Consider the following 72,089-nt stretch of genomic DNA (forward strand, 5'->3'; position numbering starts at 1 on the left):
GAGAGAGAGATTATTTGATGTGTGGCTTTGTAGGATATTGATTTACATAAATTAAAGTTTCAAACTATTAGGGGAGATTAATCTATAATTGATGATTTAACACATTTGTAGCATTTTTTTGAAACATTTTAGGGTTTTGATAGGGTTATGTTCTTATTAGTCTCTTATTTTAGAAGTCTTTATAGAAATGAAAAGGAAAAATGCACTAAAGATACTACAAAATGTTCATAATATGATGCGACAATTATTATAATTGATGAACTTCAACAACTCAATTAATGAATGTTTAAATTATTTTTTTGTGATCGATGATATGTCAAGTTGTAAGCTTATAGTAAAATTTGTTTAGCATTACTAATTTAAAAAAAAAAAAAAGCACAATCATTATATATAAATATATAAAATTTTATAAAATTTTGAGCCTTTTACAATGGGGACAAGGCCTTTTTTCCTAGGGGTAAAATCTTTTGTGGTGGAGGCCTAGACCTTGGGTCAGCCCTGATATTCATGAATGACTGTTGCACCCATGCACGATTGTTGCTTCGAGCGCGCCATTGTGTCCTTTAATTGGGTTGTCTTGTATTGACTTGACAATTCTACTCTCGAATCTTAAGATATTTACAATATTATACAGTACACGTGGATGAGTAAGATGGGTTTAATGTCTCTAAACTGAAAAGCCCATCATGCCCCAATGCACTAGTCTTGTGACCATTCAAGCATTTTAAGAATTGCACCGTTAGGTTATGTTTTCTTCTCTTATAAATCCTTTGTATATGTAAGATATCAAGAGAATGTGAGATTAATAACTATCTTATTTATGAAGTTTTTAAGATTTTAAATTTTATTTATATTTTAAATTTGTATAAAAATGCATACATATGAATTTATAAATTATTGAAAATGACATCTAATTAATATTAAATTTGACGTGCATATTAAATATAAAGAGAGCATGTAGTTCAGTAATACAGTAGTGAGATTATTAATATTGATATGCATATTAAATATAAAGAGAGCATGTAGTTCAGTAATACAGTAGTGAGGTTATTAAAATATTAATCTAATGTATTATTATTAAATGATGGAACTTTTTGCTAATGCAACATTAAGTATAATTTAAACTTAACACATTAATTAAAAAAAGGAAAAAAAAAGTTTGAATTGAATCGCTGTAGATCCGAATATTTGACCAGCACATAAATTTGATGAACTTACATTTTTTTCCATTAAAGAAATCAAAATATCAGCTAATTCTGACAAAATAAGGTTTTATAACTCTTTTTCAAATCAAGCCAAGGTTCTTGGGGGGAACAGTAGAAATGAGATGGGCAGTCAAATAATACTCAAAAGGGTTCACAAATGCGTTAAACCATGGTTGGGTGTCATTTTCAAACTTCCAAGCCCATTTATTTTCCACAAAAACACGGTTTTGGGCATCATTGTACGAAAAAACAATTGAGCTTTTTTGTCACATGCTATGATGTTGATTGAAATTTGAACTTACACATCTCCTCGATCCTTCCACTACAAATCTACAACAACCCTTTTAATAGGTTCTAGTCCAAATTTTTGTCCCCTTCTTCTTCGTCATTGCTGGCTATTAGTATTTGTTATCTTTCACTATTACTAGCTAAATAAATACTCGAACTAGTCTAGGCTGGGTCATCAATTCACCAGTTTGGTCGATCAATCCATGTTTAAGAACTATGCTTATTTGTCACTTCAACATTAGTTTGAAAGTATATCATATTATATATATTTTTAAGATTATATAAAATTAGAACTTATGAAGTTCATTTTATAATAATTGGTTTTTTCAACCACCAAGTCAAGATATAAATGATTTTTTATTTTTTTTGGTAACAAGATTTGATTACAAATTTTTTATTTGACGACAAATAATTTAACAAAGTGAGTTAACTAAAATTCACATATTTCACTTGATATTAAAATAGCTAAAACATTCATCTAAAACTTATTTAATTGGCATTAACCTCCCCTACCTACAACCCAAAAAATAAATGATAAAAAGAAAAAGAAGAAGAAAGAGGACAAGAGAGGGATAGACTTTAAAACCAATCGGAAACAATCCACATTTAATGATCTAATTAATTTGGAAAAGTTCCTCTAAGACCCGGTCCACGCTGTCATCTAAACAGTTAAAAAGGCAAGATAATTAGATCATTAAATGTGGACCGGGTCTTGGAGAATGTCTTCCAATTCCGATTAATTGTTGCTTGAACCTTTAATTAAAAAGTGAAAGTGGAAATCTAGTGATCATTTGAGGATCACAGTTGAAGTAAAACATGCTAATTGACGACAAGGAGGAAAATAAGTATACCAACAAAAAATCAACTCAATTAGAAATTATTTTCCCCTTTTAAATGACGTCTGAGCTAACTTTTTGGTAAAAAATCAGGGGAAAGAGATATAATGAAAGAATCGTTTTCCTTCCAAATGTTTTAGCAAATGTTGCAGAAGTTTTTTTTTTTTTTTTTTTTGACCGAAAAAAAGGTAGTTGCAGAAGTTAACAAGTAAAGACTAAAGAAAGAGAAAGAGAAATAATCTATTTATACGTACAATTTTGAAACTCTTTTTAAAAAAAAAAAAAAATTTCTTCAAAATTGGACGGTTCAATGTATTTGGGAGTCTAAGACGACAACTTTAATAGAGTTTTTTTTTTTAATTAATTTAAATATTAATTTAATCATATTATTTAACTTTTGGTATCAATTTTTTCTTCACTTAAAATTTATTTTTCTTAACTTTTGAGATGTAAAATAATTAATTAAGTTTTTGCATTCAAGTTTTGCTAATATTTTATTTTTTATTTATAACACAACTAATTCACTCATTTTTTCTTACTTTTTTTAAGTACAAGTATATTTTAGCATTATTTCAGCAAAAAAATTAAATAAGTTAATGTCAAATGCATATTATTATATTAAGCGTATTAAGTTAAATTACAAAAAATAAAAGTAAAAAACTAAATGTCAGGTAGGGGACTATGCTAATATGATGTGAATAGTTAATGTGGTAACTGATAACTCATACTAACAATAAAAGAGGGAAGAGCACTCAAGAAAAAAAAAAAAAAAAAAAAAAGATAAAGTAGAAAATGTTTATTCACTTTATTTATTTTGAGAGACAGGGCCTTAATTTTATCTTTTTCATACGATAATAATTCCTTTGTAAGTTTTATTAGTTTAAGGGATATTGTTGATTGTGATTTTCTCTCTCTCTCTCTCATATCTTCATGAATATGATTCTCTTTCTATTTATTTTTTCCCTTTTAACTTTTGACATTTATCTTGATTGGTGATGAATACAAGGCATAAAGTGACTTGCATTCTACTTATTTTAGAATCAGTTTGTATAGAACTTATCTACTAATCCTATTAAGTTTTGGAAGGGAGTCAAACTAAACCATTTTATTCTCACTTGAAAATTGTTTGATTTCTATATATTTTTTTGTAAATATTATGAATTATTACATACTTTTTTTTTTTTGGTAAAATACAAAAATTATTCTTGAGATTTGGGCTTATATCATAAACTGCCCCAAATTTTCAAAAATATCAAATTTTCCCACTAAGTACAAAAAGCACTTAACATTGTTTGTGCTCTTCTTTCAAAAACTAATTTATTTTCAAGTTAATTGCCACGATGTAACCCCACAACAACTATATATGACAATTATATGCATGAGAGAGCGTACGTATAATAAAAGATTGATAATATTATAACAACCAAAGATGAAGAAGGAAGTAAAAGAAGACTTGGAGTAGTATGGTAACTTTCAAATAGTGTTAAGCACAGCTTGTTTTTAGGGACAATTTGAATATTTTTGAAAAGTTTGTGGGGTGCCTAGTATTAACCCAAATCTTAGTAATTATTTTTGTTTTTTTTTTTCTTATTTTATTTATTTTAAAATTTATTATTAATTAAAATTTTATGACATCATTTGTTTAACCACCTATATGATCCGAATTGAAATAAAATCCCAAAATTCGATCTCCTTTTTTGGTTATATCAAAAAACCTTGGTGTTTACAAGACATCCAAGGTTTAAATCTTTCCTATCCGTTGTAATTATGTAATTATTAAAAATAAATCAAATCTATTTGATCCCCATTCTCTAATCTTCTTTCTCTTCCCTTCCTCTTCCCCACTACCACTACCAAATATCGTGGATGGTGTACAATTATTTCCTAGCGGAGAGAAGTATCAATAGAGAGAACTATTTTGGCTAGTACAAGAATCTAAAAGATCATTCGACGTAAGCGTGGGGTTGAAGACATAACTATTACACGTCAGAAATTCCACTCAACTTCCTACAAGGAATAGCTAAAATATCAAGCAAAAACACGGTATTAGTTTTGAAAATTCTTTGGTCCACTCTCTCAAATCCAACTCTTGACTTCTTACTTTTCTTAATCTTAATCATGTAATAATGCCAACATGGACAAATGAGAGAAAGAGAGAGAAAATTTGAGAGAGACACTTTTTGAAGTTATTGAAGTTGAATTGGTCAGCATTTGGACCTCTTCACTTCCTCACCTTCTATCGCTTGATGACCAAAGACTGGTCTTTGTAGAAATTTTTGCCATTTCAGTCAAACTTCAACTTTTTGACCTTCAATAACACACTAAAATATTTTTTCTCAACCCAAAAAGGCTTCCTATAAATGCAAGCCCTTCACTGAATCCTTCAAATGCAAAAACTTAGAGCTTCCCTCTCTCTGCTTTCTCAGCATCCAGCATCAAGCAAAGCTACTCTTTCTGCCACTCAGCTACTCATCTATTTTCACCACCAAGTCCTCAAAAAAGACAATTCCCATTCTTACTACTTCCATTTTTGCATCTTCTTATCTTTCACCATTTGGGTCTTCCATATTCCTCTGGCTTCTACTTCTAGTGGAAAGCTTTTGCTTATTGACAACACATATCCAGTCTAGAAGCATGCTAGTCATTGTTTCTGGTATCAACTAGCAAAAAACTTACCAATAAGCTTACTCAGAAATCAAATGTGCTAGCAGATCACTTCCACACTGTATAAGACTATTGCTTGTCCTTGTAGTCCCTATTGACAGCATTGTAAAAGATGGAGAATGGTTGGAGCTGGGAGCAGAAGACACTGATTAGTGAACTAATTCAAGGAATGGAACTAGCAAAACAGTTAAGGGTACAATTTAGTGGTACATCTTCATCACCTGAGACCACGGATACGTTGTTACAGAGGATACTAAATTCATACGAGAAGGCTCTTTTGATTCTGAGATGGAGTGGGCCAGTGGGACAGTCCCATACTATGGGAGTAACAGCTGGTGTGCCAGGGTCTCCAATTTCTGTCAATGGAAGTCCTGGGAGCGATGAATTTGAGAAGGGTCTTAAGGATCAACAGGAACTTAATGATGTCTCAAAGAAAAGGTGAATTTTAGAGCCTCATGATATAATTCTTGATTACTGCCAAGAAATTGTACTTATTGATATGATAACTAATGCTGATTGTAACATGTTTTTGAAATTGGGTTGCAGAAAGATATTGCCTAGATGGACAGACCAAGTGAGGGTGAACTCTGAGACAGGGTTGGAAGGACCTCATGATGATGGCTATAGTTGGAGAAAATATGGTCAGAAGGACATCCTAGGAGCCAAATATCCTAGGTGATGACTCTTTTCCTTATCTTCTTGAAAATCAGTGGGACATCCTTGCTTTTCACGTTTTTTTGTTAGCTGGACAAGCACATGTACACACACACACAAACACAAAAACAAACTAATCATATGCTAAGTAGACACCCATTACACGTGTGTGCTTGCACAAACTAATCATTTGCTAAGTATGACATGCAGTTTTACATAAAGTTTTTCATTTCTTTTCTCTTCTTTTGGTGGAAAATGTACCTGGATTTGAGTCTATTTGTTTGTCATTTTCACTCCCTTATAAAATCACTTTCCATGCTTTAGTATCTCATAAGGTGAATGCAATAGTTTGATCAGAAGCACATTTGACATCCGTCTTTTGCCAGGGAGAAACCTAATTATTATTATTATTATTATTATTGCAGAAGCTATTACAGATGCACCTTTCGTATCACTCAAAACTGCTGGGCAACAAAACAAGTTCAAAGATCAGATGAAGACCCCAACTTATTCGAAATCACATACCGAGGAACACACACCTGTTCCCACGCTACCAATTTGATTCCAGCACCATCATCACCAGAAAAACAAGAACAGAAACACAACAACAACAGCAACTACAACAACAATGATAATCAACAAAAGCAATCACTAGAAATACTCTCAACAATTCGAAACAATTTGAGGGTTGCTACCGAGAACTTGGACAATAGAGAGATGGCACATCCATTCTCTTTTCCTTCAACTTCATTTGGATGCATGAAGAGTGAAAACAGTCACTTTTCACTTTCAGAACTTGACAATAGCGCTCTCTTGGGTGGTTTTCCTCAGCCATTTTTGTCTCAGACTAGCCCTGAATCAAACTACTTCATGGCTTCCCCATTTCAAGTGAGCAACTTTGGAGGGGTTCACATGCAACATTCAGAATCTGAGATAATCTCAGCACACACTTCAGCCACCAATTCTCCAATTCTAGACATAGACTTCTCACTTGATCCAGTGGAAATTGATCCTAATTTCCCATTTGACACCCCAGGGTTTTTCTCTTAATTCCACATTGGGTCTAAAATAAGAATAAGAACGGCATTTGGGATGCAATTTACAGATTAGCTGGTTAAACCTGTTGAATGTAGCTTGTATTATAAAGAGGAAGAGAGTGTTGTAGAATATATAAGATCCTCTCATTTTTGCCATGACATGTACGATAGCATTAGAGTTTTAGATTTCTTTCATACCATGCTTCTAATCGATTTGATATACCAATGAATTTTATCCAAAGTCATCAAAGCATAGATAAGCAATCACCAAGGGGGTTCAGGTATTACATAGAAGACAACGGTTATCCTAGAAGCCAAAGAAGAAAATCACATATATACAAAATGTTCTCTAGTTTTATTTTCCAAAGCGATGGTTAGACAAAAGTAACTTGCATAAAAGAAGAATGGCCTCTGATACCATAAATATCAATCCAAATAGCATGAGCACTTTTTAAGTAACCTGTTAAAAAAAAAAAAAACAAAAAACAAAAAACAATGAAATATTACAAGGATTGCCTTAAGGAATAGAAACTATTTGGAATCCTAAAGGAATTAAAAAGAAAGAAAACCACAAAATGTGAATACACCAACAAGAAAGATGGACAGTAGACATAATTTTATGTTGCAACATCATGTTTACTCTAGAGAGATTCTGAAAGTGAAAAATACATGATGTGCTTAACAGCAAAAAGGAACACATTCTTTCACTGTACATCTAGTTGAGGTGAGAACTCTCAAGAGAGAGCACAAGTAAAAGCATTGCTGCAGGAAGTATCTCAAATATTATGTGCATTGAGAAGAAATAGGAAGAAAAAAAGGAGGCAAATCAGCCAGAACAGAGCAGCTAATGTGGTGCTTTGGGAAGATAATGAGAAAGACAACAAAACCAAATGGACAATTAAATCTTCTCTTCCTATATGGAACGCCTCTCTTCTTTCAACCCCGCAGCAGAATTAGATGTGTTTTGTTTTGTAGCTCGAGCTCTCCTAAGAGCCTCTCTCAATCCCATCACAATAAATAAGTTGGTCAAAGTAAGAAGTGACTCAGCTCCACCATGTAACCAATCCACGTTAGACAAGGAAGTACCATAATGCACCTTTGCTGTTTCGATCACATAGGCAGAGTTACACAGTTAGGCATCTATATGTAAACATGATGATTGAATCATAATATATCTTGCTCAATGTTAGAAAAATTACCATAAATTCCAGCAGGAACTGCTCAAGAGGCACAACGATGGAAAAGACCAATATGAAGAAAATTAGTTAGAGTTGACAACAAGGCTGTTATACAGTAGAAAACAAGTAATAGTAGCAGGGAAAAAGCATAACTATTATCTTAGTCAAAATGGTTGAGACTTATATGGCATTGATTTGAAGAAGTTTTTCACTACCTTAAACATTCAATGCCTTGTAAATGTACAATAACAATCCATTCTGGAGATAATGTATCACAAGGTGGGAAGACAGAGGGTAAATGAAAGCAATGCTATTGCTGATACAATGGCAATTTGAATTTCTAAAATTATCAACATGTAGAGACGTAGACGATGGACATGAGCCCCATAATCTCACTTTTTATGGCCCTAGAATGCAGACTGTGTAATTGATCAGGCCATGACTATATTAAAATTTGAGACACAAAAGGCACCTTCATTGATAAATGAAAAGGAGTTAGCAGATTTGAATCAAAGAGATCAATCTTGGCACTCAAGTACTTCATCCAAAACAAGTTTCTCCAGTCCTCAGACAATTTAATCCCGTATGCCTGATTCAATTTTCCTGAAATTACATAAGGTTCTCTGGATTGCAGAAAATATTAGACCCATCTTGAAGTCATGTAAGCATTGTTGGTGCTGTCTAGGGATGGCACAATGTACCTGCCCCGCCCTACCCTGACCAGCCCTGCATGGGTTTTCCTGGCCTTTATGAGGGGACAGGATGGGACGGATTTTGCCTACCCCGTTTCACCCTGAGCATGTGTATATATATATCTATAATCTAATTTTTTAATACATATCCTAGTAGCATCCCTAACACTCACCTTTCTCTTTGAATACTATCACAGTCTCACTGCCACCCCTCCCCTTCCTTCTCAACTATCTGTTAGGAACCCGGTGGTTCCTAATGAGGATGAATAAGAATTGTAGGGGAATTGACTTAATTTGAGGTAGTCACTCTCCATAGAGAAAGCAAGAGATTAAGAGAGAAAGATGCACTAATACACTAAGAAATTGGTTTATTCCTCTATGATGGAAATGTGATTACAAATAGATATTTATAGAACCATAAAACTATTCTATTGGCCCACATAGCCTTATCCTAATGGTCCTATTATTCCCCATGTGTATTAATAATTCCAACATGTGTTAAATGTGATTAACATGCTTGGAATTGTAACTAACTAACCAACTAACTAACTAAATGCAATATTACAACAATTATTATCTATATACCTATAGGGGTTCCTAACACTATCATACTTTGATCAAGACCTGATGACATGTAATTACAGATGACAAAATGAGTCCACACAGATTGGCCCTACTCCCGTCCCGCATGGGAGGGATGGGGAACCCATGATTCAGCCCGCCCCATCTCTTGCCATCCCTACTGTCCAAGAAGACAGATAAGAACAAAACAAAAACGAAACTCAGACTAAAATACATGCCTTAAATAAAGTTCAATTCATTTTTCCTTATCAACATCCTGGGGGCCAATATTTCCTCAATGTTAACATAGCCCAAACATTTTCTCAGATAAATTTTGGTAGATTTTTATTTGTTTGCCCATACTCCAGAGCAATTATTAGTTATCTTTGACTAAATAGCAATTTACACCCTCAATGTTTGGGATAAATTTGATTTTGCCCCATTAAGTTTCAAAATTTGAATCTATACCACTAACATTACATAGCATTTAGATTTAAGCCATTCCATCCATGCGCCATGATGAGGTGTCTCTTAAGTGTGCCATCTCAACTCAAAATGACGTAGTTTTATGGATCCAAAATTTGAAACTTTAAAGGGGTAAAATCAAAATTACCCCAAAGTTGATGGTGTAAATTGCAATTTACTTGACACTTATCGGGCACTTCAACCTGGTGCATTGTTGGAAGGACTTAAATCCAAATGATATGTTATGTTAGGGGTACGGATCCAAAATTTGAAACTTTAGGAGGCAAATTCAAAATTGCCCCGAACTTGAAAGGTGCAAATTGCAATTTAGTCTATATCTCCTGTTAAAATGACATGAACCCGCTCTGAGAACTCAAGAAAGCTTAGATTAAGACTGGGAGCAAAAGAGTATATATCCTATGTGACCCAACAAAGCTAAATTCATCTATAATCATACAAATGGCAGCATAAACTATCCCGTTAGGGCCGTTACCAAAAAAAAAAAAAAAAACTTCTAACTCATAATCATATAAGAAGCACAACAAAACATTAACATAAAATTAAAGGAAAGAAGAAATAGGGTCTGAGAAAACTCACTGGTAGCCCCCACAAAGGCGAGCAAGAAATAGAATCCAAAGAGGGTGAGCTTTGGAGCAGACTTGGATTTAGTGATGAAGTACAAGAAACCAAGGTAGGGAAACAAAGAAAAAGCAAAGAGCTGTGAAGCTATACTCTGTGAATCAATGTTGGGTGCCCATGGGTCCACTGGGAGCAATGCCCAACACACAATCTCTCCCCTTCTCTTACCAACCAATCTCTCTCTGTAACACTTGGATTCCCTCCTTTTTCTACATGGGTTTTTTATGTAGTTTTGCAAGAAAGCAGAAGAACCCAGAAAAGTTGGAGGGACTAAAAAGGTGACAGTGTTACTTAGAGGTTGAAATGTTGGACTTGAGATCATTGTTTAGCACTAAAGTTCCAATCTTTTTTCTGAGCGAGGGGTCTTTTAAGGCACTGATTAAGAAAAACATTATAGGACTATCTTTGAAGAAATGGTGAGTGGCTATGGATGAAGAGGATGGGCCATACAAATTGTTATCGTAAGTCAAATTCATGTACCTTTCTGTGAATGAATCGTGGCGTTAGTGGGCTTGGAGTGGGCTATCTGGTTTGGATGACTTTTTATCTTGGGCTTGACAGTGCTAGAATTTCATGCAATTTTGTCTGGTAGAACTGTGGATCTCAAATCGACTAAGCAAAAAGCTTTTTTCTTTTTTAATTTGCTGGGGTCGATCAATGGATAGAGCAAACAAAATGAGAATTGGCTCAAACGTCCCGAGATTCAATAGGTGTAAAGAGTGAGGGATAGTAAAACCCAAAATTTACAATACTCATCAAGTAAAAGCTAATGATGCGTCACAAACAAATGCCCAAAAGTGTTAGACAACAAAGGGAAAGAAAATATGAATAATTCCTCTAATCTTTATTGCTGGAAAATTTAGACCCCAATTGATAGAATTAACAAGTTTTAAACCCAAGTTGTTAATTAGATTTATTATGAATAAACCTTATTAAAATAAACAAACATCAATATCATGTTAATATCATGCACAGCGGAAAAAGTAAATAAGACAAAATATGATGACTCAGGAAAACTAATGAAACAAACTAGTTTCACAGTAAAAAAATATGGGGGAAAACCTTCCCAAAAAACAATCCACTATAGTAAAGAGAAGTTTTAAATCTAGTACAAAACTTTTGTCCCTAGACTCTACAATCCTCGTAGATGAACTTACAGTAAAAATCTTCTACTGTTTCAAAACCTCTGAACTCTTCAATATATGAACACAACACTTTGATTTATGAATTCTAGTACGTAACTAATTCTTTGCACGAATCTCAGTATGTGACTCACTTACCAACTTGAAGAAGATTGTTGGCTGCAAAGTTCTTCACTTCATCAACAATAAAGATCAAGAAGCACTTGGTTACAAAACCTTAAGGCGCAAAGACGTAGTAGTTTCTTTTAGAGAGAATAAGATATTGGTCACATTTTGCATATGTTCTCCTTGTATTCTCTTATGTGACGGCTTCTAAAATAAGCCTTATATATGTCTAGGGTTGTGTGAAAAAAGAAACCTTACACAAATACATAAGCTTGGATCGAAAATCAGATCTGGAAATTTGAATTCCCGTAACCACAATAGATACCTCGATCAATCGAGAATTTGTCAAGCTTCATTCATTAAATCTCGATGGATAGCTATTTGTTGAGCAATTGTCGAGATATCTGTCCACAGGTGTCGAGCTATTTGTCCAACTTTAATGAATAGCCCTTCTTCACTTGTTTCTTGGTCTAATTTTTATGGCTTTAATACTAGACTTGAACAACATGTTTCTTGAAGTATTAAACACATCCTAGATCTATCCAATTACAAGTAAAGTGTGTTTTGTCAAAGGATTAGCCAACTACATAAATATTGATATATGTTCCTAACATGAATCACATATGTCCTAACAATCTCCCATTTTGGCAATTCTTGACAAAATCACAACAAACAAATGAACATATGAGAGAAGTCATAAATCACTCAACTCATATTTACTTGTTGAATACAATAAAATCTATCCTAACAAAAACTCTTGAAAAACTTTGCAAGAAGAGAGTTTATGGCAAGTAGACTTTGATAACCTGTATTTTTGAAACACTTGAAACAAAACTTATCAAGGCATCTTTGTGTGAAACAGAAATAATAAATTGCATACACGTAATAAGAATCATGTGCATAAAGAGAGAAAAGAAACAACACATGTAAGGGTAGGTGAAAGAAACATACATCAACATATATAAAGAAGATAAGTACAATGTATGTCAAAAATTGTCATAAGACCGGTGTATAAGAAGAAGGAGGTAAGCACTCCCCCTAACAAGATAAAACACATCTCCCCCTTACAAAGGCATATATTTCCCCCCCTAACATGTAAAATCTTAAAAAGAAACCACATAAAGATATTTCTTCCCCTTTTTGTCATGATTGACAAAGGGTATAAGAAGCTAGAAAGCTTCACTCAAACATAAAAAAAGATGATCAAGAATAATCAAGGGGGGTACAAAGAATCCATAAAAATGCATGAATGTAATGAAAGAAGATGCTATGGATGACAAGATAAAAAAAAAAGATGTAAAACATGTGAAAAACAATGCATGCAAGAGGATCTTGATTGATCGAGAGGTGTTGAGAAGCTATCAAGCGAATAGAAAGTTTCTCAATCGATCCACCTAGATGTCGAGAGCTGTCGAGATTGCGATAAGAAACAGCTTTTCAATAAGGGAAGAACACAAATATAAATGCAATCAAGTATGCAACTCAACCAAAGATCCAATCAACATTTTAAGATCTCAAAATCATCTCTCAACAACAATTTTAAGCACATGGATCCCAAACACACACACACACACTAAACAAGTCTAATCAATTTTATATCTCAAAAATAAGTCAAGACAGTTTAGTAAGCATACATTAACACATGTAAAATCTTGTAATGGCCAAATCACATCGTACCTGCACATGTATCAAGAGTAGCAAAGAATATTGCGTGTTGTGTGTGAAAAAATATTGCAAGATTGCATAAATGTATACATGTTATGACGATTTGAGATATAAGAAAATCACTTTAACTCACACACAATCATAATTGTTTGATGGGGACTATCACCTTCGAGGTATATCCTATAACTCCTACATCTTCTAGAATACACGCTTGCAATCATATTTAAAAGCATTTTTGATCTTTTTGCTTTTGATTTTTCTTTGCATATTTTCTTTTTAAGCAAATCATGAATGGGCATATAAGAAATAGAAATGAAATACCCAATTATGTTAAGTTTTTGACATTCCAATTTTGCTATACCGAAACACACAAATGTCATTGACATTGTACTTTTACTATGTCGAAGCAAGCATATAGATGTCATTTCATGATTGGCGGGCAACAATGGTGAGATGGTTATTTATGCCTTTCTTTTAGGATTTTCTAGTCCTTCCCATAAAAAAGAGTGATACGAGTGTTAATTACAAGAGATAACTTAATCTTACTTATCACAAATAAGAGCCATAAAGCTCATTTGCTTAATTGTGCATAGAGATGCTCATCTAAGTTACAAGAGATACAAAGTTTAGAAAACTTTGTTTCAATAGCCATCTAGGGTACACAAGTACCAATGTACACAAAACACACATTGTTTTTGTATTTTTCTGATTTTTCTCTTTTTATTTTGAAAAAAAAAAAAACAAAATAAAGACTAAACAATCAAACAAAAATAGACAAATAACATGAAAGCATGAAAGAAAAATGTATATGCATGAAGGCATAATAGAAGGGTGCAGATGCATGAAAACATGATTCCAAAAATTGATAAGAAATCAAGCACAAAGAGTCCTATTTTAGATAGAAAGAATTAAAGCAAAAGACAAACAAAAAAGACAATTAAGTCTTTGGCTCCTTTCTCATCCACACAGCACGAGTTTTTGGCCGTGAAGATGAAAAGACATGTGCTCTAGTATGTCTACTAAAGGACATAGAAGAATTAAAATTCTCCCTAAATTTGAGTTAAAAAGCTCAAAACTTTTAATAACTCTCCAAACAAAAGAGTAGATCCATGAGAGGAAACCTGTGACCGTTTGGACAATTGCTTATGAGGATACAACTTAAAGCAATTATGACATATGTGTCCAGGAACACCACAATGGTGACGAACATGAGGTCTAATAGAGGATTTAGAATTAGCCAAATCAATTTTAGATTTCATACCTTTATCACCTTTCTCAAGTTGTGGCACGAAGACAATCTTTGATCCAGAAGCCGTAGAAGAGAAGGGACCGGAGGAAACAGCATATCCTAAGCTAGTCTTATCAGAACTAGGCTTTTGAGTACTCAATACCTCATCAAGCTTTGCACTAAACATCCTCTCTATTTGAGTTCTAGCTTGACTAACCTCAACCTCAAGATTCTTGACCTTCTCTTTTAATGAGGTGTTCTCCATAACAAGAGTCTCAACTAACCTTGTAGTCTCATCTAGTTTGACTAACAGATCAATTTTTTTAGTTTTTACCTCATTAAGCTCTTTTCTACAAAGATGAGAAGTCTTTTTAGATTTTATAAATTCAGTGCATAGCTTATCATAGGCTTCCTTAAGGATCATCTTCTTAGGTACTTCTTCATTTAGAAGAATCCTCACTATTATTAGTACTCTCCGCAATCATCTTATCGGTTGAGGCAGCAAAGGCCATAATGTGACTGCATTCATCCACATGCTCATCAGAAGAGTCATTCTTAGTATCACTTCAAGTAGCAACCAACCCTTTATCTTTTGACTCCTTTGTCTTTTCATTCATAAGGTAGTTTGGGCACTCTATTCTCATATGACCAAAACCTTTGCACTCATGGCATTAGATGAGGGGATTCTCATTCTTACCCTTCCTAGAGGATTTAGATTTCCTAGGAGGTTTGCCCTAATCCTTTTTCCTGAACTGAAGAAGCTTGATAATCTCATCAGTTATGAAGGTTAGATCCTGATCCTGATCCTGATCCTCATCATCATCTTCATCTTCATCTTCACTTTCATCTTCATCTTCAGAGTCCTCAATCTCTTCCTCTATACCCTTAAGAGCCAAGTTTTTACTCTTTCCACCTTTTCCCATTGAGCCTAATCCCATCTCATAGGTTTGAAGGTTCTCTACAAGCTCAGTCAAAGGAATTTTATCAATGTCCTTGACTTCTTCAATGTCAATGATCTTGGCATGGAATCTTTCAAGTAAGGACTTAAGTATTTTCCTAACAATTTTGGATTCTGCAATAGATTCTCCAAGATTGAAAGCAGAATTCACAATATTCTTGAGTTTAGCATAGAACTCATCAAGGGTCTCATCCTCCTCCATCCTTATTTCTTCAAAACTACTAGTGAGTTCACTACAAGAAAATGTATTTTTAGTGATGAAAAAATTCGTCACTAAAAGTCCAGTTTTTCGTCACTAAGAACCTTTAGTGACGAAATTGGACTTTTAGTGATGAAATTCGTTTCGTCGTTGTAGCCCCGTTGCTAAAAGTCCTGGCGACGAAAAATTTCGTCACTAAAAGTCCAATTTGTTGTTGTTTTTTTTTTTTTTTTTTTTTTTTTTTAACTTTTAGCGACGAAAATGTTTCGTCGCTAAAAGTTTTCCTCGCTAAAAACAGTATTTAGTGACGAAAATATTTCGTCACTAAAACCATTTCAGTTTATTAAATCATATTTAGTGATGAAATTTTTCGTCACTAAAACTGTTTTCTGGTACATATAGTGACAAAAATTTTCGTCACTAAAACTATTTCTTACAAAATTCCACTGCATTTAGTGACATATTTGTGGCAACAAAAAATTCGTCACTAAAACTTGTTTTTTGTTTTTATTATTTTTATGACGTTAATATTAACCTGTAACCTGTCATCACATTATTAAAACCTCACATTTGATTAACACATTTATAAAAAATCTATCCATACATTCCACCAGTTAAAATTAAAACAAGTATCCAATTCAAACTCCTTCCATACAATAATTGTTTGCAACACATACAATAACTTAAGATGTTTTATAGTAATACAAAAAATGTAGTATAATATAATTAGAACTAATGGAAGATGTCCTCATATGTCTTCAAATAATGCCTAAAGGAGATCCCCTAAAGCCACCAATAAGAAATCTGCACAAATATAAAAACACTACTACATTAAAATCGTAAAGTAAAAATATTAACTATGTTATAAAAAATATTTCTGATAATGAATTAAGAGTAACCACACCAATAAATTAAAATCACAACTCCTAATATATAAGTTGTAGAAAGCAAATATAAATTTTCAAGTGTAATATAATACAATTAGTTTCAAATGATACATAAAAAATTAACTTGAAGATAAAGTACTAACCAATAAAATACTATTCATCACATCTAATCAACAATACTCATTCACAATTGCACACTCAAACACTTCCAATATGAATTTAAACCATCTTATAACACCATGCAAGCCACTTGCTTGCTCCAACACAACAACCCACCTTAAAACCAATTTCCAACATCACAAATATAGTCTTACAAGAATTTAAATCATATAAAATACTATTCATCACATCTAATCAACAATACTTATTCAAACCAACAATCCACAAGAAAATCAAACACAAACATCACAACTATAATGCTTACAAGTATTGAAATCTACTATTCATCACATCTAATCAACAATACCCAATCATAATTCAAAAGAATGTAAAACACTCTCAATATGTATTTAAACCACCTTATAACATCATGCAAGCCACCCGCTTGCTCCAACACAACATACCACCACAAATCCAATTTCCAACATCACGAGAATAAAATTTTATAAGTTTTTAACTAGAATTTACTTACTTTGCTCAAGCCAAGCTTACAACTTTCAGGAAAAAAAAAATCCAAAATTATTGCAAATAATGTGTATTTAGCCTGCAAAAGAAAACTTAAATTTATAAGTCCTTTAGTCTTGAAAATGATACAACTACTAGAAACAATAAAAAAGAAAAAATTATACCTGTGAAAATTTATGAAGATGAGTTAGGAGCTTAGTTGATTACTGTAAGGAATACATGGGTATCAACATGGAATTAAACTATTAATTATTACAAGGAATGCCCAACATTTCTACTCATTTTTTGATAATCAAGAGAATTTTATCGTAAACAAGTTGGAAAACTAGAAATAAGGCCAAAGGCCACACAATTAGAGCACACTACCAAAGACCAAAAACAACAGTAACTACTATGCCCATACTCATGGCAGCAAACACACAAAGCCAGTACAATATCTATTCACCATACAACATTCCCTAAAGGGATTGACATTTCACAGGTTCAAGACTTCAAGCTCCAAATATACCAGCTTGTCCACATGACAGCTCATTTTGCATATTAATGATTTTATTTGACCATTAGTATCAAATACCATAAGATTCAAATGTATATGAACATCTCACTGCTTAGTATGTTAGGAATTCTCAAGTACCAAAAAAATTCCAAGCAGCCCAATTACAAAGAATCAGGAATATTCTAACTATGTAGGGTCAAATGCAAAGAATCATAAATACAATAGTAAAAATCCATCAATGAAGTCTATCTTGGGCCATAAAATTAGTACAAAAATATTTGAAACAATTCTAAAAAGAAGTCATAGAAGATATGATGCATATTAAAAAAATTCTTGTTAAAATCAACTCGTAAAGATGTTTGTGAGAACCATAATAACAATAATAAGAACCTTGAATTCCAACTGGCCCGGCCTCTCTGCGGGTTCTTCTTTTTCCTTCACCTTGTCCTTAATAGCCTTCAAATTGATAAAATAAAAAACACCCAAAAACAAAAAATCAGCACTATAGAAAAATAGAAAAAGAAAAGTGCCACTTGAAAGTTAAAACCCTAATATACACTACCATTAATTTTGATAAATATTCCATCCATTGAAAAAAAAAAAGGTCATTCTACTAATTCCCTCCATTAAATTTCAATAAAGAAGAAAATGCAATCCTATAAAAAATATTCAGAAACAAAACAAAACAAATTTTCCTTAAAACTAACTCAACCCCCTAAAAAGCACTGTCATACAAAAATCCAACCCACCAGAATCCCCAATATCACAACAACAACAAATTAGCAACCAAAAAATATATATCACAACCACCCCCCACTTCTCCTCTCAAACATTAATAGAACTCCCCATCTCCAAACCAATAGACATTCCTCCTCATAACTTAACACACCATCAAACACTTGCCCACAAACAAACACAACACAAACCCTTTTGCAAAAACAACAATTTAGACAAATAAACACAATCAAAGTAATATATGCATTCCTGTATGTGTGTGTGTGAAGTATTGCAAACTGTAGAAAAGCAATAAATAAATATAATTTTAGAAAAAAAAAAAATTTTGAAGGGAAGGCGAAGGGTCACCGGTTGAAGTGGAAGTCGGAGGGTCGTGGGAGCTGAATCGGCGAAAGGAAGCTGAAGTGACGACGGCAAGCTTCAACGACGATGGCGAGCAAATGCGACAACGGCGAGCAAATGCGACGACGGTAAATGCGACGACGGCAAGCAAAAGTGACGATGAACAAGCAAAAGCAACAAGTACGGCGAACGATTTGGCGGCAACGGCGAACGATTCGGCGAGATCGTTGTGAATGGGGATCATCGCGACGGCGAGATCGTTGCAAATGGGGATCGTCGCAAATGGAGATCGTCGCGACGGCGAGATTGTCGTGAATGGGATCGTCGCGACGATGAGATCGTCGTGAATGGGGATCGTTGCAACGGCGACGGCGAGATCGTCGCGAATGGGGATCGTTGCGACGGCGACGGCGAGATCGTTGCGAATGGATAGTCGTGAACCGGTTCGATGTTGGGATCGTTTGGATGTTGTCAATGGCTTTGGGATGTTGCGAATGGGCTGTGAGGGAGAGAGTGAGCGAAAGAGAGAAGTGAAACAAAAAAAAAAAAAAAAGTGCTGAAGATCATATTAGTATAAGAGCTTTAGTGAGGAACTCCAATTCGTCGCTATTGACTACTATTAGCGATGAAATAATTTTCATCACTAATAGTGTTCTCATTAACACCTTTAGTATAAGAGCTTTAGTGAGGAACTCGAATTCGTCGCTATTGACTACTATTAGCGACGAAATTATTCGTCACAAAAAACCTAAACTTTTAGCGACGAATTGGTTCGTCACTGTAGCTGAATTTAGTTTGGCACCAAAATTTTCTGCTTGGCACCTGAGTCCATATTAGTATAAAACTTTTAGTGAGGAACTAAACTTCGTCGCTATTGGTTGGCTTTAGCGACGAACATGGATTCGTCGCTAATAATATACTGATATTTATGTTTTTGTTTTTAGCAATGACTTATTTTCGTCACTATATGTGATATTCAGCGACGAAATAGTTTTCGTCACTAATAGTGTTCTCACTAACACCTTTAGCGATGAAATTTTTCGTCGCAAAAAACTTAATCTTTTAGTGACGAAAAATTTCGTCGCTGTAGCTAAATTTAGTTTCGCGCTAGCATTTTTTGCTTAGCGCCTAAGTTCAACACAACATATAGCGACGAAATCTAATTTTCGTCGCTAAATATTACTTATTTTTTTATAAATAGCGACGAAATATATATTTCGTCGCTATATAGTACTTTTTTGTGAGGAAAAAATTTTCCTCACTAAAATTCGTCACTAAAACTACATTTTCTTGTAGTGATTTTTGAAGTTTCACAGTCTTTACTGCCTTGGTACCTTCATAGGTGGTTTCAAGAATGGTCCATGCTTCCTTAGCAACTTCCGTGGATGATATTTTCTTGAATTCCTCATTGGTCACCCCAAAAAACAAGGCATTCAAGGCCCTACTATTGAAATTTGCTGCTATGATTGTTGCATCATCCCAATCCACCGGCGCTTCCTTTGGCTTAATCCAACCAACTTCAATAGCTTGTCATACCTGTTCACCTAAAGCCTGCAAAAAGACTTTCATATGAACTTTCCAGTACGTATAATTAGTATCATCAAATAAAGGAGGAATCAAAAGAGATTGTCCACAATCCATGACAACAGGGGTCAAGGATCACACTCAGGAAATTAATCCAATCAAAGTGAACCCGCTCTGATACCACTTGTTGGGAAATTTAGACCCCGATTAATAAAATTAACAAGTTTTGAACCCAAGTTGTTAATTAGATTTATTATGAATAAACCTTATTAAAATAAAAAAAATATCAATATCATGTCAATATCATGCACAATGGAAAAGTAAATAAGACAAGATATGATGTCCTAGGAAAATCAATGAAACAAACTAGTTTCACAGTAAAAAACCTGGGGGAAAACCTTCCAAAAAAACAATCCACTATAGTAAAGAGAAGTTTCAAATCTAGTACAAAACCTTTGTCCTTAGACTCTACAATCCCCGTAGATGAACTTATAGCAGAAACCTTCTACTACTTCAAAACCTCTGAACTCTTCAATATATGAACGCCATCCTTTGATGCACGAATCCCAATATGTGACTCACTTACCAACTTGAAGAAGATTGTTGACTGCAAAGTTCTTATCTTCATCAACAATGAAGATCAAGAAGCACTTGGTTACAAAACCCTAAAGTGCAAAGACGCATTAGCTTCTTTTAGAAAGAATAAGGCATCAGTCACCTTTTGCATATGTTCTCCTTGTATTCTCTTATGTGACGGCTTTTAAAATAAGTCTTATATATGTCTAGAGCTGTGAGAAAAGAAACCCTACACAAATACATAAGCTTGGGCCGAAAATCAGATCTGGAAATCTGAATCCCCATAACCTCGATAGATACCTCGATCAATCGAGAATCTATCGAGCTTCATTCATTAAATCTCGATAGATAGCTATCTATTGAGCAACTATCAAGATCTCTGTCCACAAGTGTCGAGCTATCTGTCCAGTTTTAATGAATAGCCATTCTTCACTTGTTTCTTAGTCAAATCTTCATGACTTTAATACTAGACTTGAACAACATGTTTCTTGAAGTATTAAACACATCCTAGATTTACTCAATTACAAGTAAAGTGCGTTTTGTCAAAGGATTAGAGCCAACTACATAAATATTGACATATGTTCCTAACATGAATCACATATGTCCTAACATTTATTAATTTGTACATGCATCAAAATATGAAATTTAAGAAAGGTGTTAAGGGAGAGAGAGAAGGCATTATTGTGTTACCACATATGCATAACACCCTTAATATTCTATCATGCTTATGTGACTCAGAAACTTGGAGGGAAATAAGCATGGTAGTTTAGGTGTAAGAATGCATCGTTAGTGTAGGGCTTGATGGCAAAACTTTATAGTAGGTTTAGGACATCCTTAAGGTCTAATTTTGCTTATGGATTGAAGCTTTTAGTTGTTGTGTTGCTAAACAAAAGCTAAGCTTTAGATTTGTTTTAGTTTGGATAATGGGATGGGTTGGTTTAGTTTAGTGACTTTAGTCACGATTTAGGAAATTTGTTGACTAAACTTGATTAGCTAAACCCTTTTGCCAAATTGACACATAGGGAACCTACTAAATTGACAAACCTCACCAGAATTCATTAATTGAAGCAACTTACTTTTTAGGCTAAAACTAGGTTAAGCAGTGCCTTTAGTCACGTAAAGTAGACTAGACATGATGGATTTTTTTGCATGAAAGTTAAGTGACCAGCACGTGATTCCTTTTGTGGGTCCTCAGATTTTACAAGTGGCCTGAATGGGCAAAATCTATGCTTTGGACTCATGAAAAAAAAATGCCCAATCTTATCCTTCAAACATCACTCTCTTAATTCCCCATTTAAATATGCATTGGCTTGGTCCATGCATAAAAGAATTAAAAAATGTTATGTTTATGATGGGCCCAAATTGGATTTGACTTTACTTTGCATTTGGGCTAGTAAGATTTTTGCAAAAATGACCATCAACAATAATAAAAATAAACAACACTACTTGAACTAATTTTAATGTCAAAATTAAAAACTCCTAAACTTTGAATGTCCAAATCATTTACTTTGTTACTATTTCATTGGTGAGTGGGGGAGAAAACACGATTAATGTAGAGTGTATATTTGTTTTTATAAATAAATTGTTTTTAAAGTAAGATTAAATAAAGAAATCATTTTATATTTCGTTTAATTTTTTCAAACTTCTTCTCTCCTATTAATGATATTATGACCCAAAAGCCCATTTACTTTTATAGCAAGTATATGAGCATACAATAAATTTGAGTCTCTTAAATTGTAATATGTTCCAAAAATCCCAATCTAATTAGACAATTACTGATAAAATAGGACGGGGTCAAATCAAGGGTGCCATATCCTTGTCTCATACCATCTTTAGGCATAAATAAATGAATAAAATGCATGAAACGGGTTAGAGTTATTTTATCATTTGTGTTGTGTTCAAATGTGATTTGTATATACTCAATTGCTTGATGATCAAACCCAAAAAGATTTTTGAGTATTTTATTTGTTTTTGAAAGTGTTTTTGTGTATCACTTGTGTTTTGAAAGGTTTTCCAAAAAGCCAAATCTATTTTGTTGAAAAACTCCTCCAGAAGCCTTTTTTCGAGTAAGTCGCCAGTAAGCTATCTCACATTCTTGTCGCGAAAATGAGAAAGCGAATTTTCATTTCTTTCAAAATTTTACACAAAGAGTTTTGCGACTCCCTCGCGAGTGCTTCGCGAGAAATAGCTTCCCGCAAAACTTGCCCTATGCATTTGAGGCATTTCACGAGTAACTCGTAAGAATTTCGTGTGTAGCTATCCTGCGAAATGAGTGAAATTTCAGTTTTTAAAGGGCACATAGTGGCAGTTTTCAGACATTTATTTTTTGCCTCCTTCGTGCCTCTCTCAACCCAAAACACCCTTTTTTCACTCAAATCTCAACCAAAATTACTTGGATTTCATCCCTAAGTCTTCTCTAAGGTATGTTTTAACATCTTTTATTCTTTGAATCCTTAGATTCTTAAATTTCTAGGGTTGGGGTTATTTTGAAAGGGGTTGGGAAAATTTAATTTTTGTCAAATGTTTTTAATTTGTCTTGATTGGGCTGTGTCCTATTGTATTTGGTTGTGTTTTGTTGGCCCCTAGTGGCATTTTAACATGTATTTAGGCAAGTTTTACATGTGTTCATGCATTGTTTCATATTTTAGTGTAGTGTGTGCACTTAAAGTGTTTGATAAAATGCCTATATGGTGTTTTTTTCATTGTTTTGGACTCCATTGAGTAGCAATTTTTTGGGATTACCGTGATTAAGCATGTTTAACATGTCTTAATCACTGGTTGTGTGTTGTATACACTTCGCCCCATGAGTGCTTGTTCATGCATTGCTTATGCATCACACATGCACACTACATGCACTCTTGATGCACACACTCTAACACTTGACATGTTTTGCATTCACTCATGCTAGTTAAGTCTTTTTAGACCTTTTAGCACTTATAACATGTTCTTGTGTCTGTCTTGCTTTTCTATTTCCATTTTAGGACAATTTTTCTTAATTTGTTCTTGTTTATGGACTAACTTGTATTTAATCAAGTTTGTTGCCATGTTTATGTATGGTTTGTATGTGTGTGATTTTTTTTTTTTGGTAGATGTCTCCTCGTAAGTCAGCTGCAAAGAAATTAGCAAAGCGTCCTCTTCACTCCCCCGATTCATTTAGAAATGATGATGCTAGCACTGCCTACATTGATCATAGGGGTGGCAAATGGGTGAGTTTGTGGTGGGCATAATTGGGTTGGGTATATAAAATCCATTTACCCATTCAAACCCATTTAACTAATTGTTTCTAACCCAAATCTAACCCAACCCAATTATTATGGGTAAACCCCAACCCATCCAATTATCAAAATTACCAAAATGCCATTAAAGTGAAAATGACCATGATAATTTATTCATTTAATTTATTTTAACAACTATAATTTATTTTTCTCAATTATATCAATTATCAAATGGCAGTATCATTTTCTATCCCAAAAAAAAAAATGGCAGTTTCATTTTCACTTAAAGCAAGTCTCATTTTCTTTTCCTATTTCTCGGCAGCCAAACGCAGTAATAACAAAAAATTAGGGCATAGACTTAGAGTGACTAAGACGAAACTGTTGGAGTGAAGAATCTCTTTGGTAAGAGAAGAGATGGGTTCGATATCACTGAGAATCTCGTCCTCTTTATCTTTCCACTTGCGATACTCAACATCAATCTACAGCGCCGGAGGAGGAGCCGAGGGATTGGGCCCATGCGAGGTCAAAGCCGTTGTAGAAGAATTTGTCGTGGGCGGTGGTGATAAGTATGGAGCCATGGATAGCTTAGGATTTGACTTAGGAGAGAGCAAAGATGAGAGTTTCAATGAGAGTTAGGCTGAAACGATGGTCGTCGTCGCCGATTAGGGTTAGGAAGAAGAGGTTGCCGCACTTCTCTTTGGTGGTACTTGGAACTTTGTGAATCCCTGAGGGCTCGGCAGCGCTGCACCATGGCCATCACGTCGGTGCAAAAATAGAAGCAGCTAGCATGATTGGAAGCCAAGAAAATGAGGGAAAATGAAACCCCTCGTGAAACCTGAGAGCTAGGTTTTTTTTTTTTTTTTAGGAAGGGCTGGGTTGAATTTGGGATATATTGTTTTTAGGTTAAATGGGGTTAAATGGGTTTTTAGATAAAACCTAATAATCATTGGGTCTAATTGGGTTGATGCCCATTTAACCCAATTAATAATTGGGTGGATTTGGGTTTAATTAGAGTGGGCAGGTTTGGGTGGGCAAATGGGTTTGGGCTTATTTTGTCACCCCTAATTGATCATTACAATAATGCTTCAATCGTCATGGAAAGGAGTGTGGACATTGAGTCCTTGGAGAACACATTCATTCCGGAAGTGTTCAAGTAAAGAACATGGACCAAATTACTGAAACCCTCTGGTGATGTGTATGAGTGCATCATCAATGAATCCTTTGCGAATGCATTTGTGGAAGGCAACCACATCAACTACTGGGTTAGAGGGAGAGAGTTTATAGTATCTGGAGAGTCAATCCAAAAGCTGTTGGAGATCCGTCTGATGACTTCGGATACCTCTCTACAGTATGATGAGAGGAAAGAAAAGCTTGAGCCTCTTGTGCAAGTTGGAGGTCAGCTCAAGAAGAAGGCCTTGCACATGATTTACTTCACTCCTGAGATGAGGGCTTTGGCTTATATCATGATCTTCAACCTTTATTTGGTGAAGAATTTGAGAACCTTGTCGGGGCCAAGGACCATCTTCCTCCATGATATCTTCACTCATAAAGAGATTGATATCTGTAGTCACATCTATTACCTCTTCGTCAAGTCCATCAAGAAGAGAAAGTCAAGGCTGACTCTACCATTCCTAAGCCATGTCATGTCTCTAATATCAAGGGTAAGGGTGAAGATTTCAAGTGGACTCCGATCATGCAAAGGGAAGAGCTAATCAGTGAGCCCACTATTATCTAGAGTAAAGCTCACATCCCTGGTCTAGAAATCGGTGCATCATAAATTACAAGGGATGAAGCTACAGATGAAGGTGGCAACACTAAGGATGAGATTGATCAATTCACTTATGTACCTAAGGATACTTCACAGCCTTCTTCTCAAGCACAAGCTAGAGCACCCAACCAACTTGATTTGATACTTGGAAGGGTAGAAGAAATGCATACCATGCTGACTGCATGCATTGACTACTCCACGAGGTAGTTCACATACCTTTAAGGCCAAATCACTGCCCTTTCTTCTTAGATTCAAGACTTGGAAAAATCGGACTTAGAGTCCACAACTTTCTAGGACCTTTGGCCATTCAGGTAAAAAAGGGGGAGTAGATTAGCTTGAGGTGGAGTACATCTTAAGGGGAAGTAGTAAAACCATTGGTTTATTTTTGGTGGTTTATGCTTTTCTATTTTATGTTTTATTTATAGTGCTTTATTTAAAGCTCTCAAATACTTTAGTTTAAAAAGTAGTTTTTCTTTAGTACTTTGTGTATCTTGGTTTTTATAGCTGGTGCTTGATGCTTTTAGTTATCTGTTGCTTTTAGCTTTAGTTTCTTTAATGCATCATGTGGTTTGTTGGACATGCAATTGATTTTTACATTGTGCTTAATTGCATTGGGTATCTGGATGATCATTTACTCGTTAAATGTTCATTGTGGTCATTTCTAATGACTGTTCTTTTATGATCAAGTTTTGCTTTATGTTCACATATCTCTTGCTTATCTTGATTGCATTTTACCTGTTCTCTATACATGCCTTGTGTTCTACTTGTCTCGTACTTAATGAAGTTTATTTGTTATGTGCAAGTGTTTTAGGATACAGGTGTATATGGTTCAAGTGCTTCATAGCTTTTAGATTTAGGTGTGAGTGAGTTTTTCTTATGTTCCCAAACTCACGTTTAAGTCTAGAGTATGTTTAGGGATTTTGTCATGGAATAGCCAAAGGGGGAGATTGTAAAGTTGTGATTTCCAACTAGCCTTTGTTGGCTTTAATTCCGTGCCAAATTTGATTGTATTTTTTTTTTCAATCATTTCTCTATATTTATGTGGGTTTATTTGTAAAGGATGAGTGTGAGAGATTGGTGAAGAATCAAGTGTCAAAAGATGGATCAGTGTAGTTTGTGAGCTAGACTAGATCACAAGAAGCTCGCGAGAAAGTATCCCGTGAAAAGGCCACATGTGAAGCACATGACTAGAAGTTGAAGAGTCAAGCTAGTCTGTCATTTCACTAGTACTTCATGAGAAAGGCCATCTTGTGAGGTACCCGTGAAATATTCTGTTTGGCAAAAAGATAAATTGCTTTACCAAATTCTTTACCCACACTATATATACCCTCATTACCCAGGAATTGTAAGGAGTGCTTTGTAGAGAGAAAACCCTAGCAAATACAATTGAGAGTTAGAGATTGTTATACCCACAATCATCTACACATTTCATCTTGATTTTCCTCTACTCCTACCTTTCCGTCTCTACATCCTTGAGAGATTCTTAGCCCAAACACTTACCACACCCAATCTAAGTGTTGAGTGAAGTTTTGGTGCTGTTGGAAGCATTGGAAGGAGCCATTTAGTGAAGGATGCAATCGGGTTGAATTGCGAGATCCGGAAAGCTAGTGAAGACAAGATTCCAAGAAGTCCGTTGGTAGCAGGAGCTTGGAGGGCACAAGTACACGGGGTAGACTAGGCTTGGAGAGTCTTTTGTTATTCATGTACTCCAACTATATTCACTAGTGGATCAATTTTGACTTGAAGGGTCGCGGAGAGGTTTTCTGCCGAGTTTTTCGATTTCCTCTTCGATAACACGTTTTGGTGTTATCTTGTGTTTGCATCTCTTTTTCCTACTCTTTAAACTTTACTTTTATTGTTCATTGTGGTTGGATATGACTTAGAGTAGTGTTATTGGTTCATTGTGCATATTTACTCTTATTCTACAGTTTGTTAAGTTAAAGTAAAAGCAATCTAACCATAATTTTTAATTTGGGGTCTGAACAAACTCTAGTGTTTTCACAAATGAGGCAGTTTTGACATAAATGAGGTAATAGGTTGGCCCTAGGCCCCTCTACTAGAGAAAAGCCTCTGGAATGGGGATCGATAAGTGCTTTTCTTAAAAAAAAAGAAAAAAAAACTATATTAATTGTATATATTTTTTTATCCATTCTTAAAAAGGTCCAAATAATTGAGTAATATTACAAATTGATGAGTCAACAATTACAAATTGTAATTTAAATATTTATTTATTATCTTGTTGAAGTATCATTAATCACATTCTTTGTCAAATCAATTTATAATCTTATTATAGTAAAAAATTAAAGTAACTTAAGCAAATTCCCAAAAAAATTATGAATAAATAGAAATAGAACCCAATCTCCATTAATTAGTCATATCAAAAAGTAAGAATAATTGCTTTTAATTTTTTTTTTTTTTTTAAATTTGAAGAGAAGATAGGAAAAAAAATACTAAAGAATATTTAAATATAAAAAGACTTATTTGAAGTTATTGTCTTAAACCTTGAATTGTATTGAATCAGAAAAAATGAAAAAATAAAAAAGAAAAAGAAAAAGGATAAAGTGGTTGTGAAAGTGCTATAAGTGAGAGAAAAACAAATGTTTAAGAATGATAATATGCATATACAAAAATCAATAGTCTTTTCGCTTGGGTATGGAAAACTAAAGCTAGGCCGAAAAACCTATTTTTCAATGGAAAATGTTAGAGATACAAATTTTTTTACAAAATCTTTTATAAACTACTAATGTGATGAGTGATTATTAGTAAATAAAAAAATGATGTTATTAGTGAACAAAGGTGAAAACTAGTAAAAAGTTGACTACAACAATAGTTTGTAAAAATGTTATAAAATGGTTTCTAGTTGTAGCATTATTTTTTTCCAATTGCTAATAACAACATCAACAACTTCAGTCACCGTCACCTCTGCCCGAACAAAAATACATATATGGAGAAACTTTCTTGGCGATGAGATGATAGAAAATTGTACTGTATGAATTGGCTAATACAATAATCTTCTTGAATAAAGATGTTGATGGACTCGGTCTTGTCTCCGTGCAATTTAATTATACAATCTTACAATACTTTTACCCTACTTAAAAAGTTAAAAATACGTTTAACCAACATAAAATTACTTCCTTGGAATTGAGATTACGTGCAGGAACCACTTTACATTAAAATAAATACTAAATAGTTTTACAAACTTATTTCAGTTTTCTTTTAAGAAAAACTTATTTCAGTTTCCTTAGATCATACCAGGGGCGAAGCTAAGGGGGTCGAGAGGGGTCAAATGCCTTCCCTGGCCTTGCAAACAAATTTTAATACTACTAGGTAGGAGTATGTGTCTTCTTTTCTTATTATAATTTTTTACATGTTTCCTGTGTTTTTCAATGAACTAGCAGAAATTTTATTCTAAAGAAACTGTAAATTAATACATCTATAATATCAAAAACACCTCAAACAAATGGAGGTGTGTCTACAAGCATCACACTAAGCTTATGTAAGGAGTTTTACAGCTTTATATGCAAATCCACACAGACCGCACCTGCCAACTAGCTTCTAATACTATATTATTCAATTCCATCCAATATTTCAATGCAAACATGAATTACTTAAGTATTTGTTATTGATATTACCAATAAAACTCTTTTATATGTTAAAATTGAGTCTTCAAAAACTCTACATTAGTTACATATAAAAATAATCTGGAATATTAACTTAGTATAACTTTGTCAAAATGACATAAAATCATATCAGTTATTTAACAAATAGAAATTGACATAGGTCATACCTTCCCACCCCCCACCCCCCCCAATTGGCAATTGCATAATACAAATTTACAGAGTTGTACTTCATATTTATCTAACTACAAATCTTTATATTTGTGCGTAGAATTATGACTTTGAAAACAAATTAAATCAAAAAACATACTATTTATGTGAAAAAATTCCTAATAAATTTTTTTTAATATAATGAACACGATCTTTTCAAAAAATGTTCAAATATGATCACTTGTTAGTATTCATGTGAATGACTTATTATTTTTCAAATTCGTCATAAATACTATATTTATGTATGTATATGTGTGTGTATGTATGTATGTATGTATATATATATATATATATATATATATGTCTGCATGTGCATAAATAATTGTGAGTGTCAAATGTAAATTTGGCCCCCTGAAATCAAATCCTAGCTCTGCTACTAGATTATATCATTTGCCAATTGTCACAACTTGTTGAAGTGATTGAGTATAAGTGATGAACAAACATTTTTACATAAATTCATACCACTTTTTCTCACTTGCTCATAATCAATCACATTACGACAAGAGTTATGGTACAAAAGTTGTGTTTTTAGGTTTTTTTCAAATTATTAATACATTTCCTCAAGAGTTCAGAATGCTTATTTGATTAGATGTCCGAGTCGCCTTCCACATGCCACGCTATCATCTAATATCTTCTTTGTATCATATGCATACTCAAAACCCATCTTCATTAGCTTTGTAGAATCAAATGTAACTCCTTTATCTGGTCCTTCAATGAATCTAAAATGAAATGTCATGGTCAAAGAAAGGCCTCAAGCTAAAAATAGTTTTTGGTATTTCTCTTTTGACCAAAAATGAATAAAATAAACACATAAAAGGAAATTGCTATAAATAAATAAATAAAATGGAAAGGAAGTTTGGCAATGAAAATTCAAATAAAAATCTTACTCTTTCGCTATCTGATATTCTGGAAACTTTTCTTGGAAGGAACTTGCAATCGCTCTTATGGTTGGATTTGTGGCAGCACAGAGGAATCTACCTTTCATTGATTGGTTTTCTATGCAGAAGATATGTGCTTGACAAATGTCTTCAATGTGAACAAGAGGAATTGAACCCAAAAGTTCTTGCAAAAACTTCAATGTATTTGAGAAAATTAAATTGCCTGAAAGCAGAGATAAAATTATTTCCACAGATGATGGTACATAAGGAAGAAGTGTTTCTCCTCCCACTACGCCGCAAGCAAGTGTTACAACTTCAAGCCTACTATTATCATATTCATTATAATTCAGAATCTCTTTCTCTGCTAGTGTCTTTGATTTAATGTATCCCTACAACACATACCCAATAAAAAAACAATTGAATATTATGAATAGAAGATCTTAATAAATCAAACAGTCATGTTTGATTCTATTTTTATATTTGGCTCATATCATCCATTTCTTTTAGTAATCTGATCGATAAGATAAATGTCATCCATTCATGCACGTTACACATATAACTCTATTTCTGTTAGTAATTAGAATGTTAAGTGTCAAATGAGTGCCTTCCATACACAGCATCCATATAAATCTATTTATGTTAGTAATATAATTGGTTAGTGCCAGATAAGTGTCGTCCATAAAGACGTGTCACCTATATAATGTTAGGTGTCAATCAATCATTTATGTTTTTAAAAACATGAATCACAATAATTTACTATTCTTGTGATGTTTGATCTTGGCCTTTACAGTCAAATAAAAGTCATGCTTATTATCTCATTATATGTCCAATAATCTTCTAACAAAAATACTAATTATTGTTGTTAAAATTAATTATTATTGTTGAGTAAAAAAGAATACAAGAAAAAAAAAATCCAAAAAAAGAGGGAAAAATAAAAAATAGACAAACAAAAAGAGGAAAGTTTTATATAAAGTTTTTTTCTAAGATTATTTATTTAAATCTAACAATATTGCTTATCTCTCTTTTTTTTTTTTAAAAAAAAAAAAAAAAAAAAACCTCTGATTTAAAGATGTTAAAATAAAAAGACAAAACAAACAGTCAATGACCAGATTAAATTTATTTATTTATTTTATTTTATTTTATTTTATTTTTATACAAGATAAAATTTCTAAGTGTATATGTGTGTGAAATTCCCTCTTAGAGACTTGAACCTCGGCCCACACCCCCACAATGACAATTCTTGATGATGACTAGATTAAATTATTAATAATACAACACCCACTCCAGCAATTAATTATTCAATATCATTCTGTCATCTTTTCTCCAAAAAAAAAAAAAAAAAAAAAAAACAATTACTCAGTTTGAAACTGCCAAAGGTTTGCCGAACTTGTAGGTTTGTTTAAACCGGACTTGTGGCTAGTTCCATATTAACCCAGTCCAAATAGACGGTTTGGTCTAGTTTTTAAAACAATTTTTATCATCTATTTAAATTATTAATGCTGTATCGAAGTCTAATCCATTCATTCTATAATGGTTAATGATAAAATTATTGAAATTCCACGTTGAGTTATCTTAAGAACTCTAGATGATTGTAATTATTGTTCATGTAGATTATCTAAATATATCATTAACATAGTAAATCATGTCAGATATATTTCACAAATAATTTACTCTTGTAATTCTCTATACAAGAACAACAAACCAAACAAATATATAACACAAAAATAATTAAATATACATACAGTTCAGATGAATGGAAAATGCGAATTTGATCAACACCAATGATGACACCATCTCCTTAAGACAGATTTTACCCCTCATATAAGAAGCGTAGAAATCTAAATACTTAACAAATAAAACTCTCTTTCTCTTTCTTTGACTATGTATGAAAATATATTGCTTGAAAAAAACTAATTGAAATAAAATGAGTGACTCACTATTTATAGACAAACTTGCAATATTTCACAAAACGTGTAACATGAACAAACATGTCTAATTTAATACTGGACAACCCATATTCCACAATGAATAAACACAAAAATAAAATAATATTTAATACTGAACCACATCAGCTCTTGCAAAATACAAAAAGTAGCTTATTTTACACATTTTGACCCAAAAAAAAAAAAAACCCACATAAGTGGGTGTAAAATTGTGCATAAATGCACAAGTGCTGCAGTAACCATGCATATATGCATGATTACTATAGTTCTTCTATACATTATTTTAGTATTATTTCTCTCCCCTCACATTCTCTCTTCCACTTACTCTCTCTCTCTTTTCAACTCATAAAAATATTATTTATATAAAATATAGTATATAATAAATGAACTGATGTGGGTGTTTTATATCAACTCATAAAAATATTATTTATATAAAATATAGTATATAATAAATGAACTGATGTGGGTGTTTTATAAAAATGATGGTATAAAATAGAAAAAAAAGGTTTTTGTGTGTGTGTGTGTGTGTGTGTATAAAATAGAAAAAAAAGGTTTTTGTGTGTGTGTGTGTGTGTGTGTGTGTGTGTGTGTGTGTAAAATAGACAAAATCTTTTAGGAGTGATGCGGTTGCTCCACTTGCAATTTTTTCCGATGAATCATTAACATTGAGCGGAATTCTTGGAACAAATTATAATATGTCAAGACTAAAAGTATACTAGACCCACTAATAACTGCATAATTACAGAGAAATTACGAAAGGGCTGCTGAGAAAAATACCATTGTAAAGTCATTGGTATAAGTGAAGGAAACATCAAAAGGTGTCCAACAGGTTTCATCAACGCAAGACTTGAAACAGACTCCATCTTCTGTCAAAGGTGAAGAGGACATTACAGACGCAGTGTAGATGAGCCGCTTCACGGTTTTCGACCGGATACAAGCATCAGCGATGACCCTAACCCCGGCAACAGCCGCTTCAGCCGTATCCTTGTACTATATAATTCAGATTATCAAACAGTTAATTGCCAAAATTCTCTAAGCTATATAGGAGAACTAGCTGTAGGCTGTAGCTTTAGAAATTAATGGACATGATACCTGAGAGCTTTGGGTGTTATGTAACATTGGGGTAGCCACATGAAAAACATATTCACACCCTGTAATTGCAGGTTCGAACTCAGTGGGATTGTAAATATCAGCTTGAAACAGCACTAATTTGTTCTCTGCATTTGGAAAGGACTTCAGGAGATCTACTTTGGACGTGTCCCCTGCAATTGTAAGTTAAATAAAAGACCATGAGAGCCTATCTACATGGTACATACACACATGTATACCCTCACATCACACAAACACATACGAACCTTGGTTCCTCAGAGTTGCATGGACGGTATGACCTTTCTCCAGAAGCTTTTTGACAAGGCAGGAACCAACAAATCCAGATCCTCCTGTGATGCAGACCCTACTGTAACTCTTCTCCTCCATTTTTATGGGATTTTAAATTTTTAACTACTCAGGCTTGACAACATTTATAGCGAAAGTCATTGTATTTCAGGCGTGAAGTTCAAACCCGTTATTTATCTTCTTCTTTTTTTCTTTTTTTTGAGGAAGTAACCCATTATTAATCTATATTGGTCCACATAATTGCTTCTTTTTCGTCTTTTCTCTTTTGGATAGAACTTTTGTTGGAACATTTTAATATTAAATAATTAAAATGAGTAAATGTTATAAAATAAATGTAAAGATGTGGAGTGAATATGGAAGATGAAGAGTTGTGAAAAATATTTAATCCCACATTGAAAAGGAGAGAGACTTTTTTATTCTTTTTAATTGTGGTGATTAATGGGCTAACATGAATTGTCTCAGATATTGGGCTAGATACGTGCGCAAGGGAGAGGTGAAGAGTGGAGGTATCAAAAATGGAAATGAATCAGCCCCTTGGATAATATTAATAATATTCAGAAGTACTATTCAGTTTCTCTTTGTGTATTATTTCCATTATTATTGTGTTTGCACCAACAATTTTAAGGAGATTCAAACACATGGAGTCTTCACAAGAGAAACCAAATGAGCCTGTTGGAGATCTCAACAAGCCCTTTCGCTTTAAGGGAGCCCATTTTAAGAGGTGGAAAGGAAAGGTCCTCTTCTACTTAAGTCTTCTCAAAGTCTCCTACATCCTCACTGACAAGAATCCGTCAAAAGTTCCTACCGATGAGATGAGTGAGGAAGAATATATTCTCCATCAAGAAAAAATAGATAAGTATACAAAAGATGAATATAATTGTCGCTCTTATCTATTAAATTGTCTTGCCGATCATTTCTATGATTATTATGATACAACTTACAATTCTGCTAAGAAAATTTGGAAGGCTTTACAAAGCAAGTATGATACCGAGGAGGCAGGTGCAAAGAAGTATGCTGCTAGTAGATTTTTCCGTTACCAAATGGTGGATGGAAAATCGGTGGTGGATCAAGCACAAGACTTCCAAATGATTGTGGCAGAATTGAGATCCGAAGGCATAAAGATTGGAGATAATTTGGTGGTAGCTGGCATAATTGATAAACTACCACAATCTTGGAGGGAGTTCCAAAAAACTTTGCGGCACAAACAGAAGGAGACATCCTTGGAGACTTTGATCACACGCATCCGTGTGGAGGAGGAGGCTAGAGGACAAGATGCACTCATGACACAAGAGAGCAATGGTAATTCCACCACAAAGGTAAACCTTATTTCATCCAATAATAATATGCCCAAAAATCATTTTCCTAGAAATGTTCAATTGAAGCCTAAAAAAAGAGCCTTTAAAAATAATAATAGACCTCAAGGAAGGGGAAACCCAAATAAAAATTACAATAAGAACCAAGGACCCCCTTCACAAGATCAATTTAATAGATCCTGTTTTGTTTGTGGCAAGAGTGGGCATATTGCTCGATTTTGCAAATTTCGGAAACGTGAATCTGTCCCGCAGGCTAACGTAACCGAAGAGCCTTTAGTGGCTATGATTACAGACATCAATATGGTGCAATATGTTGAAGGGTGGTGGGCAGATTCCGGTGCTAATAGGCACGTCTGCTATGACAAGAATTGGTTCAAATTGTACACTCCTTTTGAAGAAGAAAAAACTGTTATGCTTGGTGACTCTAGTAAAACCAAGGTTCTTGGGAGTGGTGAGGTTGAATTGAAATTCACTTCTGGACGTGTGCTAACATTGAAAGATGTACTTTACACTCCGTCCATGAGGAAGAATTTGATGTCAAGTTTTTTGCTTAACAAGGCTGGCTTCAAGCAAACTATGGAATCTGATAATTATGTAATCACAAAAAAGGGATTATTTGTGGGCAAGGGTTATGCTTGTGATGGAATGTTTAAATTGAATGTTGAGAATAATAAAGCATCTACTAGTTCAGTTTATATGCTTTCTTCTATTAATTTTTGGCATGCTCGTTTGTGTCATATAAATAGTAGATATGTGGGAATCATGAGTAGTTTAGGATTAATTCCAAGACTGTCAAAAGATTTTGAAAAATGTGAAACTTGTAGTCAAGCTAAGATTACAAAAAGGCCTCATAAAAATGTTGTAAGAAATACCGAATTGCTTGAGTTAATTCATTCCGATTTATGTGAATTTGAGGGAATTTTAACTCGTGGAGGAAATAGATATATTATCACTTTTATTGATGATTTCTCAAAATATACAACTATTTATTTGTTGAAAAATAAAAGTGATGCTTTTGAAAAATTTCAAGATTTTTTAAAAGAAGTTGAAAATCAATTCAGGTAGAAAAATAAAAAGAATAAGAAGTGATAGAGGCCGTGAGTATGAATCAAGTGCATTCAACTCATTTGCTCAGTCTTTGGGAATTATCCATGAAACTACTGCACCATATTCACCTGCTTCTAATGGTGTGGCTGAAAGAAAAAATAGAACTTTAATTGAGTTAACAAATGCCATGTTAATTGAATCTGGTGCACCTTTACATTTTTGGGGTGAAGCTATTTTAACTGCATGTCATGTTTTGAATAGGGTGCCACATAAAAAGTCACACACCACACCTTTTGAGATGTGGAAAGGACATAAGCCAAATTTGGGATATTTGAGAGTATGGGGTTGTCTTGCTTATGTAAGGCTTACTGACCCTAAAATGCCTAAATTAGGTATAAGAGCTACTATCTGTGCTTTTCTTGGTTATGCGATTAATAGTGCAGCCTATAGATTTTTTGATCTTGAAAACAAAATAATTTTTGAATCTGGTGATGCAATTTTTCATGAAGAAAAATTTCCTTTTAAATTGAAAAATAGTGGGGGTGAAGAAAATATTTTGTCACAACCTAGTTCTTCTACTTCACATTTTCAAAATCAAGAAAATTTTGAAATGGAACCTAGAAGGAGTAAAAGAGCTAGAGTTGAAAAGGATTTTGGTCCTGATTATTATGTTTTTAACATTGAGGAAAATCCCAAAAATTTAAAAGAGGCTTTAACATCACCTGATGCCATATTTTGGAAAGAGGCTGTAAATGATGAGATGGAATCTCTAATTTCTAATAGAACTTGGAAATTAGTAGATCTTCCACCGGGTTGTAAGACCATAGGTTGTAAATGGGTCCTTAGAAAAAAGTTGAAACCGGATGGGTCAATAGATAAGTTTAAAGCTAGACTTGTTGCAAAAGGCTTTAAACAAAAAGCTGATCTTGATTTCTTTGATACATTTTCTCCGGTAACAAGAATTACATCTATTAGATTGTTAATTGCCATTGCTGCAATTTTTGATTTGAAAATTCATCAAATGGATGTAAAAACTGCTTTTCTTAATGGGGACCTAGAGGAAGAGATTTATATGGACCAACCCGAAGGCTTTGTAGAGCCTGGCCAAGAAAGCAAGGTATGTAAGCTAACTAAATCCCTATATGGCTTGAAACAAGCACCTAAGCAGTGGCATGAAAAGTTTGATTCCTGCATGATTGAGAATGGTTATAAATCAAATGAATGTGATAAATGTATTTATTCTAAATCATGGAATAATTTACATGTTATTATTAGCCTCTATGTGGATGATATGTTAATTTTTGGCTCAAATATGCATGTTATAAATGAAACAAAAAATATGCTTAAAAGCCATTTTGATATGAAAGATCTTGGTGAGGCTAATTTTATTTTGGGCATGAAAATTACAAAAACATGTGATGGAATATATCTTGATCAATCACATTACGTTGAGAAAATATTGAGAAAATATAATTTTCATGATCACAAAAGTGTAGCTACTCCTTTTGATTCTAGTGTTCATTTATTTCCTGTGAATAATGATAATGAGATTTTTAATCAAAAGGATTATGCTAGTATCATTGGTAGTTTGTGTTATGCTACAGATTGTACTAGACCTGACATTGCATATGCAGTAGGAGTGCTTAGCAGATTTACTAGCAAACCTAGTAAAGATCATTGGCTAGCTATTGAGCGAGTTATGAAATATTTAATTGGTACCAAAAACTATGGCTTATTTTATAAAAAGTACCCTGCTGTGATTGAAGCTTTTAGTGATGCCGATTGGAATACTTTGTCAGGTGATTCTCTCTCTACCACTGGTTATATTTTTACCTTAGGTAGTGGTGCTATTTGTTGGAAATCTAAAAAGCAAACAATAATTGCTAATTCAACAATGGAAGCTGAATTAATAGCATTAGCTTCAGCTAGTGAAGAGGCAAATTGGCTCAGAGATTTGTTATATGAAATTCCCCTTTGGGAAAAGCCAATTCCACCTATATTAATTCATTGTGATAGCACTGCCACAATTGGTAGAGTTAAAAACCGTTACTACAACGGTAAATCCAGACCTATAAGAAGAAAGCACAGTACCGTGCGATCTTATTTGAGTAGTGGCATCATAACTGTGGATTATATTAAATCTAATGATAATCTTGCAGATCCATTTACCAAGGCCTTGGCAAAAGATAGAGTCTGGAATACATCGAGGGGGATGGGACTAAAGTCCATAGAATCATGAGCCATGTATGAGGATACCCAACCCAAGGACCAGAGATCCTGAGAATTGGGTTCAATGGGAAAAACGAATCATATGATGGTCGTAAGAAATGCACTATTTATTTTTTTTTAAATTATTTATTCTGTAAATAATTTTTTAATTGTTCATCCCTATGATGTAAGTGCATTTATCCTGTAATGTGGAGAGGTTGAGTAAAAAACTCTTAATGAAATTTGTAGCTCGTATGAGTGGGGTGTCAGAATTGCAGGAGCACCCTTGACAAATTTCACCTATGTGAGTGTGGGGGTGGGGCCGCTCCCTATGAGATTTGGACTTAATCTCAAATACACCCATGAAACTGGGATCAGCACATGGCCGTAAAGTGCTAGCTATAAAAGCTCATGTCAACACCTGGGTTGTTATGTGTAAGCAGTGATGTTTAATTTCCCTAAAGCAGTCCTAGTTCAAGTCGGAGACCACTACGACTCTGGAGTTGAGATCGCTGTTTTACTAAGTGAAGGTTCAATGCAGAGCACACCTTCATGATGCATAGTGACCCATCTTTGCCTGGTAATCTCTCTTTAACTAAAATTTAATATTAAAATGAGTGGGGGATTGTTGGAACATTTTAATATTAAATAATTAAAATGAGTAAATGTTATAAAATAAATGTAAAGATGTGGAGTGAATATGGAAGATGAAGAGTTGTGAAAAATGTTTAATCCCACATTGAAAAGGAGAGAGACTTTTTTATTCTTTTTAATTGTGGTGATTAATGGGCTAACATGAATTGTCTCAGATATTGGGCTAGATACGTGCGCAAGGGAGAGGTGAAGAGTGGAGGTATCAAAAATGGAAATGAATCAGCCACTTGGATCCTCCTACTTGACAGTCCATTCAGAATAATTACCATATCCGTTGGTGAGTAAATGGCCCGAATTAATACTCCATTTTTATTATGGACAATGAAGAGCCATTAACCCACTTAATGGACTATCCGTTTGGGCCTATTCATTCTTCAGAAACTCCTCATCTCACCATTAATTGTGTAACTCCAGCCCATCAGATTAATATCCAACAATTAATCTTGTAACACCCATTACATCAGAATAATTGGACCTAATTAATTAGAATAAATTGGGTAGTAATTTCGTAAGGCCCATTGAGCCTATAAATAGACTCATTCAGACCCAATCCAAGTTACTGCAATTCACAATACACACAAAAAAAAATAGAGAGATTATTGGCAAGGAAGGGTGTTCTTTCTGGTGGAGCTTTGGGCTTGAACACTTTGTGCAGAGGTTGTTCTAGCCATACAACACTTGTTGGGCTGTTGTATCCTGGGGGAGACAAGTCAGAGAAGGTCTGCACCGGTTACAAGAGTTAGCCAACCAATGGCTTGAATCTCCTTAAAGAGAGCGAGTGCCGCGCCTCAGTCCAAATAGTGTTGTGTATTTCCTTTCTTTATATTAATAATATTCAGAAGTACTATTCAGTTTCTCTTTGTGTATTATTTCCATTATTATTGTGTTTGCACCAACAACTTTTATGGTTCTTGCTTCTTTTTTGTCTTTTCTCTTTCGTCTTTTCTCCTTTGGATAGAACTAGTGACAAGGCGTAAATCCTGAATGGCGTAAATCTTGAATGGCGTACATGTAAGAGACTTATATCTCTTTGACAAATGACACCACATGAAAAATGAGATATATTTGTATTTATTTGGTTAGAGTTTATAAGTTCAGTTTCTAGTTTTTAATCTCTATGTACAACTTTTTAAAAACCTTTTTTTTAAAAATATATTTTTTAAAGTATACTTTAAGACACTTTCAACAAAAAGTTAAATAAATTGTTTCCAAATAAATACTAAAATTCTTATTTAAACTCACATCACTTTATAGCAAAAGTCGTATTTTAGGTATGAAGTACTACCCTTTATTAATCTAGTGGCTTGCTCATAGACAAAATTTTACAATTAGTGTCTTGGCGATTTTTGGTGTAGGGTTATAGATTGACCCTAGTTAAATAATTCAATTATTTAAGTTAATTAATTATTTAAATTTTAGGAAAATATCTTGAAGGTATTAACAAATCACAATTCTAATATAGAGTGAAGCGGAAATTAATTTTGATAGTGATTTGTTACTAATGGGGAAAAACTTCACTAGGAAAAAACTCCACCGAGTGAATTTCAGGTCACCATTCTCAAGAATCTGCTAATCAAGAAAAAGTGATTACAAGTACAAAGAATCTTACCCTCCTAGTCTATCCCAAAGCACCACCTACAGTAAAACCCTAACGCTAATCTCCAATTAGACTTGATCTTGTAAAGACTTCTTCAATCTCATAAATCTCTAATTTGTGACTAACTCCCAACAACTTAAAGTATGTTGATGGATGCAAAGTTCTTCACTACACACTAGTAGAATTAAAGGCAACTTGATTACAATACCATAAGGCGCATAAGTATACAATAGCTTCACAAAAAAAATGTATATTCTCTATGTGTGTCTCTATGTATGATGATGACTGTAAAATAAAATTTTTATTTCATCTAGTAGGTCAAAGAATGAAACCCTAGAAAAGCCAAGTCATCATGAGCCGAAAAACAGATCTAAGATTTTTGGATATGCGAAGCTAGATAATTCACGAGGTATCAAGGTTCATTTATTCTAGATAGAAGCAGGTATCGAACCAGGTGTCAAGCTAGCAATGTTCAACTTTTCATAGTTATTTCTTTGTGCAGTCTTCATGTCTTCAATACAACTACTTGAAAAATCTTTTCAAGGTACTTCAAAATATTCTTGAATCTACGTAGATTTACCCAAATATAAGTAAAGTGCTCTTCATCATAGGATATGCCAACTACATGAAAATATGACCCTAACATTTGGTCCACATAATTTTATGGTTCTTTTTGTTTTTAATCTCCCTAGATAAAACTGTAATTTTCTTTCCTCTTTTGGATAGCATAGTTGCACTTTGGACCAATATTGCATACACAAAAAATTTCACGACATTTTTTACAATAGTTAAGTTGAGAACCTTTTATTGGTTCTTGTAGGGGTGATAGGCCCAAGAATACATATCTATGTGTATATTGGGCTAGAGGCCCAATTTGAGGACATGAATAGTTCAAGGACGGGTAAGCACCTTCCTAAGAATCTATATTGGTAAGTAAAGAGGTGAGGTCTAATCATTACCATCCGAGAAGGCTATCCGAGGAGGAATACTTCCTCTGCTGAGCAAAGTCAAGGTCAGTAGGTGTGGTATGACACCAGGAGCAATGTTCCGGGCAATTCTACTAATGAGGATAAGTATCCAGAAGGAACAGGACAGAGGGAGGCTATGAAATATCTCAAGGAAAAGCTGCTACCACTGCATTAAATGCTCTGCAGCTAACTTTCTGGCTGCATTAATATGGAGAAGACCTCTGAACAGTGTTGCATTGGCTGCCCCCAATGAACAGAGGGCCTAAAAGGGTGTTCAATGGGACAAACACTGAAGTAGTGGCTTGAATGATCAACAAGTGGAGGGCCAAGATCGTTTAAAGAGAACTATATAATGTAAGAAACCCTCCATGGAAGAGGGGGGAGGGAGAGAGAAAAAAAATTGTAGCAATTAAAAACTGAACTTGTAATCAAATTTGAGAATCAATATATAAGAACTGATCTCCTCGAATTGAGCCGAGGACGATTTTCTTTAGTTTAAATTTGTCTATCTTCATTTTCTTGTCATCAAAACCTACTTTGTTTGTTGTCTGATTCATTAGAGCCCAGTTTTCTGATCCACTCTCTACAAATTTATTGTTTTGGGCTTTTTGGGCTTAAGTCCATTCACTTTTTGGGCTAGGAACTCAAATCTAGTCCTTATAGTTCTTATCTGAATTCACCATTGATATCACTTTTTACTTACCACTAACAACTTGCTACATTAACCAAATGTCAAATATTTTGAATTTTTGTTGTTGTTGTTGTATATAGACTTTCTTGAATTCTATAAGGTACATTCAGGTTTTGGAATTATCTTAATTCAAGTATGGATATAAAGAAAAAAAAAAAAAAAACTATTGTAGAAATTTTTGTTTATATATGCATCATGCATGAGGCATGCTTGTTACAGATGGTGCCTCATTTGGGAAATCATGCATGGTAGGGGGGTGGAGATATTATCAGTAGTGGTGGACAGTGGGGCTTAGATCCCTAGGTACTCTAGAGCCATCGGAATTGTGACTAGCATTTTTACTAAATTGTGAGCTTTAAGGGATGGGCTTGTGTATTGCAAGGAATGCCTAAGCGGTTGAAGTAGAATTATATGCAAAATTGGTGATGCAAAAACATCTACATTGGTAGAGCTACTTTTTTAGTTATTTGGCACCACAAAAAGTTATTTTATTTATTTTACCTACTCACTTTACAAAACATCCAGCATCAATGGATCTATTTTAGTTTTCAACAAAATAAAATAATATAAAATCATAATAAAATAATATATCCACTATAATAAAATAATATATCCACTACAATAAATAACAATCACAACCACCGCAACTGCTACCGCTATTGTTGCCATTATTGCCACTATTACCGCTGCCGCATGATAGCAAATAATCGTCCAGTGTATTAAGTAATTTTTTTAACCCCAAATTATACTTATAGAAATTTTTTTTTACTAAAAAAATTTCTCAATCATCATGATAACAAATAATCATCTAGTGTAACAATAATATTTTGTTTTAACCCCAAATTATATATATACAAATTTATCTTTTGACTAAAAAAATTTCTCAATTGTCATGATAGCAAATAATCGTTTAGTGTAACAAGTAATTTTTTTAACCCCAAATTATATTTTACAATTTTTTTTTTTTAACTAAAACACTTTCTCAATTATCATGATAGAAAATAACCATCTAGTGTAACAATAATATTTTGTTTTAACCCCAAATTATATATATACAAATTTATCTTTTGACTACAAAATTTTCTCAATTGTCGTGATAGCAAATAATCATCAAGTCTAACAACATTTTTTTTTAACCCCAAATTATATATATACAATTTTTTTTTTTCCCTAAAACAATTGTCTCAATTGTCTGGTAGCAATCTTGGAATAATGTGAACTATGAAATGGAGGAACCTTATAAGAAAACACATAAAATGGAACACATATTATAGTTGGAACAATATAGTCCATAGATTACTCACATACATAACTCAAACCAAATTACAATAAAACTCACATACTCGCACAAGTTCCTATGACTCATGCTTCTCAACATATATATATATATATGTATATAAGTTCCTACGACTTGCCTTTTAATTGCCATAAATATTCAACGAGGTCCAACTGGAGTTGAGAATGAATTTCTCGGTCTCTAATGCGTCCATAACTTTGTATGTATGCCATAAATCCATCATTTTGTTCACGTGACACTTGTATAAGAGGATTATCCACTCCATCAATTTGTTCATAATCCAAGTCTACCACTTCATTATTATCTTACTCATCTTCAACAATCATGTTATGGAGAATTATGCATGCTTTCACGATCTTTTGAAGTGTATCAAGATGGAAAAATCGTGCAGGTTTATGAAAAATTTCGAAATGTGCTTGAAGCACTCCAAATGCACGCTCAACATCCTTCCTTTACGCCTCTTGGGCTGCTGCAAATAATTTTTGCTTTTGTCCTTGTGGAGTTGGGATTGTTTTCACAAAAGTAGCCCACTTTGGATATATGCCATCAGCAGCAAGGTAATATCCCATTGTGTAGTTTTGACCATTGATTGAGTAATGTACTGCAAGAGCATGTCCTTCAGCAAGATCAGAAAATATATGAGACCACTCAAACACATTAATATCATTATTTGACCTAGGTAACCCAAAAAATGTATGTCATATCCAAAGATCATATGATGCTACCACTTCCAAAATAATAGTCGTCTCGCGAATATGACCATAATATTGAATTTTCCATGCAGCTAGACAATTTTTCCATTTCTAATACTTGCAATCAATTGAACCTAACATACCTGAAAAACCTTGACGTTCGCCATGAGCTAACAGTCTAACAATGTCTTCATTGTTTGGCTTTCTCAAGTATTCCTCAAAGAAAACATCAAATACTGCAATAACAAATTTTTTCAAAAATTGTAATGCAGTAGTTTTTCCAATCTGCACATATTCATCTATCAAATCACTCGATACTCCATACGCAAGCATTCTAAGTGCAGCAGTTATCTTTTGTAATGAAGATAAACCAAGTTTGTTAGCACTATCTCTTTTTTGGACAATGTAAGAGTCATGAGCTTCTACCTTAGATTGAATACGAAGAAAAATAGAACGCTTCATCCAAAATCTCTTACTAAATAAAGCGTGCAGATATATTGGTGTGGGAGCAAAGTAGTCAAGAAAAAGCCTCTCATTTCCTGCCAAATGATTACGTCAGATATAGCGATAACATTTATGTTGTGATGTTTCCATGACAACTTATTCGATTATCTCATCCTTATTTGAGTCATCAAGAAGCAACTTGTGAAATAAAGAGCGATCCATGGATGCAACCTTTAAGACAATTGGGAAGCAATTATTACTATAGATGCAAGAAACATAACCAATCCATGCTTTTAGTGCCATAAGCAATCATTACGCCCACAAGCACACACGCACAAGTCACAACACAAACAAGATGAACAATAAATTTAAAAGTTTATACATACATCTAGTTTAAGATTAAAGTCAAGTGATATAAGCCACTACTAAAATACATGAAGGCCTCTCATAAGATACTACCAAAATACATAAAGGCCTATCATAAGCCACTACCAAAATACATGAAGGCCTATCATGAGCTACATAAAAAAAAATAAAAAAAATAAAAAAAAGAAGAAGAAGAAGAAGATTATACCAAGCATCATCTAAATATGCCAATCTTTTCCTAACATTACAAAATACATAGAGGCCTAAGCTACATCCAAAATGTAATCAAACCCATTAATTACATGAACTTCATCTTGCCATGATTTCCTTTTGGAGTTGTTCATAAAAAGTTTTTTGTGCTCCAGTCAAGGCACTTGTATCTTTCATCATGATTCTCTCCTCCTCTAACATATGTTGCATCTCAAATTTTTTCCTCTCAATTATGACTCTTTCCTTCTTAATCCTAAATTTTTCTTCACCTCTTTCCTTCTCAATCCTAAGTTTTTCCCTCTCAATACAAATTTTTTTCCTCTTCCAATCAAGTTCTCTCCTTATCCTTTAACTTTCCCAAGCGCAACTTCTCCATTTTGATATTAAGACTCTCTTTTTCTTGTTCTTGTGATTCCTCAATAAATTTCATTTTCTTGGTCAAATATTCCCCTACATCTTTTCCCGTGGCTTTGTTCTCTCGATTGGCCTTTTCGGCCTTCCTACCAATTGGCCTCTAAAAATTGGAAGTGTCACCAAGTCCAGACCCACAATCCCCCTCGCTAATAGATGTTGAATTTGGAGTTAGAGGTACGGATGCTCTCGATCTTTCATTAGGATTGGCCCCCTTTGGTTGATCCTTCAACATGAGCCAACAATGTTCAAGATGAAAGGGTTTCTTGAAGGTCTCTTTATACAAAGCCTTCGCATTGGTAATCTAAAAAAATTAAAAGAAATATAACATGATTAGTATCTTCAAACTATTGGTGAATAGGTATGTTAACACTATTGCAATATAATTTATACCTTATTTTGTTCGGTTATACCACTTTGATGACATGCGTTAACTTTAGCCATGAACCCACAAAACCTATTTGTCTCATTGTTAATCGTTGTCCAATGACTTATCAAGGAGATAGCAGTACAAGTGGTACTAGATGTATTGTACTGTGTGAAGTATTCTCAAACTTTTTGACGAAATGTATTTTGTGTTTGTTCATTACTGTGTATGGCATCAACACTAGTATTGAGCCATGTTGACACTAGGACTTGATCTTCCTCTACACTAAAGTTAATGCCCCATTTTCATTTCGTACAAGAGGCATTCTCAACTTGAGGTGGATAATCAAAAACTAACATAGGATTATTTTGAGATGTTCCCAAAAGTTGTGAGTCAATCTCAATATCCCCGGTTATGATACCCGTGTAATATGGTAGGTCTCATTGTGACTCCATAAAATTAGAAATAGCAATATATACTTCTAAGAAAACTGAAAGTAAAGACCAATACTATAATAAATTAGAAAAAAAAAATGTAAACTTCCCTGTACACAGAAAATTTCCAAACTAACATTTACATCAATACATTAGAAACAACAAACATAAACTTCCTTGCAACCAGAAAATTCCCAAAACAATTTCCAACATGACATTTATTGTAATAAATTTAGGGATGTCAATTTAGATCCGACCCACGGATACCCGGCCCGGTCTGACCCTAATGGGCCGGATTTTACCCGGCCCAATAAAGAATAGGGTTGAGTATGGGTTTTTTTAAAAAAAACCCGAAACGGGTCCGGGTTTTATCAAAAAAACCCGAAACCCGATCCGGGTAAGACCCGGTTATATATAAATATATAATTACTAAATTACCCCCACATATATATATATAGTTAAAAACCCTAAACTTTTCTACTCCTCTCCTCATTTCAGGCTTTCAACTCACACCTCCGCCTCTCCCTCTTCATCTCTCAGCTCTCTCACACACACGGCCACAAGCCCACATACACACACGGCCACAAGCAGACTGAGTCCTCTGCCCCTCTCATCTTCCTCACGTCGCCGCTGCATAGGCTTTACCCCAAGCCACCACCACACAGGCTCTCTACTCTCTCAACTTCATTTCGTCCTCGCCGTCGCCGATCTCGCACTATCGCACAGTCCTCTGCCCCTCTCATCTTCCTCGCCCATGGCCACAAGCGTGACACGGCCTCACTCCATCTCATTCTCCATTTTTTTTTTCTGGGTTCAGTTCGCCTTAATCATGTGAGTTTGTGTTTGTGTTTGTGTTTATGATTTTTGAAAGGGAAAAATGAAAATCATAGATCTGAAATTTGTGTTTGGTTTGTGATTTTGAAAGGGAAAATCGTAGATCTGAAATATGTGTTTGTGATTTTTGTGTTTATGTTTGTGATTGTGTTTGGATTTGTGTTTGTGATTTTGGGCCGAAAAATCATAAATCAAATTTTTTGTTTTTGATTTTCTGATTCTCTAAAAAAAAAAAAAAAATTTGTTTCTGATTTTAGGCTGGACTGGTCATGAGGGACAGGGTCCACGGGGCCCGTGGGGCGGGTTCGGGTCCCGAAAAAAATCCGTTTAGTAAACGGGCCGGGTCCGGGCCATGGGTCTTGGCCCGCGGGTTGGGTCCGGATATGGAAAAACCCGGCCCGAACCTGACCCGTTGCCATTCCTAAATAAATTAGAATCAATAAACAGAAAATCAACAAGAAGCAAAAACAGAAACCAAAAAAATGTAGCCTTCCTTGCACACAAAAAATTCCTGAACTAACATTTACACCAATACATTAAAAACAAAAACATAAATTCCCTACAAACAAAAAATTCCCAATACATTCCAATTCTCCGCAAATTTATCATTACAATCAACAAAAATAAATTCCTTGTGAACAGAAAATTCCCAACTGACATAAAAAATTTATCATTCCAATTACCTAAATAAAAAATCCCAAGCATTACATGATGAAGAAGACAGAGACAACTCACTTGATCAGCAAGCAAGCTTCGGACTTGGTGGGTCAGATAGAAGAGAAGAGAGGCCGAGCTGGATTAGAGAGGCCGAGATGGGTCAGACAAAAGAGAAGGCGAGACAAGTTGGCATGGGTCAGCTTCGAACTTGGGGCTTAGGTCAACTTGAGACTTGGGTGGCGTGGGTCGGTGGATTGGGCGAGATGGGTTTGCGGCATGGGTCGACTGAGTGGGTCAACTTTGGACTTCAGCAGCTTGGGAGGGGGGAGTGGACCAATGACATTGAACTTTGGGTGGACTGGTGACGTTGAGCTTTGGGTGGGCCAATGGCGATGAGACTCTCAGCAGAGGTGAGAGTTGAGAGAGAGAGGTGAGAGTTGTGAGAGAGTTGAGAGTTGAGAGTTTAGACAAAGGTGAGAGTTGATAGATTGGTTGAGTATAAAGAAATAAAAAAAAGAAAAAGAAAAAGAAACAAATAAATCATATTTTAATAGGAGGTAGAATAAAAAAATAATTTTTTATTTTAGCTGTCAGCTACAGTGCACCGCTATATATGGCTATGCACTGTAGAATGTAGGTAAAAAATTTACCTATACCACCACCATTGCAGTACTCTTTTTGTATATGGTAGTGCTAAAAATAACTATTTAGCACCACCATTATGGATGCTCTAATGGGTATCAGACTCTACTTCCCTTAATTTTGCCCAGTCTACTTATTTCGGATTTCAGGGAGTTACTAAGACAAATCCCGAGAGTAAAGATAAGGCATTACTTCTGTGAAGCCAATGAATGTGATGATAGGCTAGGCAAGGGAAAAGCACTCCAGCAGCAGGAGTTTGTGTGTTTTGTTGAACCTCTGGATATTATTCTGTCTTTGTATTATGACTTTATTGACTCTATTGGCATGTACTTTGAGAGAGACAATGCTCAAGTGTTTCTGTTATGAATTAATATAAGCATCCTCTTTTACCACAAATATATATTATGATATTAGTTATAACCTTACTCAGTTACCGCACTAAATCTATCGTATTTGACTACCTGTCAAGATATCACTGTTGTATATCATAAAAAATAAAATATTACTAATCAAATAATTATTTACTCATAATAGAGGCACTATATAACTACAAAATAATATTTTGGGTAAGAAATCTAACAAATGATGTCAAAAATTTTGTAACTCAACTTTTTGACATCTTTTGAGAGACATCAAGGATTCAAATCTCTCCTCACTAAACTTAAAAAAAAAAAAAAAAAAAAAAAAAAAAAAAAAAAAAAAAAAAAAAAAAAAAAAAGACGAAAGGAAAAAGTACTACAAGAGAAGGCAAACCATAGAATTTGAAACTCTGAATTCTTACACAGTTTTGGCATTACTTATTTCTTAATAAATACAAGAAATAAAAACTACAAGTCTACAACAACAGCTAGGAAACAGAAGACAATACGCAAGGGACTATGAAGTGGGCTCAAAGGCAGCCTGTTCATGCCAAACTCCATTTAAGTTTGCCTGCCACAATCGTACCATGCCATCATTTCCTGTGGTTGCCAAGGTCATACCACTCATGTCCCATTCCATCTGCCATACCTGATTCCAAAATTGACAAACATTCAATTGCTTTCAAACATCATTCACATTCCTTTTCTCAAAATACAAAATAAGGTGCAAACTATTGTCCTAGGACTCTCAATTGCTTTCTAACATCACACACACACATATTGGTGAACTATACACGCAACCTCCACCCATTTTTACGGGAGAAGGAATTTCCATTTGAGCTAGAGAATATTGACACATCATTCACATTTTTCACCCTCCTTTTTTGAGAAGGCTCCAAAATAAAATTACAGCATTCATACTTTCAAGTTAAAAAAAATTGTGCATCGAAATTATGTGCAAAACAAACAAGGAATGATTATATTTGTTCAAAACCACTACGTGCTCCTTGTATGCATGTTGTTGTGGGAATGCAGCTTCAACCATCTTATCTAAGTTCAAGAATTATTGTACAAAAAGTAGTAAGAAAAAATTTAAAAAGATGCTATTAATACCTCCCCTTCGTGACCAGAAAGCAATGCAACTTTCTCCACTGAGAGCCTTCCATCTAGGTCAGGGTCCAACCCAAGATGCCATATTGCAATTCCCTTGAGAGTTGCAACAGCAATTACTTCATATGGTCTGAAAGAGAATTATACCAGTAACATCATTAATCAGAATAAATTAGCTATGCTTTGTTGTTCCACCAACCAAGGAATACTAGCAGCATCAGAGGTGAAGGCAACTTGAACCAATTCGTTTGAACTTTTTCTCACATCCAATCACGTCACATGAAATTGCAAACCGTCACATTCAATCATATGAACCTATCAGGAAGTTTGGACTACTAGGTATAATATGCAGTGTCACTAGAAAATAGAAACAATATTACCTGCCAATGTTTGGTGCCCATGCGACAGCATGAACTTGATCACCTTTGTCCCCAGGCAATGCCAACTCTGCAACTGGAAGCCATCTTTGGTGAGCCTGGTCAAATTCCCATACCTGCAGGAACCTACTTTTGTGATTAACTATGAACTATCAAACTTTATGTTGAAATTTCATCCACTTTAGCTTAATCACTAAAATTTAACATGATTCCAAATAATAAAGACCTGTTTTACAAAGCAGAATATATCTCTTAAAACTGGCTCCAAAAGCACACTTCATGAAATAAGTGTCACATAGATGGTTTTCTGTTTTGAAGGATAAGAAAAATAATGAACCACATCAATCATGATGACGACTTTCTCACTAAGGACTTTCTATTTTTATTCTTTAGATTTAGCATTGCTCTTAATATAGTTGCACTAAATAGGAAAGTCCAACCAAAGATACAGAACAATGATTGCAGTAGCAAAGTGATGAAGTCACACATTCAAAGACCACAATTCTGCTTGTCTAAACCTTAGAATATAATGCATTTGTTGGAAAATATAATGCATGTGTTGGAGACTTGAATTGCATCAATATCCAAGAGTTTGGTTACACTAAAATCTCCCCCCCCCCCCCTCTCTCTTGGTTACACTTAAACAAAAAGTTTATCCCTGTTGGATTTGACGGTACAATCTTTGTATTTTCAAAACTTTTGAAATGTACAACCTTCAGGTTATACTTTAATGAGTGGGGCTTCAAGACTATAATTTAAGTTTGACATAAGATTCATGAAGGTCAAACAGCACCTTTCAAGTATTATGCTAAGAGAGAAGAAAGTCACGCCTAAGATAAGAAGAATCAATTGTACCCATAAAACATAATAGGCTACAGCTGCACATAACATGCATAAGAAAGCTGGACTATGAAGCATACCTTGGAGGAATTTAGTTGGGGTGTATCTGAATTGAAACCCAAAACGAAACTTGAATCTTGGCTTTCACCTCTGTGTGGATTCCATGATATAGATGCAGATATGCACGAAGCCTTACCAAATGTAGAGACTGACTCAATAACATTCTGAATTTCAGCCTGCCAAAAGAATGATATGATGTTGCTGATGAAAAGATAAAAGTACGGACTTCAAACAATCATTGATTGCTAAAATATCTAATACAAATGTTAGACAAAATATTTTTCTAATGCAATCTAAGACCTTCATACAATCACTTCCAAGTATCATGAATGAATTATTGAATTGTTACTGTAGAATCCACCCAACTTCCTGTGTCGATGTGTGCATAGAATGGGAGCAACTCAACAGCACAATGAGATGATTGAACAATCATTCATTAGATTAAAAAAAGAAAGAAAAATTCAAATTCCTATAGCATCAAAACGAGAAGAAACAAAGAGAAAACTTTCCATTTTCTAGCCATTCCAATCATCCAAAAAAAAAAAAATATATATATATATATATATATACAGGAGGCATTTCAGAGAAAGCAAGGACTTGATGATAAATAACAGGAAATGAAGACTACAAAAATAAATAAATAAATAAAATAAAAAATATAAAATGAGCATAAGGACATGAATGTTACTATCTATCTATGTATAAATATACTGAAAATTTTTATAGAAAAATTAAACAAAATGGTTTTCCAGATTGCACAAAACCTCAAATCATTAGCAATTCTAAAAGGCGGAACTGTGGATAATAAAAACTGGCTGAATTGAATAAGATAATCACCTGAAGTTGCCAATTCTTCATCTCCAAGGAATCCAGGAGCTCAAAGACTTTCACATGGCCATCTGAATGTGCAGCAACCTATATTGTATATTCAAACAAGGCATATTATAATCAATATTTTAGCGATATATTCTACTTCATTTTCATTTGAGACGATAACAGCTATTGTTGAGTTGTAATATAACATTAATATTCCACAATTCATAATGTTTCATCCTCAAAGTGCACTGATTGTTCATAAAAATATGTTGGGAGAAAGGGGCCGGATAGACATTGAAAGCTACATTGGATCAGATGAAATAACCAAATGATACAAGCATCATCAGAAATTAAAAATCAAGTTTTGACCACTATAAGCAATACATTAGATGTGAAGAAAAGCTGTATCAGAACTTGAAGCTCACCATTTTCAAACTTGTCAGAGAGATTCCAAATTGGATATCCAGCACTTTAGATGAATTGCTTTTAAAGCTTTCACACAGCTTCCATTTAAGAGGTTGCGCATCTAGCGAATAACAAAAGGCACAAGAAAACAAATGAGCTCAACCTTTTAACATTCATTTAAATAAAAACTCTACAACTTTTTGTATCACAATTCACAGCAATAGCCTTAATGTAATGGAAACAAAGAACCCAAAAAAAAGAAGAAAAAAAGTCACATTTAAGAAAGTCTAACAATTAAAAAAAAAAACAGTAATTGGGTCAGAAACAAATTTTAAAACATACTGTTTTTGTGTCAACCATAAGGATGACAGCATCTTATTGCACATCCTAGTGATATATCCAACACATAACCATGGCATGAATCATGATACTCATCACACTAGGCCAAACAAGATAATAAACTAAAAAGATACCTTCTACGACCTCCTCCCATAATGACATGGTTCCATCTGCGCAAATGCATGCAACTGCATCTCCATATTCCGGAGGAACCCAAACAACCCTCACAATGCCAGCCTGAGCCTCATGTATCTACAAAAAGTTCAACAAGAAAAGTCATAAATATCAATTGAAGACCAGCTATAGAGACACAACAAAGCTAGTGTAGTCCACACTTGCAAAACATTCATTGAACCCGAAAGACACTCATAAACTATCATCCAACTTTCAATTCACATCATTTACACTAAACATAGTTAAAATTCAATCCCAATTCTACGGCACATCCGACTACTAAACCTAGTCCTTTATCTTAACTTCACAAACCAAATGCACTTTCAAAGTAGCATCAAATTTCAAAATTTCCCTAGACTACAACAAACAAAGCATTGGTCCCAAAATTTTGAGGTCGGTCATGGACCCTTAATAGATTAGTTAGGATCGGTCATATGTATACTTTTCTTCCATTCTACTGTATCTAAAATCATACTCTCTATTACCCTCTTAATTGACATGTCCTTTTTTAACTACTTCTACCAATGTGATTTTTAGTGTTCCTCTACTATTTTTCGTTTCTTCAACTTGGATCAACTTACTCGTTCTTGCTAGTGCATTAGTCCCTCTCCTTTGAACATGACCAAACCATCTTAAGCAACTTTTCTCATCTTTTCATCACTAAGGGGTACCCTTATCTTTAAATGAATTTCCTCTATTCAAATCCTACTTTTCTTGTATTTCCACTTATCCATCTTAACATGCTCATTTCAAATACATTCGTTTTATGAATATGTTGCTTCTTAATAACCCAATATTTGGTACCATAGAGCATATCAGGTCATATAGCAGTCTTATAAAATTTTTCCTCTAACTTAAGAGGTATTCTACGATCGCATAACACTCTTTTTTTGATAAGTAATAAGATATAATGATAAAAAGGAACACCCAAGTGCATCGGAAGTGAACAAGGGAAAGGAAATCAAATACAAAAATTGCAAGAGTCTAGGAAAACAATAAAAGAAGGGAAAGATTTATTTTGCAAAGCAAACAACCAATCCCTTAAAGTTCTAAAAAAGAGAAACTTGAGGTCCGGAATAGATCTCTCAGAATCTTCAAAACATCTACTATTCCTCTCCCTCCAAAGGCACCATAATAAGCAATGAGGAATGATAGACCAAATAAAACCATTTCGATGACGACCAAAGCTGCCTTGCCAACATTGCAGCAGCCCCAAAACAGAGTGTGGCATAACCCAAGAAACTCCAAAAAGTCCCAAAACCATAGACCATAGATCCGAAGCAAAAGGACAATGAAGGAATAGATGGTCAATCGATTCACCATTTCTCTTACACATGTAGCACCAATCCAAAATCCACAACTTCCTTTTACGTAAATTATCAATCGTCAAGCATTTCCCTAAGGCAGCAGTCCAAACAAAGAAAGCAACTCTAGAGGGAATCTTCTGCTTCCAAATGCTTTTCCAAGGAAACCCAAAGAAGGCGGAGCCAGATAAAATTCTATAATAATCACTAACCAAGAAACCCTTAACTTTGCTAGGAATCCAACACATTTTATCCTCACCTAGCCCCCTTATAGAAGAACCATAAATGGTTTCCAAGAAATCAGACATAGCCTCTAGATCCCGAGCATGCACACCCCTAACGAATCTCACATCCCAAAAGCGGACACCATTGGTGGACATCATAAGCTCAGCCACACTGGCATCCTTATTCCTGCAAAATCTAAACAAGTTCGGATATCTAACAGCAAGAGAAGTCTCTCCACACCACCGGTCCTGCCAAAACTTCACTCTAGACCCATCACCAATATCATATAGAATATGGCGAGAGACGGAAGGCCATCCCTAATTGATATTTTTCCATAAACCAAAACCATAAGGGCCAATCACAGCTCTGGTACACCAGCCCCCCCACACACATCCATATTTTATCTCTATCACTTGCCTCCAAAGGGCATCTTCCTTAATCCCAAATCTCCAAAGCCACTTCCCAAGCAAAGCTTCATTGAAGAGTCTTATCTTCCTTATCCCTAAGCCACCCGAAGAAATAGGAGAACAAACAGTAGCCCATTTAACCAAATGAATTTTAGGATTATTGCCAAAACTGCCCCATAAGAAATTCCGCTGGAGCCTCTCAATTCGGTTAGCCACACTAGCAGGAATAGGAAATAAAGATAGAAAATAAGTGGGTAAATTAGAAAGGGTGCTTTTGATTAGGGTGACTCTACCTCCCTTGGATAAGTATAAGCGTTTCCAACCAGCCAATCTCCTCTCCATTTTCTCCAGAATTGGATTCCAAATAGTCTTATCCTTGAATTTAGCACCCAAAGGAAGACCAAGATATTTCATTGGGAGAGAGCCCTGCTTGCAGCCAAGAACAACCAAGAAAAGGTCTATATGATTGACTACCCCAACCGGAACCAATTCTGACTTGCCTAGGTTAATCTTTAGGCCTGACACCGCCTCAAACCAGATAAGAATCATACGAAGAATCAAAATCTGATCTAAATCAGCCTCACAAAAGATTAGAGTGTCATCCGCAAAAAGGAGATGAGACACCGCCTTGGATCTTCCCTCCAAGTTACCCACACTGAAACCCGACATGCGACCTTCATGAACAGCTTTATCCAACATTCTTCCAAGAGCTTCCATCACCAAGACAAACAACAAAGGAGACAACGGATCACCTTGCCTCAAGCCTCTAGTGCTACCAAAGAATCCACAAGGAGAGCCATTAATCAAGATGGAGAAACGGACAGTGGATAGACAAAAGAGGATCCATTGTCTCCATTTGGTAGAGAATCCACTTCCTTCTAACATCTGCAGCAGAAAATTCCAGTTTACATGGTCAAAGGCCTTCTCAACATCCAACTTACAAATCAGCCCCGGCATCCCGGACTTCAATCTACTGTCAAGACATTCATTAGCAATAAGAACAGGGTCAAGGATCTGTCTGTCCCTCACAAAAGCATTCTGAGAAGCTGAGATTAAATCCCCCATCACCGAGCAGAGACGATTAGCCAAGACTTTAGCAATAATTTTATAAACCCCTCCAACCAAACTAATGGGCCGAAAATCACCAATCTCATTAGCCGCATGTTTTTTAGGAATGAGAGTAATAAAAGTTGCATTTAAACTTTTCTCAAATTGACCAATGGCAAAAAAATGATGAAAGACAACCATGAGATCAGGCTTAACAATCCCCCAGCATAACACTCTTGATGCGCTTCTCTGCTTCATCCACCTTGCTCTTATCCTATCACCCTGCTCTTATCCTATGGTTCGTATCCTCCTCAATTTCTCCATCTTTATAAATTATTGATCCAAGATATTTTGAGTTGTTGATCTTAATATCTCTTGACCATCCCCACTTCGTTTCTGTTTCTACTTTTACTAAACTTACATTCCATAAAATCTGTTTTAGTCCTACTTAATTGAAAGTGTTTAGATTCTAGAGCATCTCGCCAAATTTCAAACTTGGCATCAACTCCACTTCTAGTTTCATCCAATAAAACTGCCCCCACCTTGGTTGCCTTAATGGTAATGGAGAGTGCCTAGACTAACTGTAAACCCAGAAGTCTCTGGTTCAACACCTAGCTGAGGCATTTTGCGATTTACGCGATGCCTACTCAGTGGGGATGTGTAGGCATCCAGGGTTTGCCCCTCAAGGGAGCTCCCACTGGCCCATACCTTGAGGGGGTTCTTTGTCATTAAAAAAAAAAAAAAAGAAAAAAAAAATTTTTTGATCCACCAAAACTATATCATCTGCAAAAGGCATACACCAGGGAACTTCCACTTCCTCTTGGATCGATTTAGTGAGCTCATCCATCACTAGTGCAAGGAGATATGAACTTAGTGCTGATACTTGATGCAAACCTCTAGTAGTGATAATAAACTCACTTGCGATTCATCCACTTGTTCTCACACTAGTTACAGCTCTGCCGTAAATATCCTTAATCAACTTAATATTCTTTCTTTTCCAAAATCCACCACATAACCTCTATACGGACCCTATCATATGCTTTCCCTAGACTGAATCACATTAGTACACTTAGCACAGTTTAAACATGGAATATTACCAACCAATGCGTATATCAATATGTAATTTAACTTGAACGGAAATTCATTTTTGGATTTGGGAAATTATTGTTTCACGATCCCTAATGTACACCATTTCACAAAATGTCCACACTTTATGCACGATTTAAAAGAGTGTGCACACAACAAAGACCAAAATGCAATCACTTAGCCAACACACACACACACACACACATACACACGAAGTGAAGGTAATTCGTAGATAAAGCAAATTTATAAAGTGAGAGGTGTGAGTGAAATCACAAACCCTAGATTTGGAAGTGCAGGTGAAGGAAGAAGAAGTAGAAGCTGGGTCCTGAGAATCGAATATGGAGAGGGTTCCGTCGGCGGAGCCAGTGGCGAGTCTCTGGCCACAGTGGTTCCAGGCGGAGCAAGTTGTGCCATTATCAAAGGTCGCCAAAGATTTCTCCATGTCAGTACAATTTTCTGAAACTGCGTGAGCTTTTTGGGTTTTTTGTGGGGTTTAAGTTTAAACTTTAAAAAGCAAAGTTCGGTGATTTAGGGATAAATAAAACGCAGCGTTTTAGGGAAATAAAAGTTGGGAAAACGGCGGGCCGTATTACTTAATTGAACCATTTTATGACGATCAACGTATGGTCGTTTGATGGAAGGCCCAAAATGCCATATTACAGGGTAGCCTGGCCCAATGCCTATTAAGCTCAAAGAAAGAAGTGGAAATTGTGAAACCCAACTTAGTTTAGAGCCCATTTCCGTTGTCAACTCTTAATCAAGTGGGCTCATACAAGCATAATAGTGGAACTCATGGGCTCTATTATGCTTCTTGCATAATCAACTTGACTTTCCTTGGCTATGTGTTAGAGATTTCTATGAAATACTTTATGTGCAAGAGAAATTTAGTGGAGCTCAGTGACCTCCTGGCAATGCTTCAACAGGTAAGTTTGGACAGTAATTTGGTTTATATATGAGTTTTTCAGGTATTCCTTTTACTAGATGCAACAATAGAGATGGTAGAGGCTAGAGCTACAATTTAGGAGTACTTTGTCCATGGTCTTATAAATGTTAATTGGATTAATTGTGTCCCAAATGTTGTATTGAACAACGTCCCAATAAACACCCGATCTTGCTTTTTTGCTTATTGATACAAAACCACATAGTTTGGTTTTAATAACTACTAGTCGCTAACCCGTGCGATGCACGGGAAAACTATTAGAAAATAATAAAGCATGCATATATTAAAAGACAATTTAAGTTCATGTATGCTTGCAAGGGATACATACCTAAATAGTTCTTGCGGTAGAAATAAAAATCTTATCTTTGAGATAAAGAACTGATGTAAACAAACTAACCTTACATAAAACAAATTAAAAAAAAAAAAAAAAAACATAAAACTGATGTCACGGGAAATTCAGCCACATAGTAGTAATATATAAATCTCTTAAAACCTAAACCTAAACGTAAGGACTAAATATTATGCGCCTTCTCTTGCTTTCCTGATGTATTTGGTTAAAAACATAAAGCTGATGTCACGGGAAATTTAGCCACATAGTAGTAATATATAAATCTCTTAAAACCTAAACCTAAACTTAAACCTAAACGTAAGGACTAAATATATAAACAAACTAACCTTACAAAAGCTGAACTTTATAAGCTAAAATCTATACCGTGAATTGTAGATCTTGAATGCTATACGGTGCGTTTAGAGCTTCCTACATCTGGAGAGAGAGAGAGTTTGCAGAAACCAAAGAAAATCTCTCTATAGCTTAAGAAACACAATATAATAAAATCAAAGAGATAAAATTTTCAGAGGAAAAAATATTATAAATAATTTAAAAGAATTTTGGTTTAATTCTTGAACACCGCAACTCCATAAAATTCATACTAATAATAATATTTTATGATAACGCAGTTAGAATTTTGGTGGAAAATTGTGGTGCCAGCAAAGGCTTCGGTTTTATATATATATATATATATATATATATATATATATATAGATGAGTATTCAATTGTGAACAAAGTACTATGTATTAATTAATATATAAACAAAACTAACCTTACAAAAGCTGAACTTTATAAACTAAAATCTATACCGTGCATTGTAGATCTTGAATGCTTTAGGGCTTCCTACGTTTGGAGAGAGAGAGTTTGCAGAAACCGTGACTTTATATTTCTTAACTTGAGAGAGGGGTAAAGTTGCTAGGGTTTTGTAGATCTTAAATGTTTTAGGGCTTCCTATGTCTGGATATATAAACAAAACTAACCTTACAAAAGCTGAACTTTATAAACTAAAATCTATACCGTGCATTATAGATCTTGAATGCTTTAGGGCTTCCTACGTCTGGAGAGAGAGAGTTTGCAGAAACCGTGACTTTATATTTCTTAACTTGAGAGAGGGGTAAGGTTGCTAGGGTTTTGTAGATCTTAAATACTTTAGGGCTTCCTATGTCTGGAGAGAGAGAGAGTTTGCAGAAACCGTGGCTTTATATTTCTTAACTTGAGAGAGGGGTAAGGTTGCTAGGGTTTTGAGGAGTTATAATTTTTATTTATTTTTTATTTTTTAAATATTGTGTTGATGTGAAAAATTGTGGTGCCAGCAAAGGCTTCGGTTTTATATATATATATATATATATATATATATATAGATGATGTGGAGGAGAGAAATAAGGCCAACCAAAAAGGATGTGTGTCAAGAGCTAAGCTCCATTGCTCCAGACATTATATCTTTAACTCACTTGAAAACCTATCCCACCCAACCCAAAAAAAAAAAAAAAACCATATACCCCTACTTGAAATAACTCTTCATGTATGTTATTGAATGTCACCTAAAATTTTCTACCCAAAAAAAGAAGAAAAGAATGTCACCTAAAATTAGTTTTATAAATTGGTTTTTTTTTTTTTTTTTTTTTGAGAAATTAAAAAAAAAAAGCTTGAAATCGGTTTTACCTAACTTTTTTCTTTTACAATGATTTTACCAAACAAAAATGAAAAATGTTAGGTAGAATTATGCATACCCTACCAAATGACACGAGATATTTCTCTTCTACACATGTAAACCAAAACACATGTACAAGGCTTTGACTACAATGTTTGGTTACACTTGGCTTATGTACATTCTCACCCTAGGTTATTTGGGAAAGAGAGGAAACTTGTGAAAATAATTATTCTTAGTGCTTATTATATGCAAACTGTTTTATATAGTTTTACACACTCCTAAAAGCAACTAAGTAAAACTGTTAATTTGCAACTAGTTTAACTCTTTCTTCTTCATGTGTAACATACTAAATCTCCTACAAGTACAAAAAGTGCACAAACTCATTACTCTTTTTGGTAGGCACTTCATCTTATCAACCTTCTTCATTCACCCATGATCCTCAATAAATTACTCACACTAGCATGCATATGTGTTGATGCCCACTTTGGTAGAGAGGCCCAATAGTAGGAAGAAGCCCAACAGTATGGGAGGAAAAAAGTTAGTAAATTGAGAAAAAAACCATTAAACCCGAATGACAGGAATAATGGATCATAGGCCTAGAAAATAATAAATGAGCCTCAAAGAAAGCAAGTAGGCCTAAAGGAGCTTAGAGAAAAGAAGTAGTAAACCCATGGGCAGTATATGAAATAGAAAGCAAGCAAGAATGGGCCAAAGAGGCCCGAAGTAATGAATTAAGTAAGTAAGGGGTTGATGGAAAGCCCATGAACCCCGAAAGTAAAGGATATGGTAATTTGAGCCGGGAAAGCCCAAAAGACTTAGCAAAGGCCCATGGGAGCAAAGAATTAGAATGAGCCGAGGATGCCCAAAAGGATAAGATGGGCCATGGAAACCCAAAAGCAATGGAATGGGTCAAGGAAGCCCAAAATAGTATGAATACTAGTCCAATGGTAATACTGGGCCACGGGAATTAAGCAAAGGAAAAGTATACAGCAGGCCCAAAAGAAGCCCAGCAAGCACGGGTCATATAATTGCACAACAGGAATGACAGAATGGCATGGAAAAAGTGCTAGCAGACCTACAAAAGGGGCAAAGGATGGATTAAAGAAGGAAAAACTCACAATCAAGCAAGGCCCAGCCCAAGAAGGAAGTGAGATATAAAAAAACAAAGGCTTAGAGAACCATTCACACCACAAGAGGTTAAGAATGAGCAACAGAGTGTACAGACAAGCCTTCAAGTCATGGCAAACGCATGGGCAATAGACAAGCCATGGACATATATGGAAGTGGAGCACGCACAAGGCCCATGCACCACTAACCTGTACTCAGCCAATACAGGAGTGGTGGGCCATGGGTCAAAGGCAAGAGCCTATTCTGGGGTTCCTGCTCAGACTCTTTTGGGAGAAATGTCCTATTGAGATGACATACCACCCAAAAGAGGAAAAGATGAGTTGGAATCACTAGGTGCATACCATGATGGATAGTGAGAGAGAATGCCCACCCTTATCCGAATGGGAATGCCACGGTGAGCAAGCAAACAAAATAAGACTCTTTGTTTGGTAATGGGATGTGGCACGACCAGCATAGGTAAGTGGTGGTGGTTGGGCAGCTAACAGACCAGTGGGTGGTCTGGAAGGACACCCACGCCCAGACAAAAATGGTTAAAGGGTAAAATAGTAAAAAACCCTTCATGGTAGGCGGTATAAAAAGGGCCCTCCGCATTGCATAGGAAGGAGGAGAACATGAGAAGAGGAGAGGAAAGAAAGAGTGAACATAACAACCCCAAAAGGGAACAAGAAAAATAAATAAAATAGAGTAGAAAACTTAGAAAGAAAAACAGAAAGTGGGCAAGAGTGTGATAGTAGGCATGCACCAATAGACTAATCCATTCTCTTCCTCTAAAAGCCTACCCTCTATTAAGGATTAAGGACTTTGAGCATAAGCCATTTAGGCCCATTCTTTCAAAGTGGGTAATTTCTGTGGCAGGATCTCCCTGTGAGGTTACCCGCATTGAAGAAGTGGTTTCCTCCTTGGTTTTAGCTCCGTAAGACAATCAAGCATGGCAGACTAACCATTTCTTCTTTCATTTTATTGATTAAGCATTGGTGTTATTTCTCTCTTATTATTACCATCTTATTTATATTGCATTTATATTGCTGCATTGCTTTACCTTTTATTTCATTCAATATTTTCTGCTTTTCGGTTGACAGTAAGCATACTTCCTTTTATTGTTGTTATATTATATCTGTCTGCCATAATCCTTTTGTAACAGTTTCCTTTGTCATGGGCATGTCACCAAAGTTTTAGCAAAGGGGCCTTAGTTTGTGCACAAGCCGATTTAGGGTGTGTTGTAGCCAAGCTGATCCTGACTCTCCTACCCAAAACCTTTGAGTTGTAGCATGGCAGGAGGAAACCCAACCCTCAGTCACAAAAAGGCCCACCACAATATGTTCACTTGCTTTCAATGCACATCTTTTCTAAATTCCTCATTCATGTAAGAATCCCACTAAATTACTCAAAGCATACATGTTCACTTATTTTCAATGCATCTCTTTTCTCAGTAAAAAAAAAATAAATAAATAAAAAAAAATAAGAATCAAATTTCTCAATCTATATATTTCATACAAAGATAATGTTTGCCACCACCTTCAATTCCAAAACCCACCATGGAACATACCCAACAGCAACTACCCACATGTTGTCATTGTGCCTAGTCTAGGGATATGCCACCTTATCCAACTCATCGAGCTTGACTAGTGACTTGTTTTCAACCACGATTTTTTAGTTACCTTCATCATTACCACTTATGGGTCATCAAATTGGTTGCAAATTAAAAATAACAAGGACCAAGTTAACTGCTAAAAATATAGGGATCAAATTGGTAGTAACCCCAAAATGTGGAGACCAAAATGGTTTTGCCCCCATTAAATATAAATGGTAAAATTTGTCCCTTTATCTTCTTTTTTGTTAAATCAAACTCACCATTTCAGCCCTCCTTTAAGTCTCTCTTTCGATTCTTCCTCTTTATAGAAATTGCCAAATTATGCAAAGAATTGGTAAGTCCCTTTGAGGTGATTTTATTTTATTTTCATATTTTCTACTTGATTGATCTTCTTCGATTTGTTTGGTGCAAATTTGATGGTTTGTGGTTGTTTTATTCCATTGGATTGTGGATGCGGTGATTATTTTTATTTCATAGTTGTGTTTTACCCATTCAAATTGTTTATGTATAAAGAATTGTTATGCATTTTTTTAATACATATGGTCATTTGCATCCCATATGTTTGTATAATTTTTGAACAGGTTTGTTACTTTTTCTGATGCAAGTGAAATTCCCTAGGGAATAGAACACACTTGCTTCCAAATGAAAACCCTTGAATCCACAAGGAGAATTTCTTTATCCACCAAAAATATATTGGAGGAAAAACTCTTTGAAATTTTATTAATCAAATTTTAAATTGCCTTTAAGGCTACATTGTGTTTAAATAGAAAAATAAAACCTAGAAACCCTAACGTGCACCTAGGGCAAATAGGAGATGCCTAAAAACCCTATTTCTTGTTAAACACAGAATTAGGCTAGAAAATAAGAAATATTACCAAAACAAAAATGCAAAATTGAAAAAATTACAAAATCAAAATCTATAGTCTCTAAGAGACATCTTAAAACAGACGAGACATTATTATACCTTTTACATTGAAAGTTATAATAAAAGAAAAAATTACCATTAAAAAAAAAAAAAAGACTTTTAAAGGTCTATGGAGGAATTTACTTGAAAAGTAGCAACAGGTCATTACCATAGGACAATAATTTTTTATCCTTATGATGATTCCCTTCAAGTCACTGAATTTCACGTGAATTTGTCTTTGACTTTGACCATTTCTACTAGTACTTTACTGTTTCATGAAACTTTTATGTGTTAATTTTTTTTATGGTTTCTCTATTTAAGGAAAGTTTATAAGTTTATGATGTCCATTCTAAATCATTTTAATTTGATTACTAAATAAATATTATCTAATTATCCTTTAATCCCATCTAAATCTATATTCATTTCTAATCCATAGGTTTATGTTTTTTTTTTCTTTTTTTCCCTTGAATTTGGGATTAGAACTTAGCTTTACATGGTTTTTCCATTTATATTTTGACATCAAAGCACTTCACCTTACCCACCTTTCTCACTCACATTAGATTCCCATTATTATATTACTTAGTGCATGCATTGATGTTCCCATGTTTTCAATGCATATGTTTCTATGGAAAAAAAAAAATTAGTACTTTTCAATCTATATATATAGTTCGTAAAAACGTAATGTTTACCATCACCTTTTACTTCCAAACCTACCATGGAAACTACCCAACAAAAACTACCCCATGTTGTCTTTGTGACCAGTCCAGGGATGGGTCACCTCCTCCCAGTTGTTGAGCTCGCCAAGCGACTCATCCACAACCATGGTTTCTTAGTCACCTTCATCATCATTATCACTGATGGGTTATCCATAAAACCTCAAAAAGCTGTCCTTGAAGCTCTTCCCAGTTCCATATCCTCCATCTTTCTTCCTCCAGTGAACTATAATGACCTCCCCTAGGATGTTAGAATCGAGATGTAGATCGCACTCACTATGACTCAGTCCCTCCCTGCTTTACGAGATTCATTCAAGTAGTGGTGGCACCATGTGCAGCTCAGGGTGTTCGAACACCCTGACCTGAAAAAAAATATATATATATATAATAATTAAATTTTTTTTATTTGTTTACCCTTAAAAAAAAATTAGGAACACCCTCAAATTAAAAAAAAAAAGCCCAAAAAAAAATTTTTGAACTAAAATCTAAAAGAAAAAAGAAATTGTAACAGAACAAGTGGCAAGCCCACGGATTCTCAAAAAAAAAAAAAAAAAAAACCTCAATACTAAGCAAATCACTAAATTAGAAACCTCAAATCACTAAATTAGAAATCACTAAAGAAAACCTAAAGACAAAAAGGTCAATAGAGAAACGCCTTCTGCCTCAGGCCTCAGGCTCAAGCCAACAGACGAAGATCGGTCACTTCGCTCGCTTGCTGATCGGAGATCGCTTGTTGCTCGCCCCTTATCGGAGATCGCTCGCCACTACCTCAGCCTCAACCTTCAGGCCTCCCTGCTCCGATGCTCCCTCAAGGTATTTCATTTGACTAACTTCTCTCTCTCAGTCTCTCTCTCTTTATCTGAAATCACTAAAATGAAATGAATGAGACTCTCTCTCTCTCTCTCTCTCTCTCTTTATTCTTTAAGACTAACTTTATCTGATTCTTTTGAACTATGATTGGCTGAAGCTTTAACTTTATTAATATCTTGCCTGTTTTTTGACTTTTTGGCTTTATCTTATCCGTTGGTGTTGGTGTGTGTTGGTGTTGGTGTTGGTGAGATATTAATTGTCTTTTAGTGTAATGTGTATTGTGATTTGTGATTGTGAAATTTTCTGATTGGCAGCTGGCTCTTGTGATTGGGGGCATCAGGCATGAGGCTTGTCTGTTGAGTGGGGTAGAGGGTGGATGGGCAATAATTAAAGCAGTGTAATGTGCACATGGGATGTGTAAATTGTAATGTGCACATAGCTGGTTCTTTTAGTGTAATGTGCACATGGGATGTGTGCTAGTGCAACTAATAAACAATAATTTAATTAACCAATAATTAATTGGGGAAGCAACTAATAAACAATAATTAATAATTTAATTAACCAATACATTATAAAAGACAAACAAATTAAATTATGTTAGGCTAAATAACAATTAATAATTTTATAATTAATGAAACAACAATATAACAAATTATAGTTTATAAAAGACAAACAAATTAATGAAACAACTAAACAATAATAATTAATAATTTTATTAATATTTCAAATGAACTTATAGTTTATTGTTTATTCTTTTGCTAGAATTATGGACAAATATTTGATAAGAAAACCACGTACCCAAAATTCATCTCATGTGCAAGATTCATCTTCATCTTCTAAGAGAATTCGTGTTGACTTTAACTTAGAAAATCTTCCTACAGATCCTACGCTACGAGAAAAGATATCATCTTATCATCCTAATAATCATGATGAAATAAGAAGATATTATTTACAAAAAGGCCCTTGTCAACCTGTTTTCTAACACCATGATGATTACCCTCTATTATATTTTTCTGGAAAGCCCCGTTGATTTAGATCCAAATGATATGTAAATAGAAAGTGGTTGGAATATAGTATAGACAAGGATGCAGTATTTTGTTTTTATTGCTACCTATTTGGGCAACATGTTGGTAAGCAAAGAGGAGTTGAGACTTTTGTAACGAAGAAATTCAAACTTTGGAATCAGCTTGTGAAGCTAAATTCCCATGTTGGAGGAGTTAATAGTGTTCATAACCAAGCTGTCAAGAAGAGTGAAGATCTACTGAAGGAAAAGCAACATATTCAAAGAGTTTTGGTTAAGCAATCAAATCAAGATAGAATTGAATATCAGGTTCAATTAAATGCAATAGTTGATTGCATAAGATTCCTTTTATGCTAGGGATTAGCTTTTTGTGGTCGCGATGAATCTCAAGGTTCAAATGATAAAGGAAATTTCTTTGAGCTTCTACAATTTTTGGGGGGATCACAATGAATCTATCAATGAAGTGTTGCAAAAAGTTCCGAAAAATTGCAAGCTTACCCACTATGATATTCAAAAAGACATTGTGAATGCAATTGCATGTGAAACATCCAAAGCCATCATCCAGAATCTTGACAATGGGTTCTTTTCAATATTAGTTGATGAGTCACGTGATATCTCAGTGAAAGAACAAATGGCCCTCATTCTTCGTTATGTGAACAAAAAAGGAATTATTATAGAGCGATTCCTTGGTATTGTACATATAGCAAGTACCACTGCTTTGTCACTCAAATATGCTATTGAATGTTTACTTTGTGAACATAATTTTGCTCGTCAACTTCAATTGACACTTGTTGCCGTTACTAAAAATCACATTAACATTGCTGAATTTTTTTTATGTGGTTAGTAATATAGTAACTGTTGTTGGAGTCTCTTGTAAGAGATGAGATGCTCTTCGAGATGCATAATTTGCCAAAATTAAAGAAGATTTAGAGAATGGTGTACGAAGAAGTGGGAAATGTTTGAATCAAGAGACAAATCTTAAACATCTTGGTGATCATATTATGGGACTATTCTTAACTTGATTTTGATGTTCTCTCTTGTTGTTGATGTACTTGAGATTATTGAAGAAGATGGTCTCTCCGACCAAAAAGTTGAAGCTCGATCTATTATGAGGTCAATTCTATCTTTTGAATTTGTCTTTGCTCTACACTTGATGGAAAACATTTTAGGGATCACAATGAGTTGTCAATAGCATTGCAAAAAAAATAAAAAATAAAAAAATCAAGATATAGTAAATGCTATGGATCTTATTAAAGTGTCTAAGCAATGATTGCAATTGATGAGAGATGATGAATGGATATCTTTATTAACTGAAGTGTCTTCATTTTGTACCACACATGATATTCCTATCTTGAACATGGATGAAATATTTGTAGTTAGTGGGAGGCCGCGACGCAACACCCAACAAAATACAAAGTTACATCATTATCGCGTTGAGCTATTCTACACAGTCATAGATATGCAATTTCAAGAGCTTAACAACTGTTTTTTAGAGGCAAATACCGATTTCCTACTTTGTATGGCTTGCTTGAATCCAAGTGATTCATTTGTGGCTTTTGATAAGGAAAATTTGATACGCCTAGAAAAGTTCTATCCATTTGATTTTCTTGGGATAGATATCTTTGCACTTGACTCTCATCTTCAGAATTACATTTTTGATATGCACAACAATGACTTGTTTTTAGAGTTTCAAGGAATTAGTGAACTTACTGAAAAGTTAGTGAACACAGGGAAACATGAGACTTATCCATTAGTTTATTTGCTTGTGAAGTTAGTTTTGACCCTTCCTGTCGCTACTGGAATAGTAGAAAGAAATTTTTTAGCAATGAAATATATAAAGAATGAACTGCGCAATCAAATGGGAGATTAGTGGATGAATGGTTGCTAAATTGTGTATATTGAAAGAGATGTAGCTTGTAGCATTGATAATGAGATTATCATGCAATGATTTCAAAATATGAAAACTCGTAGAAGACAATTGTAAACTTTATGTATTTGCATGTTTATTTGATTTTATTTATTGTTGTTGTTGTCAATATATGGATTTCTCTTTTTATTAGATTGTGTAATTTATGCTTCTTAAGGAACACTTTAAGAAAAATTCCTGAAGCTGCCACTGCATTCAAGGTCTTAGCTGAGACAACTCGGCTGGTGGCCTTGGTGGTTGATCTATTTGGTATCGATGCTTTTGATGTGGCTAAAGAATTTGGTGTTTTTTCCTTCTTTTGTTTTCCTACAGCTGCGATGGTTTTGTCTTTGACCTTTGATTTACATAAGCTTGATGAAAAATTCTCTTACGAGTATAGAGACTTGCTTGAATCGGTCAAATTACCTGGGTGTGTGCCGATCCATGGGAGTGATTTTCCAAACCATTTCCAAGATAGAAGGAATGAGGCTTACAAAATCTTTGTATTTAGTAGCAAACGATTGCATGTTGCAGATGGGATTATAGTTGATAGCTTTATGGATTTGGAGCCTGGTGCTTTTGAAGATTTGAAGAAAGGAGGAAAGGGCAAGCCACCGATTTACTTCATTGGACCACTAATTCGGTCTGTTTCAGATTGTGGGGTTGATGAGTTTGAGTGTTTGAGGTGGTTGGATAAACAACCAAATGAGTCAGTGTTATATGTTTCATTTAACAGTGGTGGAACTCTTTCAAATCAGTAGCTAAACGAATTGGCATTAGGACTTGAAATGAGTGGGCAAAGATTTCTTTGGGTTGTTAAGAGTCCACACGAAACAGCAGCCAATGCCTCTTATTTTTTAGTGTCCAGAGCATCAATTCATCAAAGACCCTTTGATTTTCTTCCCAAGGGATTCTTGGAGAGGACCAAAGAGGTGGGTCTAGTGGTGCCCTTTTGGGCTCCTCAAATCTAGGTCCTGAGTCATGGCTCGACTGGGGGGTTCTTGATCCATTGTGGCTTGAACTCAATCCTAGAGAGCATTATGCATGGTTTGCCCATGATTGCATGGCCACTTTTTGTAGAGCAAAGGGTGAACAGTGTATTGCTAGTTGATCGATGATTTGAAAGTTGCATTGAGGGTCAAAGTGAATGATAAGGGCCTGGTGGAACACAAAGAAATTGTAAACTATGCAAGAGGCCTAATTAAGGGAGAAGATGGGAACTTGCTACAAGAAAAAAAATGAAAGAACTTAAGCATGCAGCTGAAAAGGATTTGAGCAAAGAAGGTTCCTCTACAAAGTCACTGGCTGAAGTTGCTCAATTTTGGAAGAGCCAAAAATGATCCTCTTATAAGAAAATGTTAAGAAAAATATGACTAATTTGGTTTGATTTATGCTAAGTTCTAGAATTCCTTGTTATTATTGTATTTTTCTTTTGTTTGTCAAATTCCAGCACCAGCTACTCTGGTTGTTAATATTATGTACCCATTACAAAAAAAACGTGCTTTTTAGCTGCGTTTTTTTCAGCCACGTTTACAAAAACGTGGCTATAGAGTGTCTTTGAGTCGTGTTTGACACAAACGCAACTACAACACCAGAAGTATAGCTGCGTGTACGGAACGCGACTATAGATCAGCTCTATAGCCGCGTTCCTTGATGTTTCATCTACATTTTGCTGGGCTGGGCTTAAGCCACGTTTTAAAAATGCAGCTATGGACCCATCTGATTTTTTTTTTTTTTTTTTTTTTTTTAAAAAAAAAATATGTTTTAAAGCCGTGTTTACACAATTCACGACTATAAGTTTGTCCTAAAGCCGTGTCTAAGAGTCAAACGCAGCCATAGGCACCCATAAAGCTGCGTTTCTATAAACACGACTTCAAGCATGTCTATGCTGTGTTTCTGCAAATGTTTTACTCTAAGACTAACCAAGAAACAAACACTTCGAAACCCACTCAATCCCAAACCCATTCAATCCCAAACCCAAATCATGAGACCGTATATACCCAACACACCAGCCATGACCACCGGCACGATCGACTTCATCACCAGCTCTGGTCTCATCACACCCATCGACGCCACCCTAACTCCGCTCTTCGCCATTCCGTATGTTGCTCCCATACTTGAAAAAAAAAATGGAGGGACAAAGTCACCCGATCAATACCATACCCGATGAGATCCACATCAACAGAACCCGAATTGTAAGATATTGAAATTTTTGATTACAGGAGAAGACTAAGGCGGCGGCAGTGTTCAGGAAGCCAAAGAATGGGGCTGTTTCATCGCCGCTGAAACCTGATGAAGAAGACATTTTTTTTCCGATCATATTTGAGATGAGAGGTGAGAGTGAGGGTTTGATGATTGGCGGCAATGGAGGCATGGTTTGACCAACGGCAGTGGAGGCATGAGGAAAAGGGAGAAAGGTGAGAGTGAGAGCAAATGAGAAAAAGGGAGAGTTGTTTGTTCTCTTATCAATATTGACTTTGTGTAATATCCTTTCTGAAGTTCACAAGACATTTAAGTAAAAGTTTCTGTGGCCTTCAAAAACCAACTAGGAGTTTCTCGTTAATGAATCTTTTCTCAATAATGATTGGCTGGTGGATACAATGTTCTTTGATTGAATTTGAATAGTTTATAATTTCAACAATGGTTTACTACCTGTAAGAAAAAGATCTCTATTATTATAAATCTTTTTATAAAGTAGCTAGTCAAGAATTATTGGTAGAATTATTGGTCAAAATATGAGCACAGTATTCTTGCTGGGATATGGCAAATTTCTTTAAAATATGATTGAAACTGTAAATTTCGAAGGGTTTTCTTTTGAGGAGGAACTTTATACATGTACCACCTTTCAATGAATTTGTAATGAACTAGATGCAGATTGTGCATCAAAGGTTTCTTGTTTCTCAATGGAGCAGCACCACTAATATGAAAATCTTTTCTTGTTTGTCTAGCCATAATTTGAATTCTTTGTTGGACGCCTCTTTTTTATTTGCTTTTTTGTAAGTTTCTATGCCTGCAGTTTTTTTACTTGATGATTAGAAGCCCTTGATTTTTAACCCAAAGGTTGGGATATGCACAGTTCATCGAGTGTGGATATATGGCTACGTGATGCTTTTCCTGTGAGGTGCGAGATGTGGTGGCAGTTTATTTTTGTTGCATGTACTCTTTCTCTTTTGAAACTCTCTTCCTCTGGGTGTGTGTGTAGATGTGTATAGTGGAGATGACTTTATTTATACTATGATTGACAATATCTCTATTGGTATCAATCTTGTAGAGGCCTGAGAAATACTTAGGAGACTTGGCTGCATAGGAGAAAGTTGAGACTGCTCTTGGAGAAGCATTGGATGAGTTTGGGAAGCCATGGCAGGTAGATTTCTACTTACACTATAAATGCACCTAAGCATCTAGCTTCTATTTTTTGGTGTTTTCAAATATAACATATGACTAATTTTCATTCACAAAAACCGTACTATAGAACATCTGATTTGTTACAGATTTGACGTTGGTATTTATCTCTTGATCTTTGTTTTAAGCATATCCTTTATATCCCCCTTTTCTGTTCACTTTAACTCTGAATGCTTATGCTATGAGTCATGTTGTGCAGAAAAATGAAGGAGACGATGCATTTTATGGTCCAAAGATAGATATTAGTGTATCTGATGCATTGAATAGGAAATTCCAGTGTGCAACATTACAGGTTTATGGTGTTCACTTTTATTTGTGTTGTCTTTCCTACAACTATGTTATAATGCAGAGTTATCACTAAATAGATGAATTTCTATGTTTGCAGCTTGACTTCTGTAAGGTTGAATTTTATCAACCATCTTGTTGGTTTTATTCCGTGCCAAATTTGCTTATATTTTAGCAATTAGTAACCCTGTATTTAGGTGGGAATCATGTAAGGGTAGTGTGTGAGAGAGTGTGAAGAAATGCTCAAGATTGTGCAAAGAAGCAGGGGCTTGCGACTGGATCTCGCGGGTGGCTCGCGGCTT

At 34.7% G+C, this 72,089-nt stretch overlaps 4 protein-coding genes and 1 pseudogene across 7 annotated transcripts; 2 read left to right on the top strand and 3 right to left on the bottom strand.

Moving 5' to 3' along the window:
• The first annotated feature begins 4,703 nt into the window (after nucleotides 1-4,703).
• Nucleotides 4,704-6,925, top strand: LOC115975315 (probable WRKY transcription factor 53). The gene is made up of 3 exons (XM_031096048.1): nucleotides 4,704-5,431; nucleotides 5,540-5,668; nucleotides 6,073-6,925. The coding sequence occupies exons 1-3, from the start codon at nucleotides 5,106-5,108 to the stop codon at nucleotides 6,695-6,697; spliced, it is 1,080 nt and encodes a 359-aa protein (XP_030951908.1). The 5' UTR covers nucleotides 4,704-5,105; the 3' UTR covers nucleotides 6,698-6,925.
• A 293-nt stretch (nucleotides 6,926-7,218) lies between these two features.
• LOC115975317 lies at nucleotides 7,219-10,656 on the bottom strand. Its single transcript, XM_031096049.1, has 3 exons — nucleotides 10,178-10,656; nucleotides 7,884-7,901; nucleotides 7,219-7,785 (listed from the first exon to the last, which is right to left on the bottom strand). The coding sequence occupies exons 1-3, from the start codon at nucleotides 10,539-10,541 to the stop codon at nucleotides 7,598-7,600; spliced, it is 570 nt and encodes a 189-aa protein (XP_030951909.1). The 5' UTR covers nucleotides 10,542-10,656; the 3' UTR covers nucleotides 7,219-7,597.
• A 7,254-nt stretch (nucleotides 10,657-17,910) lies between these two features.
• Nucleotides 17,911-33,920, bottom strand: LOC115975318 (anthocyanidin reductase ((2S)-flavan-3-ol-forming)-like). Of its 4 annotated transcripts, XR_004088106.1 has the most exons (6): nucleotides 33,687-33,920; nucleotides 33,424-33,593; nucleotides 33,109-33,321; nucleotides 30,398-30,777; nucleotides 19,935-20,151; nucleotides 17,911-17,979 (listed from the first exon to the last, which is right to left on the bottom strand). XR_004088106.1 is itself a non-coding variant. In XM_031096053.1 (5 exons), the coding sequence occupies exons 1-5, from the start codon at nucleotides 33,805-33,807 to the stop codon at nucleotides 30,088-30,090; spliced, it is 915 nt and encodes a 304-aa protein (XP_030951913.1). In that variant the 5' UTR covers nucleotides 33,808-33,920; the 3' UTR covers nucleotides 29,986-30,087. The 4 variants fall into 4 exon arrangements, 3 of the variants coding, with proteins under 3 accessions (XP_030951913.1, XP_030951911.1, XP_030951910.1); XM_031096053.1 differs by lacking the exons at nucleotides 17,911-17,979; nucleotides 19,935-20,151 and adding an exon at nucleotides 29,986-30,229 and having other exon boundaries at nucleotides 33,424-33,482; XM_031096051.1 differs by lacking the exons at nucleotides 17,911-17,979; nucleotides 19,935-20,151 and adding an exon at nucleotides 29,986-30,229 and having other exon boundaries at nucleotides 33,424-33,548.
• Nucleotides 33,921-49,287: 15,367 nt separating this feature from the next.
• Nucleotides 49,288-57,605, bottom strand: LOC115975320 (protein SEH1). The gene is made up of 8 exons (XM_031096055.1): nucleotides 57,385-57,605; nucleotides 52,999-53,116; nucleotides 52,546-52,646; nucleotides 52,142-52,219; nucleotides 51,325-51,480; nucleotides 50,408-50,520; nucleotides 50,031-50,157; nucleotides 49,288-49,566 (listed from the first exon to the last, which is right to left on the bottom strand). Exons 1-8 carry the CDS (start codon nucleotides 57,547-57,549, stop codon nucleotides 49,435-49,437), a joined length of 990 nt encoding a protein of 329 aa, XP_030951915.1. The 5' UTR covers nucleotides 57,550-57,605; the 3' UTR covers nucleotides 49,288-49,434.
• A 6,760-nt stretch (nucleotides 57,606-64,365) lies between these two features.
• On the top strand, nucleotides 64,366-69,440 carry LOC115962929 (annotated as a pseudogene).
• The last annotated feature ends 2,649 nt before the right edge of the window (nucleotides 69,441-72,089 follow it).

Source organism: Quercus lobata, chromosome 2, assembly GCF_001633185.2.
Source record: "Quercus lobata isolate SW786 chromosome 2, ValleyOak3.0 Primary Assembly, whole genome shotgun sequence".
Lineage (NCBI taxonomy): Eukaryota > Viridiplantae > Streptophyta > Magnoliopsida > Fagales > Fagaceae > Quercus > Quercus lobata.

Bases quoted from the DNA above. Each gene is read 5' to 3' on its own strand.
- LOC115975320 (XM_031096055.1), bottom strand. From the start codon at position 57,549: ATGGAGAAATCTTTGGCGACCTTTGATAATGGCACAACTTGCTCCGCC. The intron at 52,647-52,998 runs GTATCTTTTTAG...GTTATTCGCTAG, and splicing joins ATGGGAGGAGGTCGTAGAAG to ATGCGCAACCTCTTAAATGG. The intron at 50,521-51,324 runs GTATGCTTCATA...AGGTTCCTGCAG, and splicing joins CCCAACTAAATTCCTCCAAG to GTATGGGAATTTGACCAGGC.
- LOC115975315 (XM_031096048.1), top strand. From the start codon at position 5,106: ATGGAGAATGGTTGGAGCTGGGAGCAGAAGACACTGATTAGTGAACTA. The intron at 5,432-5,539 runs GTGAATTTTAGA...ATTGGGTTGCAG, and splicing joins AATGATGTCTCAAAGAAAAG to AAAGATATTGCCTAGATGGA. The intron at 5,669-6,072 runs GTGATGACTCTT...TTATTATTGCAG, and splicing joins CTAGGAGCCAAATATCCTAG to AAGCTATTACAGATGCACCT.
- LOC115975318 (XM_031096050.1), bottom strand. From the start codon at position 33,807: ATGGAGGAGAAGAGTTACAGTAGGGTCTGCATCACAGGAGGATCTGGA. The intron at 33,594-33,686 runs GTTCGTATGTGT...TTACAATTGCAG, and splicing joins TGCAACTCTGAGGAACCAAG to GGGACACGTCCAAAGTAGAT. The intron at 33,322-33,423 runs GTATCATGTCCA...TGAATTATATAG, and splicing joins ATAACACCCAAAGCTCTCAG to TACAAGGATACGGCTGAAGC.
- LOC115975317 (XM_031096049.1), bottom strand. From the start codon at position 10,541: ATGATCTCAAGTCCAACATTTCAACCTCTAAGTAACACTGTCACCTTT.